Source organism: Parasteatoda tepidariorum, chromosome 8, assembly GCF_982258835.1.
Source record: "Parasteatoda tepidariorum strain Cologne lab strain chromosome 8, Ptep-v5.0, whole genome shotgun sequence".
Lineage (NCBI taxonomy): Eukaryota > Metazoa > Arthropoda > Arachnida > Araneae > Theridiidae > Parasteatoda > Parasteatoda tepidariorum.
Window position 1 is genome coordinate 72,523,594 of NC_141762.1, and position 60,948 is coordinate 72,584,541.

The 60,948-nt window shown below is 28.9% G+C and overlaps 1 protein-coding gene across 2 annotated transcripts; it reads left to right on the top strand.

Annotated features, from left to right (window-relative positions):
* Nucleotides 1-34,178: 34,178 nt before the first annotated feature.
* On the top strand, nucleotides 34,179-59,391 carry LOC147806308 (uncharacterized). 2 transcript variants are annotated; one of them, XM_087149445.1, is made up of 3 exons: nucleotides 34,179-34,331; nucleotides 53,125-53,711; nucleotides 59,230-59,391. In XM_087149445.1, the coding sequence occupies exons 2-3, from the start codon at nucleotides 53,284-53,286 to the stop codon at nucleotides 59,330-59,332; spliced, it is 531 nt and encodes a 176-aa protein (XP_087005571.1). In that variant the 5' UTR covers nucleotides 34,179-34,331; nucleotides 53,125-53,283; the 3' UTR covers nucleotides 59,333-59,391. The 2 variants fall into 2 exon arrangements, with proteins under 2 accessions (XP_087005571.1, XP_087005570.1); XM_087149444.1 differs by lacking the exon at nucleotides 34,179-34,331 and adding an exon at nucleotides 47,455-47,703.
* Nucleotides 59,392-60,948: the final 1,557 nt, after the last annotated feature.

Consider the following 60,948-nt stretch of genomic DNA (forward strand, 5'->3'; position numbering starts at 1 on the left):
GGATGACTCAGTCTTTCATCCCTTCAGTGGGTAGATAAATGAGTTCCAAGCATGCTTGGGAACCAAGCACTGGGGGTTCAGCGTTCGGCTGACCACCTGGCCGGAACATCTGCTCCTGCACCCCAGAGCCCAAGGTCAAGAAAACTGAGATGAGCACAGTAGGCCTTGGCCCTCTTTGGGCTGTTGCGCCACTGAGTTTAGTTTACAAACATTGATTACTTTATTTTATGTTTTTCTGATTTCTTGTTTCTTCATGGATAATAATTCGTCACAACTACAACTCGTAAATTAAAATAAATCAGTGCTAAGAGCAAAAATTTTTTTTTATTCCAATAGTGAGTGCTAGCACTAATGAATCTATGTTATACCATAAAAATTAACACTTCCTACCATAAAACTTTAGTGCATTGCTTTTTTTAAATTCAAATACTTATTAAAAGTGCTAAGTACTTATTAAAAGAGTTAAATACTTATTAAAACTGTTAAAAGTTATAAGTAATAAATGTGCTATAGCTAAAGACAATGGGTGTATTTATATGGCAAACTGCTAGATCAAAAACATAGCGATAACTTTAAATAACGAATATGGTTAAAAAATTATAAAATAAAAACAAATATGTTACATTATGAACACAAGGAGGTATTTAATTTAAGCCATTTATATTAAAATAATATTATATAAGAAACACACTCCATGAACCTATAACTATTAAATACTTCACATTTTTCTTAAATTGTATTTTTTCACTGGGAATAATTCGTAACTAATTCAAACAAGGCCATTATTGAAAGCAACCAATTAATTTATTATTTAAATGGTGAATGAAAGCATCTATGATTATATGTTAGGCCATAAGAATTCAACGCAATTCCTAAAGTTTTTAATACCAGTTTCAAAGTTTTAAGTTGGTTTGCGAAGTTTAAAACTTAAAAAACTGTTAAAAATTATAGCTAAGAATTGTGCTACGTTTGAAGACAATGAATATATTTACATAGTAAACTTCAATATCAAAGACATAATTATCATTTTAAATAACGAACAATGATAAAACAAAAAACAAATGACAAAAATATTGCTTCGTGAACACAGAAAGATATTAAATTTCAGCCATTGATAATCAAATAATTGTATATAATAATAACTTTCCATAAACCTCGAAATATAACTACCGAATATTAAATATTTTTCTCAAATCTTATTTCTACATAAGAAATAATTCATGACTTATTCAAAATAAATAAACCGTTACTAAAATCAATCACAAAATTTATTTTTTAAATTACAATCAAAAGCATTCATGTGTATCCGTTAGGCTATAAAAATAAGCACAATACCTACCTTAAAATTTTCAACCAGTTCATAAAAAGTAAAAAAGAATTTATAACTTGTTAAAACTGCTAAAATTTATAACCGAGAAATGTGCCATATTTAAAGACAATGAAGATATTTACATATTATATTTCAAATCCAAACACATAATAATCATTTTCAATAACGAAAAAGGTTAAAAAGATATAACCAAACAAATGCTAAAAAATATCACATTGTGAACGCAGAGAGATATTTAATTTCAGTCATTAATTTTCAAATAATGGAATGTAATCAAAAACTCTCCGTAAACCCTCGAATATTACAACCGATTATTTTACCTTTTTATCCATTCTAGTTTCTTCATCGGCAATAATTCGTGACTAATTCAAAATGAATCACTGCTAAATTAAAGCAATAAATATGCTGAAGTATTTCAATAGCGAAAAGCATTTATGAATACCTGTCAAGTATGAATTGAGCTTCGCAAAATTTTAATGGAAAAATTCTCATTAATTCGAAGCACGCTACTAATATTATGCCAAATGAGGTGTTCAGATTCCAATTATTATCGCTTAAAATATGTGGAAGAAAATAAATTCTAATCAAATGATGTATGGAAACCTGATGCGCACTTCAAATTAAGCGAGCAATTTCTTCTTTCAGTAAAGAGTCTTAGATAAATGCAATATAATCTATTCAGAGAATAGTATATTTTTCTGAATTGTTTGATTTATATTTGGTAAACATATTCTTGTAAAACTGGAAAAACTCTTTCAATCAGAACAGAACATTTTTAAATGCTTTCTAAACGTAAGTTTATCTCATAAGAATAATATGTTAACATAACATGTGGTATTTCCGTTGTGGTTATATGTGACTATTTTTATTATTCTCTTATGCTAAATATAAATATAATAAACGTATAAAACATATCTCGCAGTTATTGACTCATAGAATGTAGAAGGATTTTATTCATTTATGATTTATCATGAGTTAAAATAATACACAAAAAGTTAAAATAAAAATGGGGATTTAACAATGCAGTGATAACAAATTTAACAATGCTAACAAATGGATTTTTACTTTCTTTTCTTTAATGTTTTCTTGACTTCGATTTATTTTTTTAAAAAAATTTAAAAAACAATATTTCAGTACAATTTAACAGCAATTTTGAATATGAACTCAAATGATTTTACTATTATTTACAAATATTTTCACACCCATAACTTATTAAATAAGTTATCATTTTTTGATATATATATGACTTCACTGTAACTTTTCTTTTCATTCAATTCATGAAATTTATTAAAAATGCATTACTAATTTAGTAGTTATTAGACGTTGAAAGATCTATTTTATATTTAATTTTATATAATATATTAATTATCGTATAAAATTATTATTATTTAAATTTCATAATTATTTAGATTTTATAATTATGGATAGATTTTATAATTATATATAGATTTTATAATTATAGATAGATTTTATAATTATATATAGATTTTATAATTATATATAGATTTATAATTATTTAAATTAATATTATAATATATTAATTTACAATATTAATTTATATTTGTGCTACTCATTTCTAAACTGTAAAATACTTGATTGAGACATATACTTTAATTAAATATGTTGGCATAAAAGAAATAATTTCATCATTTTTCTAACAAATAAGATGATAATGCATCACATTGAGTCATTAGTATTTTTATTAATTGTCATGCTTTCCATAAAAAGTTTATTCAATACTGTTTGGAGATTAAATGATTAATTTTCTAATGCTAGACTAAATTATATTTACAATACCTATGTGTTTGTCAAGAACATTTCGGTTAATATTATAGAAACAGACGATAGTTCAGGCTATTTTTTTAATATTTGCGATTATTAATTTAAAATATATAGAAGTTAATCGATGGAAAATAGATGCACTTTGATTATTCTGTTATATTAAATATTTAACTTTCTTCCCCTTAAAATTTAATTGTTATTTATTAATAAAAAATTGCCTTTCACGAAAGTTTATCTTGAATGTAATATATGTGAATTTTTTTTAAAAATAATCAGCTACTAGAATGCTACTGAATTACTTTTAAAAATGAAAAGTAAGTAATAAAAATTCTTTATGCTTGCAAACATATTTTGAAAAATTTAATTAAAAAGCAAAATATTGAGAACATAATTATTCGAAAGTATGTCTTTCAAAACTCTTTGAAATGTGAAAGAAAAATATGTTGTTTTCATAGTAGAAACAAAATTCTTTCATGATTACGAAAAAAAAAGATTTTAAAACTTTTGGCATAATTTTGGGAATATGTAATAGGAATCAAAAACTAGAACAAAATATGGTTGAATATATTTCGCTCTGTGCACACACGCATGTTTGCAATCTTAAATTTTAATATGTTAAAATCATGTATGAAAATAAAAACTTTGTTCTAAAATTACAGAAGCAGACGATATTCAATTCCATTCTTTATAATATTACATAGAATAAGAATAAAACGATATTTGCAAGGTTGTAGATGGAGATGAACTTTTTTTTACTTATAGTTTTCTATGCTATAAGAGCATTAAGTTTTCCGCAGTATAGAAAAAAATGAATTTCATGAATACAAAATGATTTTGCAAATATTTCTGCACACAGTAATAAGTTCTCTTTTCCTAAGTCACGCGACGTTCTGGTGAGTAAAACGAAAACTTTTATGGAATGTAAGAACAAAAAGTAAAATAAAATAAAATATTTAAAACAAGAGTACGCTTGCTTTGTTTATTTTTTTAAAAAGTTGTAAAAACAAACAAATATTGCGTGTTTTTACGTTTGAATATCTTCGTACGCTGATAAATGAAGTGTTATAAGTATCTTTTTTGTTTATTTCCGCTTAAACTATTTCGAAACTTGTAAAAAAATCTTTAATTTTTCGTTTACGGTTTGCAAGAAGTTTTCGTATTGTTCCATGCAAACGATTGTTTTCTTAAGCGTTCTGAATTCACGCATGGAATTCAATTTGAGTACTGCTCTAGGAGATATATATATTTTGATTTCCTCGAAGCAGGAATTTGAGCGAAACAGCTGAAATTATTATACTAATGCAAATATGTTTTGCAATATTTTCGTAAATATTTATTTTTGAATTTGCTTTGTAGGTTTTAGTTGAATTTCATGAAAGTCTTTGCTTTTGTACTTTAGTTTTCATGTTTAGAAATTTAAAATTGAAACTAAATAAATATTTTCATATAATCGTATTCAGAAATGTGTTCTCCGAGGAAATTTGACTCGAGCAATTGTTTTACAAATACCGGGCAATAGAGTACATGCACCCACATTAAATTTTATACACAGTAGAAATTTGTGATGAATATACAGATTGAATATACAGATTGAATATACAGATTGTGATGAATATACAGATATATTGTGATGAATATACTGTATTTCCTAACTCTAACAATTTTAAATTCCTATTACAATGTTATTTTGATTTTAAGTATTTTTTATAAATTTTTAATTTAATTTTTTTAAATATTAACTTGAACTAAATTCTTTGTAACTGTTTGTTACAGTTTTAGCTCCATGTTAGGAAATTGAAATTGAAACTATATATTTGTATTCAGAAACAAATAACCATAGGAAATTTGTCTCAAGCTATTTTAAATACAGTTCAATAAAATATATGCTTTGAGCAAGCCTGCTTGGTGAAACCAACCGAATTTAAGGTGTGTTTCTTGTTTTTTAGGGGTACCATCTATGACCTTGAATATAACTTCAACCATACACGCGGCACAGTTCGTTTATAGCGCGGACTCATTCATACATTATTCTGTTCATCCACTGATTGTAGTTTTGTTCTGAACCAGATCGACCCTTCTCCAATTCAGTACCCCAGAGATATTAATTTGTTATGGAATGATAGAGGACTTTATGACCCGACAGATTTGACGTGTACCAGCCACCATTTACTACATGGGGAGTATTTGTCCAGCGGGGATATTTAATATTTTGAATATCCTAAATGAATACAATTTTACACAATAATGTAGTTTTTAAAGCTCGATGAACGTTTTAGAAAAACACAGAAATTTCCCAGTTTTTCTTAGTTTTTTCTGTGTATCTCTTTTGCTCCTCATGTTAAATACGAACGACCCTTAACTCAATGGGAAAAGATGGTTGCATGTCAAATTCCATCTACATCCTACTCAACTTGCCAAAACTTTTTTGCTGTAATATTTACATTATATTTAGAACTACTTTCGGAGATTTTCATGAACATTCACTGTTGATTCATAAGCAGTTTACTCATTTTATTACATTAGTTAAATAGCAATTACACTGTTTACAATAGCAGTTACACTAATTATTATATTAGTTAATTATTTTTTAATTTCCATTTTATCATATTCAGATAAAACAGTCAAATAACCATAAATAAGATGTTCAAACTGTTATTTGTGAGAAAAACTGTTTATTTATGTTTTCACATAATGCGGCAAAACAACCAGAATCTTATGGCACCAACTAGACTCATATTATGAAGCCACTTAGTTCCTTGCTACTGGGTATAACCGAAATGGCACAAACAATGGTACATACTATATAGCCTTTCAATCTATAGCCTCAATCATACTAGTTCTTGCATATTTAAAGCTTGTTCTTGGCATAACTGAGGCATAACTAATCTAGACTAATCTAGTGTTAAATAACAGACTAGATAAATAATCTAGTGCTGCTCAATATCCATCTCTAACGTCATCTTCCCATACATTACATCTCTTTTGCAAGTTTGGCCCACTTTTACTCTGCCTGGGAGTGGCAAATAAACTTTGGTATTTATCTTATGTGCTGAGTGATAGAATGATTGAATGAGTGAATATCATCAGTTAAGTCTTGCAGCTTTGTGGTAGGATATGACCCACAAAAATTCTAATTAATTGTTTTAAAATAGTCATTTAAGATTCTTCTTACATACAACTCAAGGACTGGGCTGATAGTAACAATTAGTTTCTTGGAATCTGCAATGAAACGAAGAAATAGAACAAAACATCAAATCACCCATCAGTTCCAACTCTACGTGAATCAGAGAAATACTAAAGTTTCTGTGTCACGCCTGAGCTGTGCAAAAGTGCGTCCATTTTGTGACGATTGATTAAAGTGTGTGAATATGAAGCTAGCAATGGAGTCATAGGTGAGCAATACTGAAGTTAAGGTCAGTTATGCCTCATTTTTCCTCAATTAGCATTAGCATTTAAATGTATTGTATAGGCGAAAAAAGAACGATAACGAGGCAATAAGACTTATTCTATTGAAAAATTTTGTAAGAAAAATGATTGTAAGTAAAAAAAAATAGAACACAAAAAAAGTAGACAGTTGGTTAGATAGGATATGGGGGGAATTCAATATACAACTACCTTAACGTTTTGAGTTTTGGGTGGTTCGGTTCGAACGAAACTAGAGAAGAGTTTCACTGTGAAAAATACGAACATAAGGTAAGATTTGCTTTTCATTTCTAATACCTTCCTTGAGCGTAAAGAATAAATTAGAGATAAAATTTTTATTTATTTAGTGTATTCAAACTATCAAACAAGCATAAAATAATGAGGGTGTTTATTTTTAAAGTCTTAGCTAATTTAAAATAAAAAAGGGCAGATTTACCAGGTTTGAATTTGTTTTTAATAATATACCAATGTACCGATAAGTACTATACGGTAAGATATTAACCGAGTCCAATGCCGGAGAAAAATTTGTTTATGCTGTTTCTATTATTATTGCAATAAGCAACTTTTCCGCAGTAAAGCATCCTGAAAAAAAAATTTCTTTGCCCCACTCTACTATATAAATCTCTTGTTTAGGCATCATAAAGTTGCTAAGAATGAACTTATTCCATAAAATTTTAGGATTATACTATTACGTATTCTCTAGTTGCAACTTATATATTGGAATTTCTACAATTCCCCAAATCCTAAATTTGGTGAATTACGGGATATAATATTTTTCAAGGAAGAAAAATACAGGAAAATATACTACAAGCAATTTGGGCTAAATATGCTCTTGCTCGCAACTTAATTAGTTGATTCGTCAGTTTTTTTTCCATCATGACGTAGATTTAAATCTTGAGCTTTTTATTTATTATGTTCTAAGTCGCTAATTAGTTTCGGTTGTTATAATGACCTGATGAACATTCGTTTTTATCGCTCCATTTATAATTTTTTTCACGTTTTTAATTAATGAATTAAATTTAATCTTAGTCATTTTTACGCTTGTTTATTTTTAGTGATAAAATCATTTTAAAATTTTTTTTCTACAATCGTACATTTATTAAGGATTCTTTAATAATGAGCTATAGAAAGCTGAAAACTCGGTGTATATTGTAAAACCTCGATTATCAACTTAATGTATTTATTTACACAACAGAGTAGTAAATAAATTTTTATTTTATTTTTAAACCACATATTGCGTACATAAACAAGCATACGTTTAATTTTGATTTCTAAATACATTCCATAGTTATTTCGTGATTTATTTTAAACTAACACGCTTTAAAACAAAAAATTTTAAAGTAAACATTCAAAGGTGCTTAGCAATAAGATAAAATCTGATTTTCAATGCATATTGAGTACATAAACAAGCCTACATTTAACTATGATTTCTCACTACACTTAAGCTATCGCGCATTACCACAAAGATATAAAAGTAAACATTCAAAAATGTTTAGCAATAAAGTAAATTCATTTTCTAAACTCTCTAACACTTAAATTGATCTAGAGTGAGATATTAAAACTTTGTATTTAAATTATATGCACGAAAATAGAAACAAAATGAAATGCTAAACGGTACAAAGGGCACGTGATAACAAGTATTAAAGAAGGGAAACATCTGAATTACTTTTTCGCGTGACCTGTATGACGTCACTGAAATCTTATCGACTTCAAGAAAGTGTGTGTAAAACTAGAGTTTAGACAAGAGAATTTGTTTCATGCAGAGAAAACCCTAAGTACTCATTAACAAAAGCCTAAGCTTGTGTCAAAAATAATTAACAGCTTAAGCTAACTGGCTATTTAATACCAAAAACTGGGTGTTAAAAAAGAAAATTAATGGCTTTTGAAAGTGGAATGTCAAGCTTCCTGTATTTCTTCATTTTCGAAGAAAGCTATACTTCGTGAAGTTTTCGAAAAATGTTAAAAACTTCGCATTTTAAGGACTTTTACGGTATGTGATCAATGTATCTTTACGGTTTTAATCACAAAAGCGCAAGTAATATTACGTAGTTAATTAATTTTTTCGACATTTTAAATATTTGTCGGGAAAGTGGCATATCTCAAATTGATGATTTTTCAGAACATATTTTGCATTTAAGTTTATATTATTTAAAAAATTCTTCCTGTTGTTTGTATTAACAGTTAATGTTTCGGATGTATATAAGAATAAAATATTTACTAACTTCAATGATATTATTCTAAAAGCTTAAGCTTTTAACTGCAATTTATTAAGAAAGTTACCCTCAAACTATACATGCTGATTTTTCGATATATTTATTAATTGTTGGTTAAATGGTGCAGCTTAAAATGATGATTTTTCTGAATATATTTTGCATTTAATTTTAAAATTCTTCGCGGTAGTATATGAGCGAATGAACATAACATTTCATTTATTTCGCTCTGATTTCAAATTGTTGTTATTGTTTAAACTCAGATAACCATCTATAGAGTTTTTTTTTTTAAATTATGTTTGACAATACGGGCATTCTCTGTGCTTCTCCTTTGAAACGAAGATAGATCTCTTTGATCGATTTAGCTATTAGATACTCTTAGTGATAATATTCCGTGTAGCATAAAAGGAGACAAAAATTCTGATTTAAATGCTGCACTGTGTAGTCACGACATTTCTATTTTTTTTCTTTTTAAAAAAACCATGAATTTCATAACTGTACAAAAAAAAGACAACATAGTTTTGGTTAATGAAACTAATTTCTTTAATAGGAAACTAGTTCAATTGGATATCGGTTCAAATATACGATATTTGAACCATTCATTTTGCAATCCTTTGAAACGAAGATAGATCTCTTTGATCGATTTAGCTATTAGATACCCTTAGTGATGATATTCCGTGTAGCATAAAAGGAGAAAAAAATTCTGATTTAAATACTGCACTGTGTAGTCACGACATTTCTATTTTTTTTCTTTTTAAAAAAACCATGAATTTCATAACTGTACAAAAAAAAAGACAACATAGTTTTGGTTAATGAAACTAATTTCTTTAATAGGAAACTAGTTCAATTGGATATCGGTTCAAATATACGATATTTGAACCATTCATTTTGCAATCCTTTGAAACGAAGATAGATCTCTTTGATCGATTTAGCTATTAGATACCCTTAGTGATGATATTCCGTGTAGCATAAAAGGAGAAAAAAATTCTGATTTAAATACTGCTCTGTGTAGTTACGACATTTCTATTTTTTTTCTTTCTAAAAAAACCATGAATTTCATAACTATACAAAAAAAAGACAACATAGCTTTGGTTAATGAAACTAATTTCTTCAATAGGAAACTAGTTCAATTGGATATCGGTTCAAATATACGATATTTGAACCATTCATTTTACAATCCTTTGAAACGAAGATAGATCTCTTTGATCGATTTAGCTATTAGATACCCTTAGTGATAATATTACGTGTAGCATAAAAGGAGAAAAAAACTCTGATTTAAATACCGCACTGTGTAGTAGTTTTGTAGCACTGTGTAGTAAACATTTCTATTTTTTTCTTTTTAAAAAAACCATGAATTTCATAACTATACAAAAAAAAAAGACAACATAGTTTTGGTTAATGAAACTAATTTCTTCAATAGGAAACTAGTTCAATTGGATATCGGTTCAAATATACGATATTTGAACCATTCATTTTGCAATTCTTTCGCTCATATGATAACAGTTTTAGCAGACATTCTGGTTTTTAAAATTATTGTCTAATTACCACATATTTAGTAAAATATTCAAAACTGAAAAATGAATTTAACCGGATATATAGATGTTACTCCATGATCTAAGTGGTCATGATTGAACTGTCAAATTTTACAACATTTATCAAATTTTATCATATAATTTTAAATCCTTACAGTTAATTTACCAAAAATCATTACCAAAGTACTTCGACAAAAAATACCGAGTTTTTTTGATGTTCCAGAAATACGGTACATTTTACCATATTCTTGTAGTTTTGACCATACACTTTTTCTAAATGTGCTGTTTCATCCCCTTGTGGTTTGATGAGATTGAACCTACCATTTTTTTGAGGATTTCATGTCTCAGTCTAGAAAAACAGTTAGAATAATAAAATTCCTTGGAAAAATAACTTTTTTATAAGACTTTGCTTAAAATTTGAACAATATGTGTAAGAAAAGTGAGAATACTATAGATTTTTTTCTAAAAAAAATTTTATTATTTGAAAAAATTTGTAAATTCAGTGAACAAACATTTCTCCTCTTGTTATTGTAAAACTTAAAAGGTTTCCTAAATATTGAATTGAGACTTTGTTGATGTTTTCAAAAGGAAAACTCTCTTCATAGAAGTGCTCTCATATATTTTCATTTCTTGTCTTACAAGTTGAAAGAGAAAAATTGTCTAGAAGCCTTGAAGAAAAATTGACATTGTTGAATTTTTTCCTGTTTATCACTCTGAAATTTCATTTAAGTATGATTAAATATTTTTTTAATTTTTGTGCAGCTTTTTTTCATTATAATGTTGCCCTTTAATGACCATGGTTCAAGAGTAGTGCATTTGAAGCTTATTTATTTATTTGGTTTTGGTGCTATGATATTTCAAAACACTTTTTCAAGAATTTTCAGATTTGATTAAAATTATTTGCGCTAAATATTTGCTGGATTTGAGTTTTCAAATCATGAATTATGGTTGATCCTTTATTGGTCTATTATATAAAATTTGAATATAATAATAATGAATTTTATAATACTTTTTTGCGTTAGATTCTAAGAAGAATCGTTGCGGTAACTTTGATCATTTTTGTTGTATTTCATATTGATTTTAAAAGATAGAAGTGAGATTAGAAAATCTAATTTTTATCTTAATTGTTTCGAAGTACACTGCATTAAAATTTCATTTCTTATTAGTAAAATCAGTGGTAGATGGATCATGGGTTAGAGTCCCCTTGCCGTCAGGCTGACCATGAGAGGTTTTCGCGTTTTTCCTCTTAATGTCATGCAAGTGCGTCAAACAATTCTCCACGAAGTCAAATTTCTTCCAATATTTGATCAAGGAGTTCCCTTGTCTTCTGGATTGGGTTCAAAATTACTAGGCTACGGAGTTGAACATTAGTAGTCGTAAACGCGTTATTGGGTCAACTGTTCAATGACGGTTACAAAATAAAATCAAATCATAGATATACTAAAAACTGCCAACCGAAGGAATTATGACCCTCATAAGAAAGCCGTTCATTTTTGAAGTTTAATATCTGTTTATGATTTTTTACTTCAAATTTACAAATGCTATGGAGATGATCCGGGAAACAATAATTAACAGCCATCAAAATTAAAAAAATAATTACGTGACAGTTTTCGTTTCCCAAATTTAGATTTGATGTCTCAAGTAGCTTAGTTGAGCTTTTATATATATATATATAGAAAAACACAAAACACATACATTTTACAGCGAAAATTTTTGATTGAAGGTACTGATCACTTGCAAAAAACATATTTATTTCATTCGAAACAAAGTAGATAAAATGTAACAATTCTTTTATATAGCTACGGTGTGCTTTTTATTATTTGCGGCATCCTTCTTCTAAAAGGCCTAGAGCAGAAAAATCCCATTTTGTCCGAAAAATATCACTACTCAATAAAAGCTTTATTTCAGAAAGAAAAAATAAACAGCGTTCTGTCGTGGGGATTCTTTAATAAAGTCCAATCTGGATTTGTGCAGCTGTGACGATGAGCTTTGACGAAAATCGCTAATACAATTGCTAATATAATCCCCCAGAATAAAGTTTTAATAAATGCAGTTTTGAGCTAGTGATTTTGTTTCTTCAGAGCAATAATGTAAATATATATATATATATATATATAGGTTTTTTCTTAAATTTTTGTATTTCACAGAGCTCGTTTGAAGAAGCGTTAGTGAAGGACTATTGCTCTTGAAAAAAAAGCGTTTCATACTAATATTATGTTATAGCAACAGAGCAATTAGGCTTAACTAAAATATTATTCTAGTTTAATGTTCACAAACGCGGACAAATTTAGAATTTAGAATTAAATTTGATTTTTAAAACTTTTCTGTACAGTTAAAACCAGAATTAATTTAAAATTTATGAATGATTCTAGATGAATCTGTATGATTCTAGTGAAGTATTCTAGACATTTTCTTAAGCTGAAGGTAATCAAACCAAAATTTTTTCGCAATTGAGCAATTTTAAATGCTACTTTATTAATCTTAACTTCCTTATCAATGTATTCCTTTTTCCTTCCTAATTATTATTTTAACTGCAAGAAATATTTCTGATTCTAAGAAATATCTCTTAATGCTAGTCTTTAATTAATACATATTTACTTGATGTTTGTCTGGATAGTATAACGCAAATGGACAAATAATTTGTACAAAATAGGCATAATTTAAACGTATTCATCCTATTGTAATGAAATTGTAAAATTATTTTCTCATGTTTGCTACGTAACAAGGGAAAGTTATTTCTGAAGATTAGTATCCCTATCAAATAGAAATTTATGTTACTTAATTTAATTAATTTTATCTTCTCTTGAACTAAACTTTAAATATATATATATATATATATATATATATATATATATATATATATATATATATATATATATATATATATATATATATATATATATATATATATATATATATATATATATATATATATATATATATATATATATATATATATATATATATATATACCTATATTTTGTTACCCATTAGTAAGATATAATGGTATTTTGAAGTTAAAAAATAAATTCAGAAAAAATAAATAAAATTTAATGTATAAAATCGATAAAATTCAAACAGTTTCATACGTCTAATAGTTTATAACTGTTATACATAGGAAAAGCCTTCTCCAAGTGGAGAAATTGATATTGAAATAGTTAGCCTAACAAGATACCAAGATAACTATTATTATGCGGGACGTTTCTAGTATTCCCTATAGCAATGACAATAATAACATAACAGGGTCTCACGTGACAGAAAACAGAACTGCCATGTAGGAGTAACCTAAGAATATTTTTTAAATGCTCCTTATCATTTCTCTTTCTCCTAAACAAACATGAATTACTTTGTGAAATACTGAAACTTTTTTGATATTTATTCTTTTCATGCAACGATATTTTTATTTTTTTATAAAGAATCCTTCTCCCTCCTCTCTCATATATATATATATATATATATATATATATATATATATATATATATATATATATATATATATATATATATATATATATATATATATATATATATATATATATACATATATATACATATATATATATACATATATATATATATATATATATATATATATATATATATATATATATATATATATATATATATATATATATATATATATATATATATATATATATATATATATATATATATATATATATACATATATATACATATATATACATATATATACATATACATATATATATATATATATACATCTATATATATATACATATATATATGTATACATATATATATATATACATATATATATGTATACATATATATGTATATATATATATATATATATATATATATATATATATATATATATATATATATATATATATATATATATAATAGATAAATAAATACAAGAAAACACGAAGAAAGCTAAGACAACAGCACCACCACGTGACTTTTCAATGAAGACGTATTGGTCTTCGTCATAGCAATGTGGCGAACAGCAAAAACTGTATGTCAAGTTGCTATTGGATTATTCCAAACAGAAGAAAGAAAAATTTATTTAAAATATAACATTAATAATTTTTGTGTTCTCCAGTTACAGTTGGTAGCGTAGGGTCCAACCAATAGCAACGTGGCCGACAGCATTAAAAACACCATGTTGTGCACCACGTTGCTATAACAACTTCATTAAAAACACATCCCATCCTCATCTATCACATCTTCATTCAAAATCACATCTTCATTCTGGTGATGAGTTACAACAATTTTTATTATTTTCATATTTATTTATATTATTGTATATCATATCTTATAATATATTTAATTATTATTATTTTTTTTTTGGTTAATGGCGGGCACTTGGCTTGATTTCCCATTGGCCTCAGAAATGCCAGAACTGCTCTCTCTTCTTGTTACTCAGTGAGAACCTATGGCCATGCCACGGCGGTAGAGACGCGTCGCACACGTCACACAATCGCAAACCCGTTTATCGGGCGGGTCACATTCACACAATCACACAGAGGAAAGGACGAAGAACACAGAGAGAGAGAAAGAAGCATCCATGCGCTGAGCTGAATTCCAACCCGCTACCATCGGGTCCGCAGTCAGGCACGCTAACCACTCGGCCACCTGGTCTGCGGATATATATATATTTAATTATATAAAATGGTATAAGTCATGTGTAAACACTATTGCTACAAAATATAGATATTATCGCAATGAAACCACAACTTTCGTTATAAAATGGAATTAAGTGCCTTGAAGCCCTCTTTATTCTTTTTTTTTGTCACAATAACTTTAACACCAAAAAAGGCGTATCCAGTTAGTAAATAAAAGCAAAACCAATAATTAATCTTCTCTAAAGTTTTATCTTAATGTTATAACGAGATCTTGCTCTTTATGCTTTCTTTTCAAACAAATAGTTCAAACCTCCATCAGCAAGCATATTTACTGAAAAAAAAGCACATTTCTTGTTTATTGATATCAATAATCACCGAAAAACATGCCTCAGCATTATCTTTATCATTTGTAACAAGAACCGATCATTTTGTTTAACTCAGCTTGGCGCCAAATTCCAGCAGCAAACATAAATTTATCTTAACAGGATGGATATACTTGACATCCAGAAGATATAGTGTCGCGACACACAGTCTTGATTCCTGATTTATGAGGTAACACTCAAGTTCTTTCTTCAAAGATTTCTCTGCCATTCATGCTTTGAAACTAAAGAGCAAAGATAAAATTTAGGCATCGAAAAGTTTAAAGGACAATTTAATCGATTTTATTACCTATTTTTTCTATTTACTTTTGATGTCTCCAGAAGGTTGAGGTTACTCAAATTTATCAAACTATCGGAATGCTATTTTAAAGGATCCGTTTTTCACAGAAAAGTTTTTTCCGTTAACTCGAATAGGGAGTGGTGCCCATTATGGACTCTACATCTTTGTATTAATATTTTACGGACACTGATATTTTTTCTACCTTATAATTATAAAATTATAATAAATCAGTATTTGGTCCCATAAGAGTTAATCGATGAACATTAAGTAAATATCAATAATCTTTATTTTAAGTAATTATCAATTTTCCTTAGGATGCTATGTAAGCTGTTACTAAATTTTACTTCGTACAAGATACTGGGCACACTATTATCTATTAATATTTCCCCAATCTCTTACCCTGAATAAAGACTACGATTCAAAATATCAGGAAAAGGTAAAATTTATCATGTTTCTGGCTCCATGGAAACATCAAATAGCTCAGTAATTTTTACCAAAACGTTTGGTAATTACTTAGGCAAAAAAGAAGAAAATATGTATATGATTTTATAATGTGTGATTAAACTTCTTAAACCTGGTGAAATTTGTTAGTATTATGATGATAATTTAGAGTATTTGATAGATGATAATTTAGGGTAATATTATGATGATAATTTACTAAATGGTATTAAAACTAACTTACTAGTGGTATTAAAACTAAAATTTTTATAGGTAGAAATTCTGTAAAGTCGTTATCATATGAACATTAGCGTTCCCAAATGTCTGCTTTAAATATGGTATATTTTGGTTTTATTAACCAGAATTACGTTCTTTTTTTCACCAGGAATACTATTATCACTCAGAACGATAATTTTAAAACGATTCATTTCCCCTTTGTAGAATTGCTTCTTTCTTATTTGCGTCTCTTCTTGCGTCTCTTCTTCTTGCGTTGCTTCTTTCTCATTTTTTTATACCAAGAATTATCCATCACGCACTGAACATTAAAATTGAATAGACAAAAAATGAGATAAAACTTTTTCACATCATCTGCCAATTTGGGTGCATTTGAGACCTTGTGAAAATTTGGTTCTGCGCTGTAATGTAAGAAATTAAATATGGTGTTTTGATTATCAATAGTTTAACCATAGTTGTTTAAATATTTCTGAAGTCTAGGGACAATTGAGGCTATGGGAGTGATTCTAATTTACTGAAGGATTTTAAATTTTTCCTAAGTTTATTCAAATATCAAAATTATTTGAAATTTGCTTTTGTGTTCTCTAGAAATTAGAGTCTGCAAGCGTTAGCAAAATTCATTAAAATATTAAATTTTGAATTTGAAATACAAAAATTCATATTTTATTAAATAAAACTATTGCTATTATTTTTCACAGAATTAGTGATTGAATTATGTTTGTATTTGAGCGGGATAAAACTTTGTTTCCTTTTTTCCCTTTATTTAAATTTCAAATAATGGTTGAATTTTTTTTTAAATTATTATTTTGTCATTTATTTTAATTTTAATACGGAGTGAATAAAAGCAAAAAAAAAAAAAAAAAAGAAAAATAAACGAATTTATGACATTTGGAACTTTTATATTTTACTTTAATTTCTCATTAAAAAAATTTCAAATGCAAGTTTAAAAAATGGAATTTAAAAAATGGAATTTAAAAAAAATATTATAGTTAGTATATTAATAATTAATATAAATAGCATAGTTAGTTTTAAAAAGGAAATTTAAAGAATATTAATGCAAACATTATATTACATAGTTAAAAGAAATTATGTCTGAGTTACTTTAATAAAAATGAGTAATATTAAAGAACATTTTTCAGTATTTTTATGAAAAATAATTCCTTTTTATACAATAAAATAATTCCTTTTCATGAAAAATAATTCATTTTCATTAAACATTAAAAACACTAATTTTTAACGTTTTTAAAAATGTCTTACAAAAATTTGTAAAAAAATTGTGTAAACGTAGTGAATAGTATAATAGAGCAAAATATAAAAAGGAATATATACACTTTTGAAAATAGAAAAGAATATACACACTTTTGAAGTCTTAAATACCTAAACTAATAAATATTATATTGTTTGCAAAAATATACGTATCAGGATATTTCTCTTATTTTATTTCGAAGGCAAAATTTTTTATTCAATATTTTATTCATTAAACTTTCTCTATGATACCTGCTTCAATTTTTAATCAATGCTTAGTTTGTATTTCGCTGAAATTGCTGAACAAATGTTTAGCTTGACTAAATTTTTTTCATTGCAAAGAATGACACTTAGGGAGGAAAAGAGCTGTAATATTTAAATTTCGCTGATTAATCATAAATACAATTTTACAACTCAATATATTTGCTGGTATGCTGCAAGCACTTTTTTTTCCTAAAAAAATGAAGTCTCAAGATATTATTTATAATGATATAAAGATCATAGTGTTAGGTATTAAGCTGGAAAATATGGCAGATTGTTGAACGGGATGTCAAATCCATATTGAGTTGCTTTCGTAGTTAAAATTCAGCATTAAATTAAATATTTGTTTAATTATTTTATTTATGCAAATTATGATTCTAATATCTTTTTCTTCAAAGTTCATTCTATTGAGAGACGGCATAAATTATTCTTACCTCTGCATTAAAATCTTAAGAAACAGCATTTCTTGCAGAAGTCAAAAAGTTTCAACGAGCCCATTAAAAAATAATGGAGCAAATCAGTTCTACCAAACGAATTTCATTTGAACATTTTTAAGTTGAAATTTTTGTTGGTAACTTTTACAGTAAAAAATGATAGTACAACTTAGTTATTTTTAACGATTTACCTGCAATTTTGCAATTCTGTAAGATTTCATAAAAATAGGTTTCTTAAATGTTTCTATCGTTTGTGATGCTTGCTTTTTTTCCACAAATAAGTAAGTTTGCAACTAAAAATGTTTGAATTAGTCAGTGGAGATTGAAAAAAAGTTTAACCACTTCTTCAAAACTTTCAAACAAATTTTTTCTCTTAAACATTCGTCTACTCAAGCTGGCATTTGTTTTTCACCAAGCGTCTTGGCAAGAACGACTTTTTCTGTAAAAACAATCTTAGAAAAAGGAGAAATGCAGCTTGGGCCAACAATCTTAGAAAAAGGAGAAATGCAGCTTGGGCCAAAGTGGAATGGATGGATAAGAAACTAACAGAAAATAAAAAATAGAAAACTCAAAATGTAATGCGAATGCAAGAACTGGCAGAGAATCGCGAAGGAAGCTGACGACCTATTAGTGGCGAGAAAAGTCAAGTACGCCACTGTTAATTTCTCTTTTTTAATGAGAAATTTTTCTTGAAACTGTAGAACTTTTTTAAGACTTAGAAAGTTTAAGAAATGGAAAGAAATAAAAATGCATTTAAACACAGAATTCAACAATTGACATAGACTTTAACTTAACATCAAGTGCTTTGAGACTTCCTTTTTTCAACTTTTGTTTTCGTGGTATACGCATTAGATGTTGCCTTTCTTTGTATGTATAAAATAGCTTAGAATAGTTTTGGGAAAATTCGAATTGAAAAACATATATTTGGTTTTGCATCATTAGCATTTTTCAGGAAAGTTTTTTATGGAAACAGTTTTCAGAGTTGCATCGAATTTAAAAATTAGAGGAAATTTTTCTCGAAAACATAGCATTAATTATAAATTAAAAAATATATTAATACAGTAGAAGTTTAAACAATTACAGACAACTGTTAATTTGTAGTTATAGACATAATAGCAAGTTTACAAGTCCTGTCCTGTTGGTGCGTTTACTTTCTTTATTATATCGATATTTAATTAAAATTTTTAAGTTCGATTTCTTTCATGCGCTTAGAGCAACTATGGCTGAAACTGGTAGAATATTGTAAAACTTACCGTCTTTGAGACTAGGATCTGCAGTCTAAAAAAAAACCGGAAAATTTGACCAAATCACATTGGTAATAAATTTGGTAAAATTAATAATAAAACATGGCTCTATAATCTATCTATACATAATAATAAACGTGGCTGTGTGTGTGTCTGTAATCACAATATATCGTCCCAGAAGCCTTGCCCAGGCACGAAACTTGGCACAGAATTGTGTTTTGACATAATGAAGAAGCATTTTTTTTTCTTTTTCAAAAATTTGGATTATTTTTTTAGTTATCAGTCATTTTGTAAGAAAATCTATGCTTTTTCGTCTTCAAAAAGCCATATTCAAAAAACTATTAAAAAATGCATATACTTTTCTCCACTCTTATAAATGTATGCTAATGCGAACCTTACAATTGAAATATTAATTTTCGACAACTTAAACCAATAATATACGAAGGAATTAATAATTTAATTGTAAGGTTCGCATTAGTTTACATTTATCAAAGTGGAGAAAAGTTTAACTTTTGTATTAAAAATGTGGCAAACGTAAATAGAACGTTTCGCTTTGATATATTTGTCGCTGTTCATAATTGTTATAATAAGTTTTTCTTCTTCTTTCCACGGTCTATTTTTTTTCTTAAGCGAAGACGATAATTTTTGTAGCGATATAGAAATAGAAATTGATACCATAAAAACTTACATAGAAATAGAAATTGATACCATAAAAAATTAATTCGTTTTCGTGTTCTTTTCATGTATTTAGCATTTTAGTTTTTTTCCTTAAGCGTTGTAGCTATATAATATATAAAATAGGAATTTAATTGTTTTTGAAGGAACGATCACACTTACCTTGGATCTCTTTGGTTTTTCGATTCTTTATTTTAACAGTTTTTATTAAATGTAATTAGTTATTTTCAGAAAGTTTCAGTTTGCAGGTAAGCACTTAGATTTTAATATTGAAGTTTCATGACTTGCTTTCATAGTAATTGTTGTTCTAAAGTATTCGTTGACTTCTTAAAAACCCGATTACGGACATGGCAAAACCGCCTTCCAAAAAACTTTGTATTTTGTCAAAGAAAAGATATTAAGAGATTCTCAAAGAAGAAGAAGAAGGGCCCAATAAACGTCTGTGGAACGTCAAAGAAGGATGGAACATGACCAAATTTCGACAAGCAATTCTAGAGCCCAAGAAGTATCAGAGAAACGTCAAAGAAGATTAGAAGAGGTTTTCAGCTATTGGCCAATGATGATTTCGACAGCAACTTTTGGGGTAGACTTATACTTGAGGGTGCCACGCCAAGTTGCTATCGCGATTGATCGCCAAGCTGGGCGATGTTGAAAACCAATCGTGATTCTGATTAGTTTAGAAATTAGCATTGTTTTTAAATGAATTTTTAAATGTAATTTCAGAGATCCGTTAGTTCTACTTTGGATACCGGCTGGTAAGGTTATTTTTGCTTCTGGTACTAAAAATGAATACTGTCAATAAGATAAATCTAAAGTTTCTGCACGATTTGAATAACAATGAAAAAAAAACTGTGATTGACTGGTGTCTGAATGACAGTTTAATTAGTAATAGATATAAATGTCCTGTTTTTGGGTTACCACGGCGTTCCGGCAAACAAGTATGGCGCCAAACATAAGTCGCCAATTTCGCTAAGGGACACCCTCAAGTATATTTTTCCTGTTATATTATAGGTTTGGTTACCATAGGTCTTAGCTTACATAGCAAAGTTACATCTTCAAACATCCTCAAGAGCTATAACACATCTGCAGCAGAACTGGATATGAAAACAAAATTGCAGGACAGCAACACTTTAATTGTCCACTAATCTTGAGATTTCCTGCTGTGTTTTAAAAAACTTTATTTGTGAAAACCTTTAGCGTGGTGGACAGCTGGCCGCATTAAGCGGCTAGTACATAAAATAAAATTTGGTAAAGATGGTAATTTTATCATACTTTAAAGCAAGTCATAAAAATCGATTTATCTTTGGCTCAACTTACTTTTTAATTTTGTATTTTGTTTTGCTAATTGTGAGGTAATGAGAGCTATGATTTTGAAAACCAGAATTTCCGGTGAACCGTTATTCTCTGAGCACAAATATTACCAAAGGAATGATCAATATACCGTTTACTTTGGTTTTATTTACCAGACTTATTTTACCAAAAATGTCAGTATGATAATATTATCAAAGTTATTTTCTCCGTGAGGAAAGAAATCCTATGCAATATTACAATTTTGCTGCAATATTTACTAATACAATGTGGCAACGTTATTAATACATTGGATGAACATATTAATGATCCATTTAGTAACAACTTTTGCAGCAAAGTGGCAATTATTTTTTCTGAGAATTTTTTTCTTTCCTAAGATATTTCATTTATAAAATACCGGAACTGTTACATTAAAAATATCTAAGTATTAGTTGCATTAAAAATTATATTTTAATAAAGGTTTGATTTAAGATTCTTTGTAATCATATACTAGTAATTAGGCTGGGAAATATAATAGGTTGTTACATTAAATTAAATATTATTTTATTTAATTTTTGTAATTTATGATTAATTTAAACTCTAAAATTTTCCTTTATATGTCTTCGTATATACAGAAGGTATAATGTAATTTTAACTTAGCATTAAAATTTTAAGAAAGGATTTTATTTTATGTCAGAGAGTTTAGCTTTAAGAGTCCCATTGAAAATTAATAGAGTAAATTAATCTTGCATAATAATTTCTAACTGCTTTATACTCTTAAAAATAAAAATATTTTTTAAAATAAGATAATGATCTGTAACAATTCCAGTTAAATGATAGTGAATGATAGTGATAATTAGTTAGTGAAAATTAGTTTTTTTCAATAATTTATCTACAATTTTTAAATTTCGTAGGATTTCATCAAACCCTATTTCTTAAATATTTTTTTGATCCTTGCTTATATTTTTCGCAAATTTATATGTTTGTTACTAAAAAAAGTTAAATCAGTCAGAAGAGACTGAGGAAAAAAGTTTTAACACTTTTTCAAAACTTTCAAACAATTTTTTCCCTTAACCATTCGTCTACTCAAGCTGGCATTTGTTTTTCACCAAGCGCCTGGGCAAGAACGACTTCTTCAGTAAAAACAATCTTGGAAAAAAGAGAAAAGCAGCTTTTGCGAAAATGGAATGGATGGATAAAAAACCAAGAGAAAAAGAAGAATCTAGAGAACACAAAATGTAATGCGAATGCAAAAACTGGCAGAGAATCGCGAAAGTAGCTGGCATTAAAACGACCTTTTAGTGGCGAGAAAAGTCAAGTGCGCTACCGTTCATTTCTCTTTTTTTATGAGAAATATTTCTTGAAACTGTAGGACTTTTTAAGACTTAGAAAAGTTTAAGAAATGGAAAGAAATAAAAATGCATTTAAACATAGAATTCAACAAAGGACATAGACTTCGACGTAACATCAAGTGCTTTGAGACTTCCTCTTTTTTCAACTTTTGTTTTCATAGTATACGCATTAGATGTTGCCATTCTTTATATATAAATAGTTTAGAATAGTTTTGGTAAATTTTGAATCGAAAAACTTAGTCTGTTTTTGCATCATTAGCATTTTTCATAAAAACTGTTAAAAGAAAAATAGATTTCAGTATTGCATCTAATTTAAAATTAGAAGAAATTTTGCTCCCAGGCATAGAGTTAGTTATGAATAAAAAATTATATTCGTCTAACGGTAATTTAAAAAAAATTACTGAAATTGTATAATACTTTAATTTGTCATTGTAGGCATAGTAGCTAAATTATAAATACTGTTCTGTTTGTGTGTTTAATTACCATATTAAAAATCTGTTTAGTTTTTAAATCATATTTTTTCATAGCTAGTTGTATTCAAACAGAAAAAAATAATTTATCCTTCTGAAAAAATTTGTCATTCTGCGTCGTAAACACAGTTCTGGTTTCAAGTAAAAAATATAATTATGGTAATGAAACCAAAATACATGGAATTTAACCAATTCAATTGGTAATTGTTTCGTTGATATTGTAAAGGTTTACTGGAAATTCAGGTTTTCCAAAGTATAGTTCTTATTACCACACCTTTAGAAGATAATACAAACTTGAAAAGAAAATTTAACAGAGTAAAAGATTTTCATGACATTTTCTTAAATATCATGATAAAATTACATAATTTTCTCACGTATTAAAGCACTATATTTTGTTGTTAATTTTACCAAAATTATTACCAAAGCACTTTGGGTTAATTACCAAACACCGTATTCCTTTAGTTTCGTGCCACAGGTCCCTGGTTCGATCCTCGGGCCGGGCAAGGTTGACTCTGCCTTTCATCCCTTCAGTGGGTCGATAAATGAGTACCAAGCATGCTTGGGAACTAAACACTGGGGGTTCCGCGTTCGGCTGACCACCTGACCGGAACATCTGCTCCTGCACCCCAGAGCCCAAGGTCAAGAAAACTGAGATGGGCACAGTAGGCCATGGCCCTCTATGGGCTGTCGCGCCACCGAGTTTAGTTTTTAGTATATATATATATATATATATATATATATATATATATATATATATATATATATATATATATATATATATATATATATATATATATATATATATATATATATATATATATATATATATATTGTGTATATATAACATATTGCACATTTGTATAATATAAAATTTTGTAACATAACGTAAATAAATATATCCAATATGTTACAAAATGAGTCAGTAAAACGTACTTTCTCTGAATAAACATAACTTTTTTTTGACGAAATTTGACTTCGAACCCTCAAAATTTTAGGGATAGAAGCAATATTGAAAATATGGCCATAATGGTTTGATCAGGTCCAAAGTTTGGACACCTCTATTGAACTTAATTTTAACTTTACACCTTAATGTTACTTAATGTATTTTACCATACCTCAAGAAGTTTTTGATGTGATTCGAAAAGTTTTTTTCTCAAGGTTTCTTATAAAATTAGTTTACCAAAAAAATAAAGTAAATAAATTAATAATAAATAAAATATGTCAAAAATAATTTACAATATTTTTTTGTGCTCGTTCATTTTATTGAAATATGTTTGAAAGAATTTTGAATTTTAAGGTATACAAATTTTATTTTAATGAATTTTATTTTGTCTGGTAAAATACAGAAGATATTTTTTTTCTTCCGAATAGTTCCAAGGAAATCAAATTTTAAGAGATCATTTACACATCAGTAAAACTTATTAATTAACTAACTCCCTGGAATTACAGTCCATGTTTGACCATGGCCTCACTAACAATTTTCCTCCTAAGTAGCCTGTTTTTTTTTGCTCTTTGTTTCCAGTTCGGACTTCTAGAGTCTTTAGGTCTTTTTCCACCTCGTCTAACCATCTCTTGGCCGGCCTTCCTCTTTTCTTCTGGCCCTAGCACTGCCCCTTGAATATTTTCTTAGTACCTCTGTTTTCCTCTATTCCTTCACGGTGGCCTAGCCATTAGATTCTCTTTGCCTTTACATAATTTATTATATCTTTTTCTTTAAATAGTCTTGCAATTTCAAAATTATATCGCCTTCTCCATAGATCACCATATCAGTAAAACAGAAACTTCAATAAAATGGAAAAGAAAGAAAATAAATTAATTCTTTGTTTGGTCAAAATGGTCGTCTTGTTTTTTTAAAATGTAAATTATATAAAAAATTTAATAAATAGCAGGATTTTTAAGCTATTTTTAGTACTTTCTAACAATATTTTAAGAGATACACTCTAAAAACTGTACCTCTTAAATAAAAGGCACAAGCTAAATGTACCCTTTATTTTCTCGCGTTAGAGGCACATAACTAATGTGCCTTTAAAAATGAGAGGCACCACAAGAAATTAAAGGCACCAAAGCAAACGCCAGTCAATGCGCGGTACGAAAAGATTTTCCCGCTTCTTTTGTGCCTCTGAAATTCGCTTCATTCTTTTTCTTCGGTACGATCATGTAGCGGAGAATAAGCGCATGCGCACATCAGTGAAAAACCACGCCACCGATGAAAGCAGTTGTCTACAAATGTGTTCGATTGATGTTATAAAAATGCTTGAATTTGGTAAGTTTAAAACTTATATCTTATTTTTATATTTATTCCCAATTAACGATGGCATTCTTTTTATTAATACATTTCAATTTTTATTAATGCTACAAATCTTATAAAAATGTTTAAGCGAAAGAGCTAACCCTAGTTTCGATGTTTACATTTCTGTTGTACTTGTATCATTTATGTTTTATCATTATAATATTAAGAGGAATGTTTTTAAAGTGCCCTATATTTGTTCTGTAGTGTTTGATTATATTTATGTATGAGGTTTTCAATGTGGCGATTGCTATGAATAAGAAATCATTTTTATTTGAAATACCAATTTGCTTTTTTGTTTATCTTAGTTTATATTCGAGAGCTATCACAGAAATTCTCTCACAGAATGATTGAATAATTTAAAAAACAACGAAGAATATTTTCGAATTTTTATTATAATTATGAAAAGTATACTTTCAATCATTAGCTATTTTCGAAAACAATTGACATTGATATATAATTATAATTATTTCTAACTGTTACTAAACTTACAGTTGATATAAACCTGAAAAAAAAATAACATTATGCTTTATTTATATTTCAAATATGGTGTAAGCATGAAAGAAAAAAACAATCTTCTAATGACTTATAGATTTTTAATTTTGAATTAGTTATTATTTATTTTGAAAAAGTAATGTTTAAAAATGTTTTATTTTAACATCAGAGCTTTAAGTTTATAATTTCAAATTTTAGTTTTGAATTTATTATTTATTTTATTGTTATTGCTACCTTACCTGTGTTACTTAGAAAAGCATTATCAAAAAACTTTTATTAGTCTATAACTAATGCTTTTCCTGAACTGTAGTAAAAAAAATATGAAGCTAAGCAATATGAATTTTGATAACAATATTTAGAAAGAAAATATATTGATTGTAAGGTAAAGATATGTGTATAAATTTGATACAGTGAAATTTTTTTTTGCTCTCTGTAATGTTTGTGTAATCTAAATTTATATTAGTATAACTAAATGATTAATAGTTTTTTTTGTTACTTTCTGTCTTGACTGTGTTCCAGTAAATGCAAAAAATTTTTTTTAATTATTGAATATTTTTATAAATAATTACTTTTCGATTTACATTTGTATTTTCTTTGTTTACTCAAATTTTGTTGTGTTAAAAACAATCCTTATACTTCCTTATGTATTTAAGCTTAGACAGATTTACATTTTTTTTTTATTTAACATGTTGAATGCCACACTAATTTTACATGGTTTTAACTTTTATGGCCAAAATGATTTTTTCAGTATGTATTACATAAATTTCTTCAAACCATTTTAGTAATAATATTAAAAAAATTAGAGCATTAAAAATTTGTTCGAATAATCTAGGCTTCGCCGTTCATCGGTGACCCCAGTGGCGCTACAAACAAACTCAGCACCAGTCACCGGTGACTCCTGTGGCATTTAACGTGTTAAATTAGTTCAATAATATTAAATTATCAATAATATTATATATAAAAATTATTTTGGCTAAACCTATTCTTAATGTAATAAAATCTTCATGAATGTATTTGTGTACATTGATAGAAACTTTTAACAACTTATTCAAATAAAATACTCTTACATTGATAAGTCCTGTTTTAAATGTTCTAGCCGAGCTGAATGCATGAAAATACTCGCATTTGAGTTACATGGAGAGGAAAACCACTCAAACCTGCCACGGTTAGTCTGGCGTCCAAGGGACTCAAACACATGATCTGTCTACCTCTGAGGGTATTTTACGTCAACACTGTGGTCAGTGCGAACGGAATGGAAAATGCTTGCACAATTTGAACGCAATTCATCTCATTGAATCTCGCGAAACGTCTTACCGTCTTACGTCGTTCAAGTAAAATGGACTTAAAGTCGTTTCACTCTGTATAGCAAATTTACCTGTATCTTATCACCTTTTACTATGATGTTTTATTTTCTCATTATAGTGCTCATTTTATTTAATTTTGTTTTATTTTAAACTATAATTTTTGTAAATTTTGTTTAGACTATTCTCACTGGTTAATTAGTCATTGTATTAAGTATGATTACCATTAGAATTTTGCTTCCGGTGTTGTGTTTTGTTTGTTTACCTGCTCTTTTTCTTTATTGACCTTTAATTATGATATTACTATTTATATATACATAGCCAATGCTAAGGATTTCAAATTATTTGCCAGATTTTAAAATTCCTAGCCAAAGGAAACTTTTAGAAATTTTTTTTGATTGATTTTTTCCGTAGGAAACTTTTAAGCATAATACAAATTTATTATAAATTAATGATTTTATGAAAATGCAAATACAAATTTAGTCATTTTGCTGTTGGGGAGGAGTAAATGTGTAATGAATGGGGGAGAGATTGAAAAATGCATATATTATTGTCATGAAAAAATATATTTTCTGCTAAAATAATCTGTATTTTGCTTATTGTTTGAAAACAGGTTTCGCCAATACTTTCCTCAAAATAAAAAAAATTGCCAAATTTGCAGCTTGATCGTATTTGGTTTCCTCAAAATAAAAAAAATTTGCCAAATTTGCAGCTTGATCGTATTTGGTTAGATGACAAATGCTTAGCGTAGGATTTTTATGGATAAAAAATAGTGTAAACCGGTATACCATTTGTGTGTATAATAATTTAAAGCCTAGGGTATACTTTAAGATTGTTTTGTCATTTTTTTTCATTCTGTAATATTGAAACTTTTTGTTACCAGAATTCTATACCAAACACAATGGAACTCCATTGAAACAACAATACATTTTGGAGTGATTATATATGTCAATAAGTTGGTTGCTGAGGCTTCAAATAAGCAGTTCTTATAAATAACGCATACATATGCTTCTGTTCAGACACTAGGTGGCATAAATAACACCCCTGTGGGGTGCACCAAAGTAACATAAGATTTAAAGAGAAAAGAAAAAAATTTACATTTTCTTCCTTTTTTGAACTTTGCAAGTTGTTTAATGAAGGGTAATAAGTCAATTTATCAAGAATACATGAGTAACCTTCAATTTATGGTGTTGATTGATGTATCTATTGCTTACAGTATGTAATACATGATTATTTATTTTATTTTTAGATGGCTTTTGTATTAATTTCTTTTTTAATCAGAGAAATTGTTTATTTAACTAGCTTTCTTAGCATGATGACTTAAAATGCAAATAATTGCTCTAATTATAATTAGATATGTAATATTAAATTCATTGGCAGGTAAGATTATACTGATCAAAGAAGATAAATAATTGTTTTGAAAATATTTTATGTGAAGAAGGAAAGAAAGATTTGGTCATTTAATAAACAATAATCTTAAAATTGGGTTCAGGCAATAGCAGCTTAAAACTTGTGGTTTTTGAGTTTCTGTTTTAAATACATACAAAATACATGCTTATTCTGCAATTTGTATTTTGATAAACAATTTTCTTAGTTTTAATATTTATTCTTAGAAGTATATTTTACCTGCCGGATAGTAAAATTTAAATTTTCTGCAAACTGATCATCCGCTTTATAGATCATCCACAGACTGATTCAAATAAATCTTGTTTTTACAAAATGTAATATAGAACAATATTTTTATTAGTACTAAAGAAGGTAAGTAAATTCTTTTTTATTTTTTAAATGAAAGATACTAAATTACAATGAAGAGTACATGAGTTAATTTGAATAATATGCCTTTGTACTAACACTTATTTAAATAAATCAGTCAAAGTATTTTATTCATTGTTAATGCATGTTTATCTGGAATAATATTAGACCTAATTGTTGATTTAAAAATTATTTTGGGCAATAGATCTTGATTAAATGAAGGCTCATTAAATAAAAATAGCTCTTAAAGAATATAATAAATTTGACTATCATTTTTAAATTTATCAGACTTATAAGTTAAAAATCAGAAAAATGTCTGTAAAATCTCTTTAGAATTTCTTAAGCAATTTTGCTCATATTTTGAAAAAAACTTTTTTTAAAACAATTTAATATCTAAAATATGATTATGATTTATTCTCTAGAAAATCTAAAATAAAACGTATGTTAAATGTCTTAAATTATTTAGTTCACATAAACCTATATTTTAAAGATAAGATATCTTCAGATTATATTTTGAAGATTTTCTTCAGATTCTTTTCTGAAGATTTTCTTCAGATTCTATTCTGAAGATTTTCTTCAGATTCTATTCTTAAGAATATCTTAAGTTATTTGGCCCACGTAAACCTAAATCTTAAGATTATATTTTGAAGATTTTCTTCGGAAAATATTTTTAAGAACATCTTAAGAATGAGTGGGCCAAATAACTTAAGATATTCTTAAGAATTTTTTGAAAGAAATTCTTAAGATTCTTTTTTTTACTGGGGATGCTTCGCCAAAATCGGGCTTTTAAAAAAATCCATTTCAATAGAAAGAAATCTTTGATTTTACACTTGTAAAGTCATTTGATTAAACATATTTGATGTTATAAAATATACAAATTGTTCAAAATCTACATCTATAATTTTAAAATATTGTGAAAGTTCTGTGTTTTTCCATATTTGTGCAACTGTTACTAAATTAAGTAAAATTGTTCTTTATGTGTGAAAATAAAAGATATTAGATTTCATGATATTTAGAGTTTAATTTTGATCCTTTTAAAGCTATTTTATTAAATCTCTAAATATTTAAAAAAATATCTAAATTTATAAGAAATTTCCATTTTGAGGATGCTTTTTGGAAAAAAAAATCCATGAATTATGTTGACTTGGCTTAACATAAATAAATATAATCTTTTTGTACCTATATCTGATTAGAAAAGCATCATTGTTGAAGTATCATTAAACGCTACATAATTAAAGAAATTGTATAAATTTACATATTTTATAATTTCCTATGAAAAAGCCTTAGATGGAATTCCTTGAAATGATCACTTTCAAGTGGCCAATATTTAACGAATTGAGAAATATTTAAGGTCCCTTTTTATATGAAGTGCTAGCAAATTACAAATGGGTAAAAAAAATGTGTTCAAATCTGGTAAATAACATGTTTTGGAACCACGAAATGCTTGTTTCAATGAGCGGTACACAAAAGCAAAATCTAAGGTACGGTGTACCTTTCAAGTTAAGAGGTGCATCTGATTTTGCCTCTGAAATCAGAGGTACATTGTGCCTTTCATTTTTAAAGGTACGTTGTGCCCTTAAAATTCAGAGGCACAAACGATTCAGATGTGCCTCTGAAATCAGAGGTACATTGTGCCTTTCATTTTTAAAGGTACGCTGTGGCCTTAAAATTCAGAGGCACAAACGATCCAAATGTGCCTCTGAAATCAGAGGTACATTGTGCCTTTCATTTTTAAAGGTACGCTGTGCCCTTAAAATTCAGAGGCACAAATGATCCAAATGTGCCTCTGAAATCAGAGGTACAGTTTTTAGAGTGTAGGACTCTTTATTTTCGTTGATAGCTTATCCCGCTCAAGTCCTGAAATTTTAATATCATTCTGAACTTACCATGAACCCATTCAAGATTATTTGCAATTATAGGTGGGGAAAAAACCTAAAGTTGTGGTTTACTTATATTTGTTAAGTTTAAATTTTATCCTAGCGGAATCGGGAGCTGAATCTGTGAAATCAAATCCAAGTAAATACAATGATGCATATTAGGACCTTTCAATTAAATACATTTTAATTTAGACATAAAAGTTCAGCATCAAGAAACAAAAAATGATTGTGTAGATCCCGAGGTTTAATGACCAAAATGAAATGAGGGCAGAGATCTCTAGTTATAGCATAGACATTATCAATTTAGATATATATACTATACATAAATTAGGTTTGGTATTTTTCGGTCTTTTTGTGTAATATATAGAGTCACGAGTACTTATCCAAATACTATTAATAATTTGAAAGATTTGTTCTTCGTCTGAGACATAAAGAGAATAGGTTTTAGGAAATCTAAAGAGCAATTCCTAAAATTAATGAAACAGAATTAAACCCTAGAAGGATACGAAAAGTTGATGGCTTAAAAGATTTAAAGAATGGTTTTTGTCAAAGAAAAACTTATTCGGATTGAAAGAAAGTAAAGAACTCTTGAAACGAAGTTATACATCTTAGAGATCAAGTATATCTTTACATTTCCTTTCTCTTATACAATATTTTCCAAAAAGAATAAAAAAAAGACAAAAGGAGAAAGTAAATAAATAGCAGGAAAGAACCTTTGGAAATAACTGAAAAGTTCAAACTCAGCGGAATCAAATAAACTTTTAGGTTGAATGTTTAGCTTTCTCTTAAGTTAGAAAGCTCATACATTACCATTCGACATTTTGTATTTATTCTTTTATTTCATGGAAGTCTGTTTATTCTATAGAAAGTTCAAATAATTCGAAAATATTGAAATATATTGTTGTTATTGGTAACCTTTCATAGGTTTCGAAGGTGCAGTTTTATGTACTCCCGTTTAATATTTTTTAGTGCTACTAGTTACCCTATTTTTTTCGGTTTATAGTTCTTTATTGATGTAAAAATATATATATCATTTTAATATGTATATAAAAAGCTAGCTGAATACCCGTTCTTCGCACGGGATGAATAAAAAAGATAAAGAATCAATAAATTTGTACTGAAAAACGCTAAGAAATCATGTTCTAAACTGAAAGGCATATACCGACATAATTGAAGAGCTTTAAAGAAAGAACCAGGTAAAATTTTTATTTCAGGGGAATTAATGAATTAGAGAAAATAACATAAAGGGGTTGCTTCAGTATGGATACGTTTAATGCAACAGAACTGTGTCTGCCATCACTTTAATCTTAACATTACTAATCCAAATTAGTTTTTAGTATGTTTGCATGATTTTTATTTCAAAATAGTCAGTAAATAAAAATAAAGCAAAGAGTTATAAGTCGCATCTTCTAATAAATTGACAATAAAGTAGTTTGAATGAAACTTTTTTTTTCGTTTTTGAAATGTAACTAACCTGGTCATTAAACTAAGTTTTTCAATAAATATAGCTGAAATAATTTCATTTTTTTTAAATTTAATATCATTTGGTATCTTTACTTTATTAAAGTAAGCACAGCATATTTTTTGTAGTTTATGCCATTGGATTAAAGATAAAATGTATTTAGCATCACTTGGCATGATGCTATTGCTCGCAGCCAACTCATTATTTTAAACCTATATTAGTATATATGGTACTTATTACATAACTCTTCAACATTTATGTTTCGTATGAAATACATTTGTCAATAGCAGCCAACTAATGCCGACTATATCTCTATCTGACGTCTACTTCACTGTTAGAATATTTACAAGTAGTGGTTGAAAAAGTCTTTTTTATTCTAATTCATTAAAATATTAATGAGCTAGCCTTTCTATCTTAGGAAAAAGTGTTTTCTGATATTACGGAAAACCCGAAGTAGAATTCTTATCAAAACTGCACCAATTTCCATAACACCAGTAGTACATAAATATTAATTGAACGAAGTAGCACCACCTTCTCATTAGTTTTACCTGTGAATACATTAATATATTTTTCTATTTAATAACAGTTTATTTTAAATGTTTAATATTTTAGAAACATGTTTTAAAAGAATTAATATAAATAAAAAAAGTCCGCTCTATCAGACAACTTTAAAATTAAAACTGTTTTTCATTGAATTTATATTCATTAAATTCATATTATTTTCATTGAATTGACATAAAATAACTAAATATTTAAATTCGTGCAATAAAATATGTTCAACGAAATGCAGCTATAAATTGGTAAATATCACTGATGTTATTTTTAAAATATATGAAAAATTGTGAATCGTCTATAGTTAAGTTTTAAACAGTGGCTAACGCTTAACCAATTAGAAAATTCTTTTTAGTTTTTCATTTAAACAATTTAAGACTTAGTTCTGACTTACAATTTAAGACTTATGTAACTTTTCATAGGTTTAGAAGGTACAATTTTATATACTCGCGAAGTAACTGTTTTATATTTGCTAATTAGCAGCACTTTCACCGTCACACTTTAGTAATCACTTTTGGTAAAATTAACAACTGAATATAGATTTATAACCATGCTGTTTGATAGAAAATGAAGTAAAATTTGAAAAATTTACCAAAACAATTGGTAATTTCACAGTATTATTATAATTTAAGAAAGTGTAAAAATGTTCAGTTTTATAACATCTGTTTTATCTAATAAAAACTTGTTAATTTTGGTTTGGTTAGTTAGTTGTTTTCATTTCTATGTGTGCTATAAGCCAACATTTACTAACTTTTACGACTATAAAAAAGTCATATTTGTAAATATACAAGTTCCTGGATAACGTTGAAATAAATTAATAACTTAAATGTTACGCAGCGAGCTGACATGCCCTATATTGAATGCAAAGAAGAAGCAGATTCGAATCCCACTGTAGCAATGAATGCCTCTTTTTATTGTTACATATTCTAATACATTCTTGATTAATTCTTTAAAAAGTTCAACTTATAAACCCTTGTCACTTCGAACAACATATTGAGCAAAATTGAAAATGACATCACAAAGATTTTTCCATGGTAATGGTAGGATTCGAACCCGTTACCTCCGCGTTAACTTGTAATGTCGTTCGTAATGCCGTTCTCTAACTTGTGTTGTATGTATTGGGTTTGGTGCATTAAAAACTTTGATATTGGCTTTTAATATCAAGTGAGCGTGATCATTAATTAACTGAAAGCTCTTAACAATGTCATAACTGCGACTGTATAGTTCTTTTTTATCCTCACCAAAGGGCTTTGCCGATTATTTAGTTAAGCTCTCATACTGTAGGATGCTATTTGTATTTTAGTTATCTTTGCAGATTTCCGTTCCACGTTCATGAAAGTGATGCTGAAGTGCCAGGAGAACGGAAAGCAGGTGTTGCTTTAAAAAAAAACTCTCATTTTTATTAATACCCATCTGAGGTAAGTCTGGTCTCGAATATTTGGATAAGGGAATAGACAGGATTAATACTGGGGATTTAACTAAACGGAGGTATCACTGAAGAGATTGATGCTCTGGCCAAATGCGTTTCCGCCCATAAATGTTCATTGATTTGTTTTACAGAGTTCATCTTATTTCAATTCATCAGATTTTCAAAGGGTTATTGTGGGTGTTTGTTTGAAATTGTATTATCTCTACTGATATTTATTGGTTTCTTTGAATAAGCATAAGTCTTAATCACAATAAGTCATAATCGCAATAAGTGACTTGTTTTTTGTATGGCTGATTTGAAGGAAATGTTTGTTGTATATTTAGTATAAATTTTGTAGGTGAACATTCAACTAGTTGAGTAATAGATGCGAATCCAGGATAAGCTAGCAGAAACGCTAGCTGAATAATTATATCCCGAGCGTTCAATTCGAAACGGTCTTACTAGCATTGATACCCTACTGAGACTGGTCTATTCTCGAGTACTTGGCTTAGGTATTGGGCAGGCTTACTACTGGGAATTTAACACCACGAAGATACCTCTGAAGGGTCTTAAGTTCTGGCCAAATGCGTCTCTTAAACTAATGCTGGTAACTGTTGTTTTGTTACAATTCTTCAAGGGCTCTGTATTGTAGACGCCATTAAATGTTTATTGTTTTGATTTATGCAACCGAGTTTAGTTCCGGGTATGTTATGTAAATGCTATTTAGTTTACGAGTATTTGTCTGTAATTCCATTACCTACACCAAACTTTACTGGTTACTTTGAATACGCGTTAGCTAAGGCATTATCCACAACACAATATATGTTTTTCAATTTTATGAAGTCTAATGATAAATTGTAATTTGCATCGGGCACACAAACATGTATATGTATTTGAAATAATAAATAAATATTTAGAAAAGTATCTCGTTTAAATCAGTCGTTTTGCAGAGACCTCCCAGACCGAGCAGTCAAAACGCTACTTTAAATGAAGGGAGCGGGCTCTAATTCCACAGTATATCCAGATGCGTAACAATAAATAAATAAATTTTTGTTTAGATACATGTGCAGGCTCGCATGTTTAATGCAATGAATGGCTTGTATTTTAATAAATTGAAGATCAAATTGCACAAAACTGTGGAAGACGGCAGAGAGATATTGTTCCCACTACCCCCAAGCTTCAGAGTATTTGGTGGAAGGCCAGTACCCCTTGATAATGGAGTTCCTAATAATTTATGGTTATTCTACTTTTTTTAAATAAATTCACCTTCTCTATGAAAATGCATAAATCGACAGAAGAGCTTGCTGTTTCCAAGTTTAGTATCTTTGAAACATTTTTAACGATCTGTTTGGGCCATTTTCTCCTTGTTATAATTAAAATTTTGCTTGAAAATTATTTTATAATGATTACATTTAATGAAAGTTTAATTTAATGACTTTATAATGAAAAACATTTAATGAAAATTTAATTTAATGATTTTATAATGAAAAGAATTTAATGAAAATTTAATTTAATGATTTTATAATGAAAAACATTTAATGATTCTATTGACCAGATTAGTAAAGATTGATATCAGATAAATTAAGAATTTTCAATTAATAGGCACTTCTAATCTCTTATATTTTTTTAACTAGTGCAAATATTTATATTTATGCTAAAATTATTTTATGCAGTTGTAGTAATCATTTGGTTTAGAAATCTTATTTTGCTTAGTTTTTTACAAGTTTATAAGATATTAGCTATCATATCTTTTTTAATTGAAACCCTAGAAAAACCAATATTAAAATAATAATATGAAGTAATTTCTCGCAAATGAAATAACAGTGCTTTGTTAAAAAAAGAAGAAAACATAGTATTTCTTTTCCAGTAAAACTTTAAAAATAACGTTAATGAAATTAATTTGTAAATTAAATATGCGAAGACCCTGCTAATGCGAATTTCTATTTCAACTATTCTACTTTTTAAAGTACTAATTTAAAAAAACAGCAAGTTAAGTTTAAAAAATCACCACTAATTAGTTGCTGTTAGTGTTTAGAAAGATTTATTTTATTATTTCGTTGCTTTTAAGTAATAAATTAATTTTCTTCTAATTCATTGCTTTTTATTCTCGTTGTGTTTCTTTTACTTTGAAGTGGTAATTTTTGTTTATTTTTAGTTAAAACTCGAATACTCAAAACAAATTTTAGCAAAAAGTTTTGTTGTTAAATAAATTTTTTATGCAAAATAAAGTATTATTTGAAATTTAGGTTTTTTAATTACTTTATTTCACTTTTGTGATACATTATTACTCTTTTCTTTTAGTTAAAAACATAAATATTATATTCTCATCCATTAAATTTATTATTGTAATTGGTATACTTTCATAATAAGATGAAATTCATTTCAAAAGAAGAAATGCGTAGTTTTTTATATTAATTCCTAATACTTTTTCATTATTTTTGCCGAAAAATAAACTTGATTTTAGGTTTTCTTTTCCGAATGACGCATAATATGTTTTGCAGATGATTTTATTATTTTTTGGATTAGAAAATATTTCTCAATGTCGAGAATATGATTTCAATATTATATACGATTGTGAAATTATTTATTTGAAAGAACACGTCGTTTCGGCATTTCATGTAAAATAAAATAATTAAATACATTTTCTTTTGCTTTTAAAGATGATTATTTTTTTTTAGATTTTCATTGGTTTCAAAGAAGCTATATATTATTAATAAACAAGAAAATTAAATTGTAGTTAAAAAAATAAAAATTAAACATATCTTTAAACGGCTTCAAAAATACAAAATTGCTGCGACCAAAAAAGAACAACGGGTCAATGAGAAAAAATGCTGGTAAAATTATCATAGAATATGGAAATAAAATTTTTCTGAAAAAAAAACACGCACTCTTAATTCTGATTAATATTATCAAAATATGTAGTTGAAACATTCATTTGATAATTTTACCGTTCCTTTGGTAACGGCTTACAGGAAATTCCGGTTTGCAAAATTATAGTTTTTATTATCACACAATCAGCAAATAAAATTGAAAGGGTAAATATAACTAAAAAAAAGATTTCTACGTCATGTCTTAAGGTATCATGATAAAATTACCAAGGTTAACCACATTTTTGAAATTTTGTCATACGTCATGAAACTGTATTTCATTGTTGCTTTTAAAAATGTATAACTAAAACGCTTCTGTCAAAACGCCGAGCATTTTAATACACACAACACTGTAAGTTGTACCATTTTCTGTTTTTTACAATATTTTTTCTCAGTGTAGGTTCAACTAAAATCTAGCATTACTTTTCTGTTAAGATTTTTAATTTGAAGTCTTGACTATTTTTAACTTACGCAAATGTGCATATAATTAGCTATATTTTAAAGGTATATACTAATATTTTATAGATATTTACTAATATTTTTGTTTCGACAAATATTAAAATGTGCTTAATTATGTGAGCACATTATCCGTAAATTTTCAAAAATTGACCTGGTACTTTAGCTAAACTCAAGATAAAGGACTTAGTTTAATTATCTTTTAAAATAGTGTAGCATATTCATTTGATAAAATTTATAAGTTTGAATGAGTAATTTCTGAAACTTAAGACAAGAAACTATCTTATATCTATTTCAAAATTCAATATGATTTGCTGTTCCAACTTTAAAGAAATAAATACTAACCTTTTTGTTTCAATTATTCTTCATAGCTTTTAAAACAATTGGATTGGTCTTGATGGATTTCATAGATTGAGGATGAATCTTATTGATCAATGAATTTAATTGTTGTAATAACTGTAACATTTTATAATACCAATAACAATAATATTTTCCAATAGTTTTTTTTTGTTTGTTTCCAATGAGCTGCACAATCGGTCTTGCCGATAAGCAGACCTAGTGCGTTCTCCAGAGGTGGTATCCACTCCTTCAGGACCACCACAATGGGTGAGATACCGTCGGTCATGTTAATTTGTACGTCTAGTTTCTGCCACACGAGATGGCAGCATCGAGACTCTATTTGGATGCTAAGGTGCACTAGGAATTTAATTTTGCCAGAAATGCCAAGAGCCAATAAGGCACTCCAGGGATCTTTTACATGCCGCATAATCATACGACATGGCCGCTGAGGATTTTCTGCATCCCGAAAATCCGCGATGTCTGGGCCGGAGATAGAACCCGCAAACTTGGGCTCAGAAGGCCGACGACAAACCAACTGCGCCACCCAGCCACATATTTTCCAATAGTATATCCATATATTTCTGTAATGTATTTTTTTATTCTTCTGAATCTACAGTGTGAAAGCAAATGAACCACTCTGGATAACTTTTGATCTATTAATCTAGTTTTCGCCTACGAGGACTCATTCTGTATCGTTCAAGGAGATACTTTCAAATATGCTAATTAGTTACAGCTGGCGACATCACGACATGAAACCAGACGCGAAAGTGTTTTTTTTTCTGAAGAAACATACCTCTTTTTCAGGGATTTGGGTTTTTTACCCTCAAAATGTAAAACTTTTGGAAGAGAGAATTTTAGAAATATCTAATAATTTAAAATTCGTATTCTCCGAAACTTTTTAACCGATTTCACTGAAATTCAGTATTTTGCCATATAAAGTTATATTCTTGAAAATTTTTCAAAAATTGTATACCTTGTATTTAATTTTTTTCACTTTTTTTTAAAAATTAAGCAGTGAATATTTATTAATTAGATAATTTTTGTATATATTTGGATAAATGAATTTATTTAACTATGTGTAAAAAGTCATCGGTTAAGTTCTCGAACTATAGAGAAGTACAAAAGAAAAATACATTCAAGGTTCCGAATTATGGACCGCTCTCCTGACTAAACAATTGGGTTCAAATGTACTAAACTAATAATAAAAGTTTGAATCCTTGGTCGTGAAATTTCAATCATTAGATTAAAAGCTATTCGGAGTGTTTCGTTTTTTCTTTTCGCGCGCTATTCAGTGTTTCTACTTTTTTGTTGTTTATAACAGCTAATCAACTATAATTATAACAGAATTAAAATATTCAAAAATATGTTGTTTTTCTTTAAAGTGAGCATGTTTAAAATTATTAAGCACTATTTCGAAACAAAATATAACTAAAAATTGAATTGTTTCTTTGAATTAGTTGATAAATGTTTTTAACCAAGTTTAGTATTTTTAAATTAAAATTATATATTTCAGAAACGAAAGTGATGCATAATTAAAACAGTGGAACGCAAATGACGTGCTAAAATTTGAAATTAATTAAATTAATTTGTACTAATTAGTTTGCAATAAATAAAATTAGTCTTGCGATACAAAAAAATCATGTGAATCGAACTAAATGAATCTGAAAGAAAAAACAAAAAAAATATATATTTAAGCAGTGTTTTAAATTTATTAATATGACTGACATCTCTTATCGATAGCTTTGTCCCGTTAACTATTTTATAATCCCATAAATACTAATAAAATGAAATATAAGTATAGTTCACACACATCTATAAGAGCTGTAAGCTAAAATATAAGTATATTAAATATATTTCTACGCCATATGGTGTTGTCATTGGGCCACAAATCAAATTGAAAAATGAATCCATCGCAGAGTTGAAAGCCCAAGCAAGAATGCGCTATCATGTACCTCTATTTGGATCATTTCTCACTTTCTTGCATCACCTATTTTATTTCCGCTTTTTTCCCAAATATCCTGCAAACCTACTGAAATATCTTGCTTAAAAGTATTTCAGATATATTTTATTTTATTCAATTTTTCTTTTAGAAATATCGAACAAAAGATTTTAGTTGATTGAGAAGCGTATAGAAAACAACCTTGTTCGAATAAAAATATTTCTTATTTTCTTCGAAATGATAACTTCTCGTATCATTATTTAGAAGTAAATGGAAATCTTTTAAAAATACGATTTCGAACACAATAAATCTCTGGTGAACTGTCATTATAATTTTTGTAAAGCTGAATCGTGCGTGTTTTAAATTAATGGCCGAAGGCGGCTTTACAATTTCAGTACTGAAGTATGATTGCGATAGATCTGGAGGAATCGGCTAAAAAATATTATTTTCGGTTATTAAAGTATGTACCTGAATTGATTTGCTCTGAAAATATTTCGTAAGAAAATTTATTAACTAATATGCGATTGATTATGAGAAGAAATATTTGTAATAAATAAAATTGAAGGAAAAAAAGCGAAGTAAGCAGAAAGTTTTCGTAGAAAGCAGCCACGTTTTTCTTTTAAATACTATAAAAAAGTACTCTCGTCAGCACAAAGGCTAAAAACTAGAAAAATGCAATATAAAATACAAGTATTCTTCCCAAACCTGTTTTTTTATAATTTTTATAAAACTTGTCATAAAATGTATTTGCGACATAAAACTATTTATTGTGCTTATTAGGCTTTATTTAGCTATCAAAACAAAAGCTCTCTGGTAAACTTGACTAGTTTTATCGAAAAAATTATATCGTAAACGTATTTTTAATGATACCGTAGAATAACATTTTTTTATAGAGTAGTTCTTTAAAATATAAAAAAATAGATCATTCTATTGAAAACTAAAGGGTATTGAATCATAAGAGTATTGTATTGTAGAAGAAATTCTTCCCATTCTTGCCCTTGACTTAAAATTTAACAATTAACAGATTGGTTTGATTGAACTGATTCAATGATATTTCATGAAAATATCTATTAATTCGCAATGAAAATTTTTACCTTTTCAACACATGTATAATTTAAGTATTTATTATTTCTTATCCCAGCAACTGTGAATAAATTTTGATGTCATTTGATTTTTTGTACACCTTTAACTTTTCACTGACTCAGTGAATGTTAAAAAAAAAGTTCTGACCATTTTTTTTCGGTTACTTTCAAAGTTAAAAAAAGGAATGCAAAGTGCAAAAATCAAATCAAAAATAAATGAACATGTTAAAAAATGCAAAGAAGGAGGGAAAAATGTTAAAAAAATGTTATAAAAATGTAAAAATGTTTAAATATGTGAAATATTTTGTTTTACTCTATTTCATAACTGCGTGAGGTTTTCACAGTCATTCATAATTGTTCGTTTCTTTCTATATAAGTCGTATTAAATGCTGTTTGTGAAAATTACGTAAAGTTCACAGTAGAATATCTGAAAATGTACCTCATGGTATTGAAAGTATTCATATATGAATACTTCTCTTATAAGAAATATGCAAATGAAACCAGCTTTACATCTACAAAGCTAGCTGTTAATATAAGGGAAAAAAGTAAGAGGGATTCTCGGGAAGGAAGGGAAAAGGGTTATTTCTAGGAGGGAAAGTTGTCTTTTCGTGGAAAAAATGCTGTTTCCCGGGCTTTGAATGGGGATAATCAGTCTCTTTTGAGGTATTTTTGCCTTGATATATACTTTTGAAAGATTGCTTTCTTCTCAAACTTATGTTGTTTTTTGTGGAATTGTGCATCTAAGTTTATGTCTCTGATGTATGGATTTGAAATATTAAACAAGGGGATTCTTCACACATACTGCAAGGATGTGATTCTTCATTTTTCAGTTCATTAATCGTATTTTATACTGGGATTTTATGGAAACAAGAAAATAACACATTATACACGAATGCACGATATGACAAATATTTTATGAGATTTTAAAATAGATAACGTGCAATTATATTAGTCATATACGTAAAAAACAATCACGTTTATTTCAAAGAAAAAAAGATTAAATCTCTTTCCGCAAGACAAGAGTTTAAATTTGCATAAAGGACAATGATGTTATGCTTCTTTGTTTAAACAAATTTCAAGAATGCAATATACGAGGGTTGCTATTTATATTTCTGGCCTAATAATGAAAAAACAAATATGTAGATCGAAAATGGTTTTATAGTTTTTCAAAATATTCTCCATGATGATCAATACACTTTTGCATGCGTTTGAACCAATTTTTAAGGCACTTTTTCCAGTCTGATTGAGGTAACACCAAAACATGCGTTTTGAATGCATCAACCGCTTCTTCGGGGGTTGAAGATCGTTGTCCACGTAATTTATTTTTGATGTGTGGGAATAAGAGGAAGTTATTGGGTGCCAAATCAGGGCTGTATGGCGGATAACCCATCAGTTCGATCTTTCGCTCCGTCAGAAATGCCTTTGTTTGAGTCGAAGTGTGAGAGCTCGCATTGTCATGATGAAGAATGATTCGCCTGTTCTTCTGCTTTTTTCGAATTTCTCCGATGACTTCTGGCAAACAAATGGTCGTGTACCATTCAGAATTGACCGTCCTGCGTTGCTCTAACGCCACTGTTGCCACATGACCGTTAATGCCGAAGAAACAGGCAATCATTTGTTTCGATGTGCTTCTTCCTCGAACAACTTTTGTTGGTTTTGCCTCGTCTTGGAAGACCCATACAGTTGATTGCTGTTTTGTTTCCTGCTCATATGCTTAGATCCATGATTCTTCACCTGTGTAGATGTCATACACAGCCTTTGATATACCTTGAACGTATTTTTCCAACATTTCCTTGCACCAATCAACACGAGTCTTTTTTTGAGCGTTTGTCAGATTACGCGGGATACAACGCGAACATATTTTTTTTACGCTCAAATGTTCATGCAATATTTTATTGATGCTAGTCATACTAATGTCCAAAGACGCCTCTTTCTCACGGTATGTCACATGACGATCTTGCTTTATCAGTTCACGCACAGCATCGATATTTTCTGGCACAACTACGGATTTTGGACGACCTGCACGGCATTCGTCCTGGAACGAACATCGACCACGATTAAATTCGTTATACCAATTTTTTACAGTGCTGTAGGATGGCGCTTTATCGCTGAATAAAGAATTAAGTTCATCGAAGCACTCTTGTCTTGAAAATCCACGTCAAAAGTTATGAAAAATAATGGCGCGAAAATGTTCACGATTCAATTCCATTTTTTGAAAGAGAAGAACTTTTCAATTTACTGTCAACAACACAAATGAAGTTATAATGGTAAATCGTCCGCTGAATTTATGTTTAAAAATATCAAACTTTCGATTAAAATCGTCTGCGGTCGCCTAGCAACACTTACTGTTGCCAAGGCCAGAAATATAAATAGCAACCCTCGTATTTGCAAAAACTTGACTAATAGTCTCTAAGTTTTTTAGAGCATCTAATACTATTTGATTAAAAATTTAAAGATTCGTGTAATAAGCATATTTCAAGAAAATTGATGCAAAAATAAAATAATTTTTAATTTAGCATCATTTTATAATCAAGATATAATTCTTAAGAAACGAAAAAATGGAGATTTATGACGCGTCGATATATTACTAGACTCTAATGCTATGAAATAGAAAAATTTTATAGTAGTAAATTTCCTTTAAGTTTCTTTTAAAGCATCGAATTTCTGCCATGCACTAAAAAGCAAAATCTGGTGAAATTGTCGTATTGTATTTTAATAGCATTTCTGGTAAAAATATAAAAACATATGCTATGTAATAAAAACTGAAATACACGATATTTAAACCATTCTTTTTATATTTTTCAGTTCATATGGTAACGGCTTAGAGGAAATTAATATTTTTAAACCTTTATCTCTTATTACCCCATATTTAATTTAAAAAAATATAAAACTGAAAATCAAATTCGAAAAAATAAGCACATTTTGCCACTTTGTCAAATTTTATCACATATTATAAAGCCATATTTTATTGTTCATTTTACAAAAATCATTATGAAAGCGCTTCGACAAAAATTACCGTAATTTTTTTCTTCTCATAGGGGTGGTAGCTAAGAGGTTTTGGTTTACTTTTTTACTTTTACACTTACATGCTTCCTTACATTTTACATACATACTTCTTTTCTCATTTTGTAGCTACATTTTTGTTAATTGTAGGACACCCAGTTGTACTTTTTTAAAACAAAGTAAAAGAAAAAAAATTTCAATTATCGAAGATATATGTCATTTCTTATATATGTCATATTAAATATATTTGATTTTATAACCATCGTTGGACATCTGACCTAATTATAGGTTTACGACTACTAATGTTCAACTCCGTAGCCTTGTAATATTGAACCCAATCCAGAAGACAAGGAAACTGCTGGATCAAGTATTGGGAGAAATTTGCCTTCATGGAGGACTTTTTGACGGAGCTAACCCGCATTTGCGTTACATGGAGAGGAAGACCACGAGAACCTCTCACGGTTAGCCTCCCGACGAGGGGATCCTTGATCTGTCTACCACTGAAGATATTTCACGTCAGCACTGTGGTTGGTGCAAGCCGGATGCGGAATTCAAATCGACTGGGATTCGAACCCGGTTCGCCTCATTGGAAGGCGAATAAAGCTCTATCCCCTGAGCCATCGCGACTCATATATTAAACATATGTCATTTTTTTTCATTATTCACTTCCCTTTAATTTTAGTGTACATCTTAGTAACTGTACGTGTCTAAGTCTTATATGGTATGCGCAGCAAGACAAAATATGGTGTAATATTGAGCATATAAATTTGTGGCTGCAGCGAAAACATTTTTAAATAGAGAAAAACTCTTACATATGTAATTTGAATCATAAAGTGCAATATAGAAAGATAAATAATGTTAAAAATTTTGATTATGCCAGAATAATTTTTTTTCAATAATAAATATTAAGAATTTTTAAGCAGATCAGGAAATACTTTGTTCAGCAATATTTTACTATATTTCAAAATGAATAATAAAGGCTGTCTCTCCATGTAACATATGCTTAAAATAAATTATGAATCATCAGTGCTGAGATTCAAACACATGTTTGTGCGTTTTCCCAATTTAGTTCATTAAGATTAATTAATGCATCTCAGAAAAAGCTTATGAGAAACAAACTTAAGTTTTTAACTTTGGATATGTTCTTGAGAAGTTACAATTCATCATTTTATCTTCGAAAATTATGGATTCTAAATTTTACCGTAGAATTTTTCTTTCTTTCTTTTTTTTTGCATTTATAGAAAAACGTGATCTTGCTTTATTTTGGTATGGAGTTTTCTAACTAAATCTTAAAGCTACAGAATTTTTAAAACAAAATTTCCAGGTTATTTTTTGTCGAAATGTATAAGTTTAAATACGTTATATATACAATAAGGGGTAGCGTAAGAGCTATGATAAACTTCTGGGGGAGTTAGAGCATGTGATCAGGATTAAGATTACATAATAGCCTATGCCCGAAAACGTCATCGCGAGCGGCTAGAACGCTTCCCTATTATGACTTGCTCCGAATCACACAAAGAAACAGTTAATAATAGGGAAGTGCCCCTAACTGCGTATGGTGATGTTATCGGGCATGGGTTTCAAATCAATTTTAAATTTGATGCAATGCTGAAACTCTCCTTGAAGCTTGTCGCAACATTTACGAGAGCCCTATAATATATAACGTTTTTAAACTTGTACATTTTGACAAAAAATAGACTAAAATGTCATTTAATAAAAAAAAAACTGTAGTTTGGAGTGAGAAACCGATTCCAGATTTGTAATCAGCAATAGGAAAGTATCTAAGATAATTTCAAAACTCTCATGCAACCGAAACATACTGCTTTCGAGTGATATCATTTAATCTTTCAATGTTATATTTTTGTTTCAGCTTATTCTTTATTGGCAAATTAATTTTAAAGCAAAACCACATATCCTCTGCAGATTGACAGTGATCAATACAAAAATACTTGCAAGATGTGGTTATTTACTTCCAGGTTTGATAGTATAACACCTGAAAATCATGTGCGAATTACATATCAATTTATTAAATTTGCAAATTAACTGCAATTAGATTTGAATTTTTTTTGGAACAGATTTTAAAGCCTTCCTTCAGAATGCTTCTTAATTATGACGTTTGTAATGTCCTCAAAATCCTTAAACCATATTCCTATCAGGAAAGTTAGTTAATTGAAGATGTTGATGATGTTCTTCCAATTATTCACTACTCCACTTCATAATGACGAAGGCAAAGTGTTACATTTTAAACACCATAAACTGCTTTAATGAAGATTAATATATGGTAAATAATAATTTCTTTTATCTTCGTAGTCATGGAGCTGTATAAGAAAAAAACCAATCATCATTTTTAATCTAAATTTGTGTTACTATTAATTAACTTCAGTAATGGCCAGGATAGTGTAATTGCAGGGGAAAGTTCCATATGACACTTTCGAGCATGAATAAATAAAAAAATGCTAGTGAAATGTATACGTTAGAGTAGTTTTCGCCTAGTAACGTTCAAGAATCTATGTATTGGTTATTAGTCGCTTTAATTTATTGCCAAGACTCTTTTCTAAGCTGTACACATTCAGATGTACTTTCGGAAAAGAAAGCTTGGGAAATAATAAAAAAGTTTTTTTTGAAAAAAAAATCAAAACATTTAGTAATTATGTAACGGTGTTTTAGTTCCATGGTATAATGTTCAGGAAAGATATAGAGAGAATCTCAAAAAAATAGATTTTATTCCACACTCAATTTAAGATTTTGGTATTAAAGGGTTATCGATTACATAAGTCATTTTTATTTATTATTTAGAAAAAATATTAAATCAGATTATTATTTTGTTTTTTATTGTTATGAAATATGCATATTTCATATCAGGATAATTTCCTTAGATAATTTTCTAGTTTCGGAATTTATAACGTCTAAATGATATTTCTCCGAAAAGTATGACGAAAAATTCAGCCATAAATCTTTAAAATCTCCTAAACCAAAAAGTAAATAAAAAATAAAATAAAATAAAAAAAATAAAATACTAAAGTAAAATTTTAAGAAAACTCTAAGTTGAAAACAAAGAAAAATATTCCAAAACTGTACTTAACTCGTTTTCGATACTTTTTTTAATTCAACCATACGCGCATATTACGCTATGTAGTAGAAATTTCAAAATACATGGAATTGAAGTGCAATTTACACAACATTTTCAATTCAGTCTTGGGAATTAATAGCCGCTCTATGTAATTATCTATCAATAACTAGCCAGCTATATAGAGCAGCGTGTTTGTCTTTCAAATGTATTTGCTAATTAATTAAGCAATTAATAACTCAACAAGGCAACGTACATGATTGGCCGAAATATTTCATTGTTAAATTATTTCCTTTACAACAATATACCAGTAGATTGAAAAACCTATTGTTGAAAATCGTCATACAGTTTTAATTTAGTAAAATGTAAAGTATATAAATTCTTCTTTTCGGTTTGATAAAGTTTAAGACTCAAAATTTAAAAAAATTATGGAGATACTTTTTGATTTACTCTATGGTTTTCATAGAACTTTCGGAACTTTTCTTCCCTACCCTTGGGTATTCGTAAAATTTAAACAAAATTTAGAGCTTACTATTATTGTGAATTATTTTTCTTACTATCTCACCTATATCCTATTCATGACATTCTTCGTTTCTGCAATTATAAGAAAAATAACCAATACCTATAAAGTAAGTCACTTTTTATTTTTTCTCACTGTTACTTTGTTTTATTTTTTCCTTAACAGATATTTTTAGTATAGTACAAAAAGTTATCAATTAAATATCAAGAGTAAACAGAGAATTTATTACGATTAAAGTATGTAATTTATCGAAAGACCAATTTATATAAATGCTTATTATATGACTCAGTAAATAGCTCATTCTTATTTCCTTCAAGTTTAAGACTAATAATATTTTAAAGGTTTTGAATCTATAGGATGTTCAGAATCAACTAGGATAATGTTTTAAACAAAATATTTCATTGGAACAAATTACGATTTTATATCGAAATGCTATGCATCCACTACATAGAATTATATTTATCCACTAAATAATATGAGTTCTTTGGAAAGCATGCGTTGAAATTCTAGCATGATTTCAGCTATCTTCTGCAAAAATTCCTTTGCAACTATTTCTCAAAATAGAAATATTTAACGGATGTAAACATCAATATTCAAAAGGATTTCTTTCCCTTTAAAACCATTTAAATGGCAAAAGTTTACGCTTCATGAAACTGGTATTTCATAAATGTGCAAAGAAATCACTGGCTAAGTATCAATATGTGAGCTGCTTCCCATGAAATAAAATTTGCGACACTTTGGCGTCACATAACAATGAGAAAAAAATTATAGTCAAAACTACCGGAAAATGGTAAAATTTACCGTGTTGTTGATTCTCCGCGATGGCTCAGGGGATGGAGTTGTCGCCGTCCAATGAGGCGAACCGGGTTCGAATCCCAGTCGATATGAATTCCGCATCCGGCTTGCACCGACCGCAGTGCTGACATGGAATATCCTCAGTGGTAGACAGATCATGGGTTAGAGTCCCCTTGCTGCAAAGCTAACCGTGGGAGGTTCTCGTGGTCTTCCTCTCCATGTAACGCAAATGCGGGTTAGTTCCATCAAAAAGTCCTCCACGAAGGCAAAATTTCTCCCAATTCTCGATCCAGGAGTTCCCTTGTCTTCTGGATTGGGTTCAAAATTACAAGGCTACGGAGTTGAACATTAGTAGTCGTAAACCCATAAAATTGAGTCAGCTGTTCAATGACGGTTTTAAATTGAAATAATATACCTCTCTAAGAACTGCGGTGGCTTAAGGGATAGAGCGTTCATCTTCTAATAAGGAGAACCAGGTTTGAATCCCAGTGCTGACTGGTATATATGAATCCTGTACCCGACTTGCACAGGCCACAGTGCTGACGTAAAATATCCTCAGTGGTAGACGGATCATGGGTTAAAGTTCCCTTTCCGTCAGACTAACCGTGGATACATGTTACATTGTATGCTAATAAGAACTATAATTGTAGAAAAAAAACTTAATTTTCGGTACCCAGAATTATAATTTTTTTAAATATTACTATTAATTATGGCAATTTTACCAAATTTTTTTCTCCGTGTGTTTAGACCAAAAATATTATTCTTTATAATTTGTAAATTTGTTTCAGATTACAATATTTTCCATACTGATTAAACAAATTTCTAAGCATAGTTTTATAAGCATTAAAAGTATTGTATTAATTGCGTTAGAGTTATTAATCGTTATTTTACGAAAAAAATGAAGAAAAATATTTTAAGTAAATTTATGGCAAAACAATTCAACTTTCAAAAATTCCTCGTTTAATCAGTTTACTGCAGATTTCTCCCTTTTTAGATATTTAACTTATAAAAATACGACATTTTGCGAAGTTTAAAAATCCTAATCCTATCAACGTTGCGTTTAAAGTACTTTTAAAAGTTTGCATTACAACATGATAACTTTGTTTTTAAAACATTACAACAAGGTGTTTTTATAAAAGTGACTAATTCTCAAAGCAGAATCTATAAATACTTTAATACTTTTCCCAGCAACTTTAACTAGCTTTCCGAAATTATTGTTAAACAACAATTATTGAAAAATTAACTTTATTGTTTAATATATACGTAACAATATCTACTAAATCGCACGTAACAATGCAGTAAAGGAGTTCTACAGTTTTTTAGGTATGGAATAGTTTAATGCCTATCAATAAAATAGTAAACATTGCAAGCAACGATAAATTTTTAACTTCTGTGAATTAAAAGAAATAAAAGCTTTTGCGTAATTATGAATTTATATTTAAAAATGTTGTTTGAATTATACAAAGTTTTATTTGAAATTGATCTGCCTTCTCCATGGATGCTAGTGATAATAAAAAAAAATTTAGAATTGAGTGTATTTCTTAACTGGTTAAGTTATTTTATCTGCTATGTGTTATTTACAACTTGGTTTATCTCGATTTTTATAAGAAAAGTAAAAGATGCTTTTAACTATAACATCAGTTTCTATAGTGTATTCTGGATAGTGGTACGTACTTCTTTTTTCTTTCTTTTTTTTCTTTCTTTCATTTCTCTCTCTTATTTTTTTAATTTTTTATTTTATTTTTCGTGCTTATATTTTTCTCTTAGATTTGTTATAATTTGTAGAAAAAAAAACAGCTTACAGATTTATTGACATCTCCTATGAAACCAATTTCAAATAAAGAAACAATCAGAAATGGAAATGTTAGTTTTAAATAAATATTATATTTGTAAAAATTTGACTTATTTGTATTACCACTCTATCTTTCGTATGCTGGTTTTGTCTAAAATACCATTTTTTGAATTTAAAATAATACTGAGTAATTTCCTCCTTTTAAAACCTTTTGAATTTTCTTTCAACTCAAACTGAACAAAGGAAAAATTTACCTTGGTTATTACATTGATAATTGTGAATTTCTTGTCATTTTTCTCAACACTAAATTCTTAGTTATTTTCTTCATTTCGAATGCAATATCTCAAAATATTTTAGTTGAAATTATTTGATAATTTTGCATGAATGTTTTTATGCATATATCTAGTTGAGTTAAGCCTTACTAAATATTTTACAGCTAGAATAAAATTGACTAGTTGTATTTTTCCTTTAATTTGCCTAGTCAATTTCGATATACGGAGTAAAACATCTCAACATTAACAATGTGTCTAATTCTTAGTTTATTCTCGAAGTTGAGTATTTATGAGTATTATAAGACAAAAATAATGAAAAAATTCTAAATTTCAACAAAGCTATATAATTTTTTTTAACAAAGTTCAATTTTAGACTTTTTTTTATCATTTTCCCCCATATATTTTCTAAGTATTTTTTTCATATTTTTAATTGTATTCATACCCTGTTTTATTGCATAAATCTGAACTAAATTAAAAATTTCGTAATTTTGCCTTCGAAGGGTTCTGTAACTTGAATGTTAATCACACTCTGAAAAATATATTTTTTAATAAATATTTTATGAATTTTTATAAATTTTTGCGAGAGATGAAAACAAATCAGTATAACGTTTGTATCAAATTCCTTTCTAAAAGATGTTACAACGAGACAAAAGACGCTGTAGTCACTTAATGTACCATATTTTCTAGTAAATTTCCATGGTTGTAAATGTTTAGAATAATTTTAGAAGGGCCATTTCAAAGAACTTTCTATTTTGATGTTTAATGATTTTAAGTACTTTTATATTCTAAAAAAATTCTAAATAGCATTTTAAAATGAAGAAGTTAGCTTATAAATGTGTAATATATAGAATTTAGTATTTTTAAAATAATTCCTGTGATACAGCTAAATTTCAGCACAACCTTTTAATCATCTTATTCAACAGCTATTGAAAACCTGTTAGTTGAAAAAAATTATATAAATTTATACTGTAAATTTGACTTCAGTGTAAGTTCTATCAATTAACTTTTTTTTATTTGAACACTAGTGGACATCGGTAACCATAGAGAACATAAGTTAATATTTTATTTTTATAATTATGATTAAAATCAAAAATTTTATGGCAACGAAGCGCTCCTTACGCAGCTAAAATTTTTATAAGAAATAGATTAAATACCTTTTTTAGAATTTTTTTTTAAATGCTTTTCTATTCCTCTGAAAATGGCCCAGATACGCTTTTAATAGCAATTGATTAATCTCTAAATTTAATACTCTTAATCTGCTGGTAATTTTTATTGGAGGCACCTTATCTTGAACAGTAATGAGAGTACTTCCAAATAATATTACACTGCATAAAATAATTGATCAAATTGCGATAAAAGCTACCGGCACTCGAGTTGTCGGAATTCTTTACCTTTTGAATCCGAACGTCTTACGAAACAAAAAAGGAGCTGATATTCTGTACATTTCACAGCAGAAACTACCCTAAAAGCACTGAATTGTTCTATGAGAAAATTGTAGAATTATATTTCAAGAATGATGCATTCAAAGTGTTGTTACATTATTCAGTATTTTTATGCGGAATTTTTTACAGTGTATTGACAATTATAACACACAAAAGTTTTGGAGTCATTCAATTTGTCAACTTTGTTTTATGAATAGGATTAGTATAGTAGAATAAATTATTCGTTACTCTGGTTATGAAAGTGAGTTAAGTTAAATTGCGTGATAAATCTATATTTGAGGAGGAATTTCTTCAATGATATCAAAATCTACTAACCTTTATTGGCATAGGAAGTCACTTTTGGCTACTACGGTTCTGCAACAGGCCATGAGACTCTAACCCTAATGACTCAAACGAATGGTATGTCTACGACTGGGGGTATCTTAGGACCAAAATATAGTCAATACAGACTATATTTATGATACTAACTGACCGGTCTTCATTTAAGTTCTAACTTTGGTTTAGTTTAAAGTGCACATTTCCTTGTTTGAGAGTTGGCTCTTTCGATATTGCAACGCGCTCAATTAACGGCTGCTGCAGGATTTAAGCAATGACTCAATTTTTTATCAAAATTTTAAATGTGATGTTAATCAAATTAATAGTTAAATTTTAGATTATAGTTTTTCACCAGAATTATAAGCCAGATTTATTTTGAAATTTATTGATTAATGGATTTGTATTGTGTAAGTTTTTAGTACATGTCGATTAGCTGTGCTTCTTTCAAAATGTGGTGAAATTCGTTAAGCTTCGTCATTAACGTTTTAGCAATACGTCACTTATGTGTCTGTAATACAAAAAGCTGTAGAGTGTTAAACAGTGAATAACATGACAAGCAGAACAATGAGCACGAATTCTCTTTGTTAAAATTTCGATCTTTTTTTTTTAAAAAATCAATGCTGGTCTCTTCGTAACAAAATTGTACAGTGAATCTTAGTGTTTTAATAAACATGTTGCTTTTCAGAAAATAAACTTCTCTTTAAAAGATTCACCTTTTGTCCACAGTTGCTAACAGGATCATGGCAAATGGCAAGTTTGGATGAAACTACCTTCTTTATGCTTTAAAAAGTTATAGACCAATTTTTGCGTAGAAAATTTTGTCTGATACCCAGCTAACGGATGAGTAGCAAAATTGTTTTTTACAAAAACCTTTTAAAAATTTGATTAAACTAATAATCATTTTGATTTTCCAGATCCTCCTATGGCTTCTGATTTCTAAAGTTTTGTGGAGTACATTTCTAATCCTCATATATTTTTTCACTTGCTCGCCATTTTACCCAATCATCGCCCTCTCAATTGTTGCAACTTTGAACTTATTAAGCATACATCATTTCAGATCTCAAAAATCATATATGACACTATTTCTGCCAAAGACCACATTTGACTTCAATAATATAAAAATGCTTTTCCCAAAAGAATTAGTGACTTATTTACGAGCTGTATTACATCATAGATTAGACACGGAAACTAGTAGAACACCATCTGATAGTGAACCAAGCTTACATAGATCATCAGAAGATGATTATGGGAGTACTGAAGTATTGCGATCAGACCAGCAGCAGCATGATACAAGTATAAGCCATGGAGTCTATGATTTGGATATATCAGAGGTTATTCCGTTAGAGGATAGCAGGGAAAGTACACCTGAGAGTGTGCCAGATGAAATAAGTGGTTTTGAACCAGTCGAGGAAATCGGAGTGCAACTTGAATCCACCAGGCAACGTGAATCGCAGTTTGAAACTGAAGAAAGAGATGAAAGAAGAGAAGGAACTGGGTTAAGGTAAGCCAAAGAAATGTTGCATGCTTAGCTTCTTTAAGCTAAGTACATATATATCAAAATTAATATGAACCCTTTGACGCAGAATTTTTATTAAACATACTTTTCATACTTTTTTCCTTATTTTGTATTAACTTAGGTCAAAATAAGTGGAAAGTATTGTATTTAACACATTAATAATGTATGGTTAGGAAATGCAGCATGGACACCAATGCTCTTAATGGTAAAATCCTCTATTTTCCTATCATTTATTTTATTACTTTTCAGACAATCAATGATACTATTATAGACAACATCCGGTATTATTCGCGAGAATCTGTTCTTTTAAAATAGCGCCTTTTTTAAAATAAGTGTTTATCCTCTAGTTTTTATCATTCAGAAGACCAAAACTTATGTTTCATGTATTCAGTTTTAAATATTTAATAAACAATTTTGACTCTGCTATAGAAAGAACCTGGGAACTTAAGATAATTCGTGTTTCAATTGGAGTTCCTGTAATTTTTACATTAAAGTAAATTTTGAGAATTAAAATTTACTTTCGAAACGAAATTAGAGCAGTTCCAGCCGTAACGGAGATTCGAAACAAAGAGTGCTGCCCCTGAAGAGGACAATCTATATCCTGATTAACGAAGGAAAATTTCCCTTGTTGGAAAATCCTTGAGGAGTTCCCTTGTCTACAGGATCGGGTTCAAAATTACAAGGCTACAGAGTTGAACATTGGTAATCGTAACCCAAAATATTGAGTCTTCTGTTCAACGACGGTTATAAAATAAAATCTATGTCTTGGGCACCCTATCACGCAGCAGATCCTCAAAAACCTGCTCTTACATCACATTGGATGAGGAGAAAGCTACTACGCCATTCTATTGAGTCTTATCCAGACTTATTTCCCCCGTATAATTTATTGTAAAATGTTTAGCAGTACTGCACTTACAACATTGCATGATAATATTTGGCTGAAAAAGCTTGGAAACTTTTTAAAGTATTGCGAAATACTCGTATTTTTGGAATAATTAATAACAGCTGCATTCCAATAGAGAAATTTATAATTTAAAATGGTATATTTATCACTTGTTTATTTTGTTAAAAAAATATATATAAATCATCGAAATTAATTAAAATGAGACCTAACCCTTGTTGATCAACCTGGTGCTCCCTTGGTTGGTAACACAATCTTATTTAAGTTAGAAAAAAAAATTGTGATTCATAAATCCGGGCGACATGTCGAACATTGCTTAATTCTCAGCAACATCCTTCAGAAACACCTGGAACCAAGAAGAAAAATAAAGACACTCTCATTCCCGCAAGAAATCGATACCTTTTTCGGAATGATAACATTTCTTGAAGTTCAACTATATTCATAAGCACATTCGCCAGATAGGAAATGTGCTTGAACTTCGAGAGATAAGAATCTTTAATCTAAAAGAAAGAAGAAGAAGATAGTTGCATCAGGCGTTCCTCCTGCCTCAAACATGATGGCCGCCAGCGCAGAAAGAACCTAGCCTCTCGAATGTCGTCTTTTAAGGGCTGTTCAGAGCTAAAGGAAATCAATTATTTGTGACATGTTATCCCCTGCGCTTGGCTACATCCTTAAATCCTCGAAAGTAAAACAGGTGATCTTTAAGATTTGGTCTTCTAAATTGCCCTAGGAAAGTTTCTTCGAAGCCGAGAAGAAAAATCAATGACGACTGAAGATTTGATCTATAATACCTAAGTGGATTTTGAGTGGCTTTAGTATTTGGGTCTTAATGATTTTTCCTGAAATAAAAGAGCAAATCAGTTAGCGATTTAAAAGAATGAGATGAAATACACTTTTCTGTCTGTCAGTTGTTTAATTTTGATTTTTACAGTTCTGAGGGTAAACTATCGAAAAATTTCTGAAATCAGCTTATCATTATTCAATAACCTGACTTTAATTACTCTTAGTTATACTGCCACTTTAAGTCATGGAGAATTACTGTTGATTAGTTTGAGAGTACTTTAGTACCATGACTGTGATTATGCTCTTAAAGTAGCATATAGTTGAACTTATAATTGTTATTTTTCATAAAAAATCTGTATTTTAGGAAATATGTAACTGTTATTTTGTATAATTAGCTTGCACATACTATTTAACTTAGGTTAAATCAAACTAAAATAACTATGTATTTATATTTACCCCTCAAGAATCTTTTTATTTTCAAGAAAAAAGTCACGGAAGTGTCTATATTTTTTATTCAAGTATATTATTATACATAAAAAAGATATGGATTCGTTTTTGATTTTTGGAATTTTTTAGCTTGAAATTTTAAATTCTATGTGTTCTCCTTATTTTCAAGTAACTCCGACTCCATAATGCTCACAATATTAAAAAAAAATTTAAAAATAAAAATATTTCATGACAGAACACAAACCCTGTATATTCACAAAGATCATAAGTAGCTAAGCTAAGAGTACGAAATACATATCATACTGATTAGTGCTGGCTTCAAGTTTAAAATAATTATCTCCAGTTACATTGAAAATATTCCGGTGCAGCCATCTAGTGTGTAAAATAAGAAACAAAAATATTCCGGGCCACAAGATATGGATTGATTTAAACATTTTTGGTGTATTACTATTGAACGCTCTTGCCCGGAAATATAAAGGCCACGAAAAATACGAGACGGAAGATCACCTCATAATTTTGAAGGGTACGAGTGGGAAGATGTAAATTAATACAGCGGTTTTGTTATGTTACGTATTATTTTATTCATTTTTGAATTTTTATAGTTGACTTTAGTCTATAGTTAAATACAATATCTCGTGAAACAAATGACGATTTTTTTAAAAATAGATACTAGCTTTCCATGGATTGAGATCAATTCTTCAGTCCTTTGAAAAATGAAAAATGTTTTGTAAAACAACTATAATGATTCACGGCTAATTAACATTAGTTTTGAATTAAAAGTACTTTATTACAATCCATGTATGATTTCTAAATCAATGCACAACAGAATATATAATTTGTACTCGGAAAAAAATATTAAAGCAACTGTAGATTAAATTAATAAATAATTTATATTGGTTGTTATATCAATTAAATGTACATATGATGTAATAAAAATTATATTATTGGTATTAAATCACGTGTCCTAAAATATCGCTCACGTCAAAGTTATATATTACTTAATAACTGATTTTTTATTGAGTAACTGATGATTTTAATCTATGTTACATACACTAACAATATTGTCTATTCTTTGCAACAGTATGGCATCTATGCTACTTTGGAAATAACATATAGTCAGTCTATGGTAGGAATTTCCCCCTCCATTCGCCTGGTGCAGTGGCGATGACTATGGTTACAAAATTTATTTATTTCATGTTGGGGTAATGGGTCAACATCCAAGACGGGCTTTGGCTCGTGTTGGTGGGAGGAAGAAAATCAGGGAAGCGAAAAGCTCCCCTCTTTCAAATGTGATATTTCTTGTTTCCATGGATGATTTTATTTTGTTTTATTTCATAACCATCATTGAACAGTCTACCCAATTTTTTGGGCTTACGACTACTAACGTTCAACTCCGTAGCCTTGTAATCTTGAACCCAAACCAAAAGACAAGTGAACTCCTGGATCAAGTATTGAGAGAAATTTGCCTTCGTGGAGGACCGATTGAACTAACCCACATTTGCGTTGCGGGGAGAGGAAAACACGAAAACATTCCACATTTATCCTGACGGTAAGTGGACTCTAACCCATGATCCGTCTACCACTGAGGATATTTTACGTCAACACTGTGGTCGTTGCAAGCCGGATGTGGAATTCGTATCAACCTGCCTTCGCTGTTATTCGAACTCGGTTCACATCATTGGAAGGAGCACGCTCTATCCCAAGAGGCATCACAGCTCTCCATGGATGGTTGACCATGTAAAGCTAACTGCAGATAGAGGTTAAAATTTAGAAGTTAAAAATTTAGAGGTCTGTCAAGAAGTTAAAATTTGCCGTTGGATGCCCGGGTGACTACTTCAGACTGATTTTTCCGCTTAAGCTTGAAGAAATGCGCGATCCAATATTATTATACCTGTAGTGTTTCAGTATAACGCGTTCTTTTCATATCACTTTCAACGAAACAAACAACAAAAGAATTCGGAAAGCACAGCAAGCTTACTAAAAAATAAAGTAAATAAATGAATAAAAATAAGAAACTGTGCTATTTCACACAAATATAGCCAAATAAGAGGTAAGACTCAAAACATGGCTAGCCTTGCACTTTTTATAATGCTGAGGTACTAATTTTGCTAAATTTGTTTTAGGCTTACGAACTCCCCCCGCCTCAAAGTCAGAGACCGTCTACTGCGATGAAAACAGGAATAGCTCACTTCAGGAAGAGTAGCTTCTCTTCACTCTAGGGCTAACACAATAGACCGGAGCAAAATACTCCTTTTTTCTCGCCGACACGAGCCAAAACTTGCCCTAAGCAAAATGACCCCATACTCCTACTTGAAATAGTTATACTTTTTTACTATAGTCACCACCATGGGTCCAGGCGAATGGTTAGGGGAGTTCTTACTATAGACAAACAATGCATTTAATCAACCATAAATAGCAGGAGGCAGCATTAGACTTTGTAGCAAAGGGAGTTTTTCCTGTACAGAAACTATATAGCACACTCATAAAAATATTCCGAAAGACAGTGGAAAAAGGTGATTAAAGGTGATTAATTAGGCTTATTTGAAATTTTTTTTTGAACGTCGCAAACACTATAAGTATCTCGTATTAAGAAGGTTTCCTCAGTAGATTCCTTTTATCATTACATATTCTTGAAAAAAGCACATAAAATCTGACTGTTATCTTTTTCAGAATTTACTTCGAACATTCGTTTTTTGTTTTTTGTAGCATGTCATTAATTAATTCAGTGTAGCCTCAAATATATCTTTAGCCACAATATACTTAGCTTAAGTTACTAATTATTGACCAATACATTACCAAGAATTGACCATTTCTGAGACAATGGGTTCTCCATAAAATATTCGATACATTCCAGGTTAATATTGTTTCCAAATCCTTTGAATACTTACAGACCAGAAGGGAAAGAATAATGGAGCAATAACTGTCATAGTTTATTCTTTTAATTAGTAGGATAGGGAAAACTTTTCACCAAGGATAAAGATGTATCCGATGTATTAGAAACTGTTGTTCTCCCATCAAATATATATACTTTTACCTTGTAAAACTATACTTTTAACTTGATTAAAACTTTGTACAAAAGATAATCATTTTTGAAGTACTGCGAACATATTTTAATAACCTACGTTCTAAATTTAAGATAATATAGAATTCAGATACAAGCTACTTCAGATTTGTACAAAACATTGTCATTTTTGAAGTACTGCGAGCATATTTTAATAACCTACGTTCTAAATTTAAGATAATCTAGAATTCAGATACAAGTTACTTCAGTCTTAACCTTTTTTGATTCGATGAGTTTTAAGTACTTGATATGGCAACTTCTAATTATATGTTAAGTCAAATTTCATTGCTCTTATATCTTTATTATTTCAGGTATGAAATTCGTAGACTTTTCCCTCAAAGCTTCCTTTTATTGAGAGAAAATCGAGAGACAAGATCTGGAACTGTATACGGACCACCAATGCTGGAGGAATAAAAGGTTGAATTTTTATGGTTGGAGAGTGATTCACAAATAAATAAAAACTACTTATTTAGGCTGAATTTAATTGACATCATCTTTATGAATTTTGATTATAAAATATCACATCTACGTTCCTGAATTTCAATTAGTTAAACTAAATTTAAAAAATAACTTTATTTGAAGTGTTTGATGAAAGAAAACATAGTTTCACTATACCTATTTACTCTCTTGATATAAATTATAAGTCATCAATAATTTTTTCTGGTAGTAAAAAAAATATACTGGAAATTTTTTTTTAAAAATTTAACAACTGGGACTGGAAAAATGCTAAAAGAATTGAAACACTTTATCAGCGTAGACATAGCCCCATAGTATATAAGTTAAAATGATTCTAGCACTTTTTCGATCAAACTCTACTATTATACAAATCTGACACCTGTTCTGTGTAGGGGTCTGGTAACTGGCCTTGCATCAGAAAGGTTCTGGGTGTGAATCCCAGGCAAGGCATGGATGTTCGTTCATTCTCTTTACTATCTGTCCTTACCGTAGGAGCAACGTTGAACCACCTAATATGGAGCCCCTGAAAAAATAGCCAAAAATCAAATCCGGAGTATGACGAAAGGTCATACTCCGAATGAGAATTGGAAAAAAAATACAAATCCACATGTTAAAATTTTGCACGGCGTATAAGGATAAACGTTCATCTGTCGTCCTAGTAAATTATTTTAACAATTTGCCTTTGAAGTGTTCTCATTTGTCAATCTATATCTTTCGATGTCTCCAAACTAGTTAGTGTAAGTCAGGAAAACAGTGGTGCTTAATATTATTAAGATTTATTTGTGACCTCTATACAATAGTTGAAAGGATTATAAAAAATATAAAAAATATAAAAAACATCTATGAAACTATTTTTCAAAACTTATGTGATGACATTTCGATGATTGATGGTCCGAAACTACTTAATTTTTGTTGCCTTTTACTTTTATTCTAACTCCTAATGGCATTCACCACAACATTCATGTGTTCTTTAAAAGACTCAAAACTTTTCAGACATTTTATTATGCGTCAAACGTTTGCAGAAATAAATACGTACACATCGTTATTAATTACTTTAAAGTCATAAATGCCACATTAGTAAAACTATTTCAAAAAGGCACCTTCTTCGAGCTTTTTTATCATTTAATAAACATGCAAAGGTTACGTTGTATACACTGGTTATCATAAATTAAGGAAAAATCACAAAAATAGCGATAACTCTTTCAAAAGTAAGCCAAACCGTGCAAAATTTGCATATGTTGTCCACTAAGAGTAGCTGAGTAAAATTGCAATATGCAAATTAGTGGCGCTGCACTCGGCTTACGTCATCTGCCTGGAGCATAAAAGTCCAAGTTTGAGAGAAAGCACACAAATTTTACTGTGATTGCGACATTGAAAATCTGAGATAGCCAATTCGTAATAATGACCTCTAGGCATCATTTGCCTGAAGAACTACGATGGAGAGCCATCGGGAGACTAGAGGCAGGGCAGAGTCAATCAGAAGTGGCCAGATGGCTAAATGTGAGTCCATCTGTGGTTCATAGACTTTGGAGGCAATTTCAAACCACAGATTCGGCATCTAGGAGGTTCAGTCA

Bases quoted from the DNA above. Each gene is read 5' to 3' on its own strand.
- LOC147806308 (XM_087149444.1), top strand. From the start codon at position 47,503: ATGGAGATACTTTTTGATTTACTCTATGGTTTTCATAGAACTTTCGGA. The intron at 47,704-53,124 runs GTAAGTCACTTT...TTGATTTTCCAG, and splicing joins AAATAACCAATACCTATAAA to ATCCTCCTATGGCTTCTGAT. The intron at 53,712-59,229 runs GTAAGCCAAAGA...TTATTATTTCAG, and splicing joins AGAGAAGGAACTGGGTTAAG to GTATGAAATTCGTAGACTTT.